At 35.7% G+C, this 72089-nt stretch overlaps 4 protein-coding genes and 1 long non-coding RNA gene across 10 annotated transcripts in view; 4 read left to right on the top strand and 1 right to left on the bottom strand.

The window, feature by feature from the left end:
- Positions 1-32520: 32520 nt before the first annotated feature.
- PHIP1 (phragmoplastin interacting protein 1) lies at positions 32521-35684 on the top strand. The gene is made up of 4 exons (XM_039035407.2): positions 32521-33266; positions 33846-34017; positions 34835-34881; positions 34969-35684. Exons 1-4 carry the CDS (start codon positions 32749-32751, stop codon positions 35519-35521), a joined length of 1290 nt encoding a protein of 429 aa, XP_038891335.1. The 5' UTR covers positions 32521-32748; the 3' UTR covers positions 35522-35684.
- Positions 35685-37976: 2292 nt separating this feature from the next.
- Positions 37977-39261, top strand: LOC120081829 (protein SOSEKI 5-like). The gene is made up of 3 exons (XM_039037003.2): positions 37977-38352; positions 38429-38498; positions 38628-39261. Exons 1-3 carry the CDS (start codon positions 38121-38123, stop codon positions 39160-39162), a joined length of 837 nt encoding a protein of 278 aa, XP_038892931.2. The 5' UTR covers positions 37977-38120; the 3' UTR covers positions 39163-39261.
- A 4451-nt stretch (positions 39262-43712) lies between these two features.
- On the top strand, positions 43713-49000 carry LOC120081205 (PIF / Ping-Pong family of plant transposase). The gene is made up of 2 exons (XM_039035906.2): positions 43713-44267; positions 47790-49000. Exons 1-2 carry the CDS (start codon positions 44132-44134, stop codon positions 48830-48832), a joined length of 1179 nt encoding a protein of 392 aa, XP_038891834.2. The 5' UTR covers positions 43713-44131; the 3' UTR covers positions 48833-49000.
- A 19654-nt stretch (positions 49001-68654) lies between these two features.
- On the bottom strand, positions 68655-69176 carry LOC150035168 (uncharacterized). The gene has a single exon (XM_090315256.1). The coding sequence runs from the start codon at positions 69174-69176 to the stop codon at positions 68655-68657; it is 522 nt and encodes a 173-aa protein (XP_090171382.1).
- A 1915-nt stretch (positions 69177-71091) lies between these two features.
- LOC120081884 (uncharacterized) overlaps positions 71092-72089 on the top strand; it is a 2891-nt gene continuing 1893 nt past the window's right edge. Inside the window, exons 1-3 of one of the 6 annotated variants that reach the window (XR_005482978.2) lie at positions 71093-71240; positions 71867-71940; positions 72008-72089. The exon at positions 72008-72089 is cut by the window's right edge and continues 8 nt beyond it. This is a non-coding gene — a long non-coding RNA (uncharacterized LOC120081884). Of the gene's footprint in view, positions 71241-71339; positions 71388-71441; positions 71762-71866 lie in introns of those variants that run through there. The other 5 variants (XR_016530414.1, XR_016530415.1, XR_005482977.2 and 2 more) reach the window with 5 other exon arrangements.

Raw genomic sequence — 72089 nt, 5'->3', positions numbered from 1 at the left:
AGTGGGTGAGGTGGCTTGAGGAGATTTCATGCAAAAGGGTTGGACGGTAGTATATAAAGGGAAGAGAATTTCAAGAGCTCTATTTGGACGATTTCGTCGAGCAAACCAGACGAACTTGGTACCGTTGGAAAGCTCTGTGAGTCTAGTTTTTGAAGTTGAGTCTTTGGAAGGGATTTCTCACTGGAAAGAGGGTCGGAGAAGGAAGGAAGAGTCGAAGGTTCATTTTCGAGCATTCGGGCATTTTCGGGCACTCGACGAAGAATCGTAGATCTAAACTGAACCACTAGGACTTTCAAGCCAAAACTTTAAGGTATTATCGTTAACACCATTTAAGTAAGTTTGTAGAAGGAACTTTGGCTAGAAAATGTCTGGGGTTCGAGCTACATATTTTGAAAGTTAAACATAGAATCTTTGCTCAAGTAGGGAGTTACGGTTAGGGCTTTCGAAAAATATTTGAAGGCCCAGGTTAAACCACAAGAAGTTTCACACTGAAACATTGAGGTAACATTGTTAACAAAATTCTAAACATGTTTGGAAAAGGAACTTTCTTAAAATGAGTTCCAATTTTCAAGTTATTGACGTTAGAAGTTGAATTTGGAAATTTTGGACAAACCTGCAACCTCTTGCTAAGTATGAGCTTGGTTAAAAGAGTAGTCTTAAAAGGGAGACCAAAGTGGCAATTAAACTCTTATTCTTGTATGCGTAGGAGCTACGTCCATTGAAGAGGCCTACAAGCTTAGGAAAAATCAAGCCTAAAGATCCGTGAGTGACTAAATATTTTCAAAATATGTATATAAAGGAACATGCATTCCAAATGAATTTCATGCTAGCGTTCATGGGTTTTCCAAGCAACTAAAGTTTATACTTATGTTTAAAGGGTTTACGGCATTTCTTAAGCATGATGTTTTAAGTTATTTAAATGAGTTTTACTAATCCTAGTACATGTTGAGATTGAACGAAAGAGTATTGCAAACTACATGTTTATAGTTGTGAAACATGCATGTTGAATTGTAATAATGCTCTTATGGCGAAAGCTAGGTAAGTGCTATGCCTAAATCTTATGATGCTAAATTTTCTATGAATGTTACGTTTCTAATAAATCGGATACCGAAGGTATAGAAGGTATTCGAGGAACTACCTAAGGTGTTGACGGTACTTAGTATACTCCACGTGCACGTAGGTAGTTCTTTCTGAGAGGCCGAAGTATGGGTCTCCTAGCTATTGTCTTTATATTGGGAACAAAGTATGGGTTTCACGGTCATGAATGATGTTGAGAGCTTGAGCTATGAATGCTTATTCTCAACTAAGGTTTGAAAATATGATTGATTCTAACGTTATGATTAATGTATGATATTATGTAAGTTGCTTGAGATTATTTCCAGCATGTTTATTTATTTACATTAATGCATATGAAAGGCTTGAGAAGAACTGTATTTCTAAGAGTCACTCAGATAACCAGCTCACTGTTTTCAAATATTTTCCTTTTTCCCAGGTAACGATTAGTTTCCCCGCGGTTGAACCCACTATAGCTTGCCACTCAAAGCTCGGTTATCGAAGGAAGAAGCTTAGGTTAAGCTTGTTTTGATGTACACATTTTTTTAAAGGAGTCTGGGACTTGTGAAACTTATTTTTGGGACCCATATTTATTCTTATGTTTTTGTTGGATATATATTTATTATTTAGAACTGTAATTAAGTTTTTATGCTGGTTAAAGTCATAGTTGATTTACTACCAAGTCGTTTTTGCATACTAAGGTCTAAAGCAGGTTTCACTTAAGTTAGGTCGTAACTATTGGCAAGTTGGTCGGTAACTGCTGCTGTCATATCCCCTTTCGATTTTAAGAGGGTAAACCGGGAGAGGGTGTGACATTACCTATGGTCATCCTAGTGAAATGAAAGTCTCTATTATGAACGGTGTTATATAATGAGACTAAGCATTTTGTGGTCCGGTCTTATACAAACTCCTTTGTATAGAATATCCCCGCTCGCATGTCTAATACATGAATGATCAGGATCAGATCATCCGTAGCACTTTACAACATTTGTAACACCTACAAAGTGAGTCATACTCTTAGTGTCACTAGGATAAGGTATCCAGCCTTATCCATATACTACAGACCATTTAGGTTACACTTAAACATGATCCACCTATATGTCTCTATATTTAAGTTACAATGATCACCTTAGATGTTAGTTTATTGGTTTGTGGTTAATGCAACTAAAATATCACATATTTCATAGACAAAGTGAATAAAATATCAAATATTATTAATCACAGAAATGTTTGTTGATACAAAGTTTACAAACTATAGGACCCTACGAGATTTAAGGCATCAACCCCAACAATCTCCTACTTGACGTTTGCAGGCACGGAAAATTTTACAATTACATCAATCTTGGCTTCATCCACTTTCAACCCTGCTTTGGAAACCTTGTGTCCAATAACAATGCCTTCTGCCACCATAAAGTGACATTTTTCCCAATTAAGTATCAAGTTCGTTTCCTTACATCTAGTAAGGATGGCTTTTAGGTGGTTGAGGCAGGTTAGGTAGGAATCTCCAAAGACTGAAAAGTAATCCATGAATACTTCAACAAAGTTTTCAAGAAAAAAAAATAGGCATCGTGCATCTTTAAAACGTCCCTGGTGCGTTGCATAGCCCAAAGGGCATGCGTCGAAACATGAATATTCCAAAGGGGCATGTGGAACTAGTTTTCTCCTGGTCTTCAAAGGAAATTAGGATTTGATTATAACCAGAATATCCATCCAAAAAGCAGTAGAATTCTTTTTTGGCTAATCGATCAAGTATCAAGTCAAGGAAGACGAGTGGGAAGTGGTATTTCTTAGTCGACGCATTTAACTTTTTGTAATCCATGTAAATTTGCCATCTAGTAACACTTCTGGATGGAATTAACTCATTGTTGATGTTGATCACCACAGTTCTGTCACCTTCCTTTGGCACACATTGCACTAGACTTACCCAGCTACTATCAGAAATGGGATAGATCACCATTGAATCGAGCTATTTAATAATTTCTTTCTTCACCACTTCTTTCATTATGGGGTTGAGCTTGCATTGAGGCTCAATTAATCTTGCCTTCTCTTCTTCCAATCTGACTTTATGCATATAGTAAGATGGGTTGATCCCTATGATATCAGCCAACATTCATCTGATCACGCATGTATGTTTCTCAAGTACCTACAATAAAAGTTGCTCGTTAGAAGGAGAAAGTGTAGCTGAAATTATTACTGGTAAAGTGTAATTGTTTCCAAGGAAAGCATATTTTAAATTATCTGGGAGAGGTTTGATCTCAAGAATTCATAGCTCCTCCAGAGATGGGAGTGTCGGTTTTGACTATCGCTCATCCAAACTTAGTGGCTCGAACTTCCTTGTGCTTTTGCTCAACGCAGGACCTCACAGATTTAGTCCATTTCTTGGTCCTCTTCCTCAGATAGTTGAATGGAGTCAATGAGCTGACAATATTTTGCATCGTCTAGAAACTTCAATGCGTTTAACACATTAAAATTTACTTCTTGGTTATCCACAAGCATCGTTAATTCCCCTTTGTGCACATCAATTAGCACTTTTTCGATGGATAGAAACGGACGTCCAAGAATGATTGGGACGTCCCAATCAGCTTCATAATCCAAAATAATAAAATCTACCAAAAATATGCATTTGTCAACTTTCACTAGAATATCTTCAATTTTTCCTTGTGGTTAAGTAATTAATCTATCAGCAAGTTAAAGTGTCACCATGCTAGGCCTGGCTTCACCAATCCCAAGTTTCTTAAAAATTAAAAGGGGCATGAAATTGATATTGCCTCCCAAATCACACAACGCATATCACACATCTATTCCTTCTATTGAACATGGGATAGGGAAACTGCCTGGATCTCTTTGTTTTTCAGGAATTTGACTGTTGATCAATGTGTTGCATTCCTATGTTAATGCCATGGGTTCAAGCTCGCTAATTTTTCTGTTCTTCAACAAAATATCCTTCAAGCACTTTTCATAACTAGGCATTTGCTCTAACACTTCAATGAGAGGGATATTGATGTGTAGTTGTTTGAGAACCTCAAGGAAGAGTTCAAACTACTTCTCGTCATTCTTTTTCTACAGGCACCGGGAAAATGGTGCATTCAGATGCACCTCAGGTTCCCCTATGTTAGATGTACTTGAAGGAAATCGGGAATGCGATTTCCGTGAGCAGCACAAACAAGATTATTCAAACTTACAATCATGAATCAACAATACATTTACAGTCGACTTCAATACAAACAGTTATGCAAATATACAGAGAAATTACAGCATGAACATCAAAATTACAGAAGGCAAAACTGTACTAACAAAGGTAGAAGCGTCTCCACGCTCCGATGCGCACTCTGATCGATCACAGCAACCACGAGTGCTCAATCTACACGACCGCAACACCACATGAACACAGCATAAACTCTTCACGCTCGTCCTTAAGGATCTCCTCCACAACAGCAAATGGCCTCCGCAGCACCACGAACGGCCTCCGAAAAACCTCGACGATGTCAAGTTGAGTATGACACCACCAACAAAGCGACCTTGGTATTCTCGGTGTGAGAATCCAGAGGGTGAGCTCTGTTCGGACTTGGTGTGAGGCAGACGAATGAAGGAAAGACAGATCGTGTACACGACTGGGCAAGTGGGAGAAGTCGGAGACCTATCGTATAGGTCGATGCCCAATCGTTTAGATACAACTATGCGATCGTTTAGCTCTATCGTCTAGCTCGACAGACTCTACACGATCGTGTACCTTGGGCCAACGATCGTCTAGCAAAGCTATGCGATCGTTTAGTAAACACTGCACGTCATTTAGCTGGCACATGCATGATCATTTACCTGGCCCAGCCATCGTTTAGTAAATCTGTATTTACTTGACGACTTCCGAGTTTCTTTTCGCTGGAGAGAAAACTCAAAACTTTTTCAATCTTTTGTAAAAAAACCTCTTTTTCAAAATAGGAAACCGATTTTCTTTTAAAACCTCATGGTTACCATGATCAATAACCACCCACTACATTTGGTTATTTAAAAGAAAAAATATTAATTATCTAATAATCAATATTATTATAAATATAAATGATAACCAACTTATCATACTATATTTATAACCTATAGTTTTAATATTTCATCTCATGAAACATATAAACCATAGTTCTTTTTCTATTCCATGGTACTTAATGTAAATCTCATTTACATCAATCCTCCACTAGATGTATCTCATACATCATATCGATTATATCACATATAATCAAAATACCTCTTGTCAATTTGAACATTTCAAATCAACACCAAGAACTTAATCCTTCAACATTAATCCAAGCTACCAAGGGGACCTCATGGACCTGTAGATCCGAAGCTCCAACGGTACGTGAATAACTGACTAAACTCTTTAGTCACAGGATCCACCATCCGTTAACTGCCAGGCACTCCACTAAAGACCGACAGCTGAACTCTTCTCACTACAGATATATTATGTGTCCAACTTAACCAATGAGCAATGCGACAACCCTTCACAGATCGCTCGTAAGTACAGCTGGGCCAATAACCGTTATGCCCCTGTAGTTACATCTGTCTCTTTAAGTTCCACTAATCTCTCTAATGAACATATATCATAGTCCTACTATGACTAAGTCTTCTCTTCCAAAGAGAAGTTGTGGCCACTATGTTCAAGGCCCAGAATCAGCCCTTAAGGGAGCAATCTCTCTACTTATCCCTGCTTCGGGAAAGGAGTGAATTCCATATTGTGGATTGATTTCCTAGCTCCCAGATCAGACAAGTCCCCAAAAAGGTAGGCATGTTGAGTTGGGAATCTGGCCACGCTCACCCATACTAATCAAAGGACCGCCCTCAAAGGCTGGAGTTCACAAAACACTCAGGATTGAGATCGTGTCACTTATGGTCGTTTAGGTGAGATGCAAGTCTCTAGTATCAACGACGTTATATACAGAGTCTAGTCATCTCGTGGTCTAGGTCTTATACAAACTCTTTGTATAGGACTCCCCCGCTCCACGTCTCCACATGAATGGTCAGGATCAACCATCTGTAGTAGTTTACAACACTTGCAAACCTCTACAAAGTGGGCCGTATCCGTAGTGTCACAAGGATCAGGTATCCCACCTTAATCCTTATACTACAGACCGATTTAGGTTATCACTTAAGACATGATCCACTTGTATATCACATATACATGCTTAAGTTCACATAAGATAACCAAGAAGCTTTGTTTATTGGATATGAGTAAATGCTAGAATTAAATAGCACTTATTTTATTCATTAAACAATATGCATCTTTACAAAACAACGAGACTTCAGGAGAATTAGGACACCAATCCCAACAATCTTCCACTTGTCCTAATGACTCGGGAGACTAATGTACAAGACAATATAAAAATGTGCAATATAAAATAAACTAGAGCATACCCCAGTATCATCTCCCACTTACCCTAGACAAGATGCCGCATGTCCCACAGACCCAGACTCTCCAGGTGACCCTCGAATGCTTTAGCCGTGAGGACCTTTGTAAAGGGATCAGCAACGTTGTGCTCTGATGCGTTTTGCTCAACTATCACATCACCGCGACGCACAATCTCCCTAATCATGTGATATTTCCGTTCTATGTGCTTACCTCGACGATGACTCCAAGGCTTCTTCAAATTTGCCACAACCCCGCTGTTATCACAATAAAGAGTGATAGGCAAATCCATATTTGGAACAACTTCCATATCTGTAAGGAACTTCCTCAGCCAAACAGCCTCTTTAGGTGCTTCACAAGCCACTACGTATTCAGCTTCCATAGTGGAGTCCGCGATGCATCCTTGCTTGATGCTTCGCCAAACTACTGCCTCACCATTCAGAGTAAACATCGACCCCGATGTCGATTTACGAGAATCTCGATCTGTCTGAAATTCAGAGTCCGTGTATCCTGTAAGGATCATATCCTTATCTCCATACACAACCATGTAGTCCCTCGTTCTTCGAAGATACTTGAGGATCTTCTTAACCGCCGTCTAGTGATCAAATCCTGGATTGGACTGATACCGACTGACAATCCCTACTACATAGCAAATGTCGGGTCTGGTACATAACATTGCATACATCAAGCTTCTTACACTAGAAGCATAGGGAACCGTCTCATTTCCTCAACCTCTTGAGGTGTCTTAGGACATTGATCCTTAGACATAATGATTCCATGCCTAAAAGGTAACAAACCCTTCTTGGAATCCTGCATCCTGCACCTGATCAACATTTGATACGATGCCTGAGACAGGGCTAACCGTTTGTTCTTGCAGTCCTGAATGATCTGGATCCCGAGAACATACTATGCCTCACCCAAATCTTTCATTTGCAAGTGGGCAGCTAGCCAACTCTTAATGTCAGTCAGATATCCTACATCATTCCCAATGAGTAAGATATCATCCACATACTGTACCAGGAAAGCTACTAAGCTGTTGATGATCTTCTTGTAAACACAAGGCTCATCAATGTTCTGGTCAACGCCAAATGACTTGACAACAGTATCAAATCTGATGTTCCAAGATCGAGATGCTTGTTTCAGCCCATAAATGGACCTATTAAGTTTGCAAACTCTTTGCTCTTGATCTGGAATTACGAACCCCTCTGGTTGAGTCATATAGATGGTCTTCTCAAGATTACCATTCAGAAAGGCAGTCTTGACGTCCATTTTTCATATTTCATAATCATAAAATGTGGTTATGGACAGGAGAATCCTGATAGACTTAAGCATGACAATAGGTGAGAAAGTTTCCTCGTAGTCAACTCCCTCAACCTGGGTATAACCTTTTGCCACGAGCCTAGCCTTAAAGGTTTGCACCTTTCCATCTACACCTCTCTTTCGCTTATAAATACACTTACACCCAATAAGTCTTACCCCATTAGGTGGATCAACAAGCTCCCATATGTTATTGAAGTACATAGACTCCATTTCCTGGTTCATGGCCTTAATCCATTCATCTTTGTCAACATCCTCCATTTCTTTCTTAAAAGACAATGGATCCTCGACCACATCATTCATAATGACGTTATGGGCTTCAATTAAACCCATGTAGCGATCCAGTGGGTTCAAAACCCTCCCACTACTTCGAGGCAGTCTCAACTCTTGAGCTGGTTGACTAGACGTCCCGATCTCAACAACTCTTGTTGATCCGTCGGCCTATTCAACAACTCTTGTTGAACCCTTAACAGTCTCAGTCTCACTTGAGATCTCACGTAAAACGAGCTTACTTCGTGGCTTATGATCCCTCATGTAAGGATCTTCTTCCAAGAAGATAGCATTAATGGAAACAAACACTTTGTTCTCACTTGGATCATAGAAGTATGCTCCTCTCGTTTCCTTGGGTAGCCTACAAAGAGGCAAACCTTTGAACGCGGTTCCAACTTGTCACACTTCCTCCCAAGCCTTAGCCTCCAAGACCTGGAAGGGAGCGTGAGGGTACACCAGTAGTATTCCAAAACAATATTTCAATTTGATGTTTCCCCCCCTTATCTATTAAAGATTTCAACATGTTTACAATACTCTGTCTAACTTTCATACACATAGTTCAATTTCCTATATTTTTTTATTACATGATTCGAGCCGTGCCCTGAGAATTTACCAAGTCCTAGTGTGTTGGTGGTTAGTAGACTCCTTCCTGAACGCTCCGCTTTGCTAGAAAACATTTGGAAGAGTGTGAGCTACTAAGCCTAGTGAATGGTTCTTTTAGAATAATAATCACTTTGAAAAACATATTTTTGGGAAAGCAATCACATAATCACAATTCCAGTATAATCTATGCATGATCATGTGTACATTCATTCAATTATCATCGTCCAGTTCCATGCTATACATGGCATCCTTATATCATGGACACATTATCAATCACAACAACTTTTTATGGAAACTTTCCTATAACCCACTTCTCCCGCCAATGTCCACATCGACAATTCTTTTCCCGCTAGTCATGTTTAGGTACTTGACTATATTTCCCGCCGATCGTCACTGACTATTATTTCCCGCCGACTGAGGCCGACTATATTTTCCCGCCAAACACCTTTTATTAAGCATGCTAACTTATGTAATCTGGGTATAATCTCAGTTTCCATAGCAATTTCACAAACAATATCATGGCAACAACATAACATCATAAGCATGCGTTTGGCACTTACATATGCATTTATCCACATATCAATGCATAAAACTAAGTAAACACTCACCGTTAGCAAGTTTTTCTACTAAAATCACCTTGAGAATACTTTCCTGAGAATTCCTCCATATCAATGGAAATTCCTCAATTAATATTTGTTATATCAATAAATAATGTCAAACTAGCCAAAATACTATTATATAATGAAAATACCAGCTTACCCTACTCAATTTTAGCCAAAATCCCAAAATTAGCCTCTTTAGAGGTTATTTGGACCGTGGTAGGCCGCTGGGTGTTGGGCAGTAGGCAAGGTGGGTGTGTTGTGCCGCACAGGGGACTGGCGTGTTTGGGCATGCGTTGCGTTGGGCGTGATGCATCGTACGGGGAAGGCAGGTGCGCAGGATGCGTCGAGCGAGGCGCGCGCAGACGGACGGACACAGCGTTGCGTGCGCGCAGAGTGTGGGCTAGTTGTGCGTCAGGCTAACTCAATGCTTCACTAACACAACATTTGTTTCTTTTGATCTCTAATCAACTTGGCAGCCTAATAACTCAAACGTAAATCTCTAAATATGCTCTCAACACACAATTTAAGTGATGGTATGAATAAATTCCTCCTGCCCAACCCCTTTATTTATAGCCATTTCAAATTCACCCCATGGTGACAACTCAACTCCCATTTGTCTCACTTTGGAGCTGCCAACACTTAGCCTACCCAACCTAGCCTTGAGTTGTTCTCATTTCAGCTTGCCAGCCAAAATCTCCTTTTTTGCATGAAATCTCCTTCACCCACCTCCTACTTGAGGTGATAAGACTTCAATTACATGAAATCTCCTTTGTCAAGCTCCTACTAGAATTTTGTGTGCTTCTTCTTTTTCCACCTAAATTACTTAAATACTTCACATATTTCTCTACTTAAATCGTTTAAGACTTATGCTCATATACCATTGGCATCCTCCCTTGAAGTTCTCCATTAATTAGCCTTACTCTTTATTTTTAACGCATAGCAACTCACCCTTCCTTCATCAAAGTCCCACTTAGCCAACGCATGAGTTGGCCATCACCAACGCATAGGATGGCCGCTCACCCTCGACGCATGGCTTGCTAGGTGTGCTTGCTCGGCCTACTAAGCATGGATGCATGGTGCTGACCATCGATACATGGTGTACTGCCTAAGCGCTTGCGCGCTTAGCCGCATAGGCATGCTCGGCAGCGTGGGCGTGTCTCACCGCATGGGCGTGCGCTTGGCATAGCGCATCGATGCATGGCTGCTCGGTAGACTCAACAGTGCTTCGACGCATAGGATGGCTTGCCCACTGGCCTGTTCAATACATAGGTAGGGCGCTCGGCATACACCATCGACACATGGGCTATGCGCTCGCCATATACCATTGATGCATGGGTTGCGCGCTCGGCATACACAATTGACGCATGGGCTACGCGCTCAGCATACACCATCGACGCATGGGCTGCGTGCTTTGACGCATGGCCTATGCACTTGTCCTAGACGCATGGCTGTGTGCTTGGTGCATGGCCTGTGCGCTTGGCTTCAACACATGGCCTGAGTGCCTAGCATGCTCACTCGACACATGCTTCCTGCCCGTGTCCGCATGGCTCATGTATGCCTTTGCGTTGGTTATATGCAACCTTTAGCCATTTTTCGAGTTTTCTTTCTTCCATCCTCCATGCCTTCTTGCGTCCAACATGTTTTAAGCCCTTCATAGGCCTTTGGACTTTTGGCTACCTTTTTGGATATTTTTTTATGTTTTTCTCCCTTTGCCCCACTATCCTTACTTAGGATTTTTTTCTATTTAACCTCCCACTTTAGATTTAGTGTTAGGGTCTTACACAACTTCTTTGGGTTAGCCACCAGCACATGTGCCAGACAGCCCCAAATCCTGAAGTGGCGTAAACTACCTTTACGGCCTTTCCATAACTCAATAGGTGTTTCAAAAACACTTTTCGAGGGAACGTTCAAGATATAACATGCAGTCTACACTGCATAACCCCAAAACGAGTTTGGAAGATGAGCATAACTCATCATAGACCGAACCATGTCCAACAAGGTCCTGTTTCTCCTTTCTGATACACTATTCTGCTGAGGTGTACCTGGGGCCGAGAGTTGGGATGCAATCCCATGTTCTATCATATAGTTCTAGAATTAGAGGTCCATATACTCTCAACCACGATCAGATTGTAGTGTTTTTATCTTCTTACCTAACAAGTTTTCAACTTCAGCCTTATACTCCTTGAACTTGTCAAAAGCTTCAGACTTACGTTGTATTAGGAAGAGATACCCAAACCTTGAATAATCATCTATGAAAGAGATGAAATATTCAAACCCACATCGAGCTCTAACATTCATCGCACCACAGAGGTCTGAATGTACAAGCTCCAAGGCTTCTTTGGCTCTGTAACCTTTTCTAGTAAAAGGTTATGTGGTCATCTTACCTTCGAGGCATGATTCACATACCGACAAGGAGTTTTCTTCTAAACTCTTTAGAAGTCCACTCTTCACCAACTTCTCAATCCTATGAGGTTGATGTGACCTAACCTTAGATGCCAAAGATAGGCGTTTTCCTTTGGAGAAACCTTTGGTCTTTTAGCTGTTGTTGCCGTACTAAACATTTCAGTGTTAAACAAGGCTTTTATGACTAACGGCCTTAGTACATATAAGTTATTTTCCATTGAACCATAACCAATCTCCATTCCATTCTTGAAAATAAACACTTTATTCTCAGAAAAAGAGAAGGTGTAGCCTTGTTCAATGAGACAAGAAACCGAGATTAAGTTCCTCTTAATATGAGGAACTACAAAAACATTATCCAGTAACAGATAACGTTTCTTGTTAACAAATAACCTCAGCCTAGCCTACAGTAATAACCGAAACAACCTCTCCATTACTGACTCGAAGAGTCATCTCTCCCTGTGGCAACGTTTTCCAGGAACTAAATCCTTGGTAAGAGGAACTGACATGATTGGTAACACCTAAATTTAGGATCCAGGTAGAATCATCATTCTCTACTAGACATGTCTCCAAGACCAATAAATCATATTTAATGTCTTGTCTTCTCTTTTGGAGAGTAGTGGGATGGAGGTTGTTTGCCACGAAATTCGTTTCACGTGATTCTTTCCACTGTAATAAATCGGTCATTTTTAAAAGCTTTAAACGGAAATACTAACGAGTTGTTGAAAAGAAAAACACATTGACCTACGTTAGGTTTTAAGCAAATACCTGTTGTAAAAAAAACATCCAATAAGGTTTTAGCAAAACTAACATAAACCCCGTGTGACATCTAATTCGCAATGACGCTTCAAAGGTTTAGGAAAAAAGCCGCCGAAGGGAGGTCAGTTATCCCTCCTCTGAATTGAGAAGATCTCAACCAATCATTAATACCAGAACAACTCTTGTTCCTATAACGATTAACCATCATTGATTTGGCCAAGAGATCATTAACTTACTTAACAATTCCCGTAAGTGTGACCCGCCATTTTAAGCTCTAGAAGTCCGTCCCAAAAGGCCAATCCGAAGGGAAAAAATCCGATTGGGGCAAAACCTAAAGCGACCCTATCCATTTATGGAGTTCACCTTGATATTGACCAACTACACAAAACCCATCCGAAAGAGGTCGCATCGAAGGCGACATGAGGGCGTACAGAATGATCTCACGTAGTGAACCAATGACAGAGACCATAGGACGTGTTGACACACACCCTTCACCCACTTACTATAAATACTCTCTCCGTCCACCTTGATATTGACTCATGCAAACACCATCCGAAGGGGGATGCATCCTGGGGCATCTCGAGGCCAAGCATGAATCTCATGGTGTGAACATACAGGGAGAAAGGTGAGTGGAATCATAGACATATCTAATACGCCTTCTCCTCCCACTGAGTATTTTAACTAAGTGGCTTTTAGATTTTTCCAAGAGTAACTTTTACTTTGGATAGTTGAACAACTTTTGATCATCATCCATTAAACTCTTTAACGGAGTCTTCGATCAAAACGTCGCATGTTTGTTGAAAATCTATCTAATTCACCTTTCCAGGTAGGTTCCCAGGTAGGGGTGTTACGTTTCCGTCAACTTAAGAACCCCAACCTAGCCAGAACCCGCCTTAGACAAAAGGTCTCTTATAGATAGGTTTACAACAAATTTAATCTTTTATTCCAACCAATTTAATTCTATTAAACCGATTTTAAAAGATTAATCTAGGTTACTAAACTCTTTATAACCACTTGAACTTAGGTCTATCTCAATCCAATTTTAAAACCCTTTTAAAAAACTTGAGTTCACACTAAGTCCGCATGCAACTCTGAATTATTGATTTTAGGTCTAATTTTCTTTATAACACTTATAAACGGAAACAACCACAACAATGTGAAGCTAACACATGCAAGGCATTCATAACGTTTATAAACGGCCTAAGTGTCATGCTCAATGCATTGTCCATTCATTGCTACTTCTTTTATATAACACTTATACAAAAACCGCAATGAAACAAGCAAAACATGCTTCCATTCACCCTTAGACTATAACACTTATAATAAAAGGATGATGCATGATAATGTTCAACGCATGCAAAATATAACTCTTATATTTCATGATGCATGTGCATGCTTTCAAGTAATTTCTTCATGCAATATTATAACATTTATAATACATGATGCATGAGTAATTGCACAACCTAAGGTGGGTTTTTAACGATATAACAAGCACTTTGACATATAAGTACCATACATCACATGTATAAGCATTAAAAGGTGATAAACCGGGTAAAATTGCCTTAAAACACAAAAGGGAAAGCTATCTATTACAAAGACAAGGAGTCTCTGATTCATACAGGCGAACCGGGTCTTGAACTGCTCGGCAAAGCATCGCTTCTTCAACCATCCATCGTGTACAAAGCACCCCGCGATCGTCTACACGATAAAACAAGCCCTTCATTCTATCGCTTACCCGTGCTCCCAGAGTTAAACGATCGTTTAACATTACTATACGATCGTCTAGAAAAATCCAAACGGTCGTTTAACCATTACAACACGATCGTGGACCTTTACTAAGCGAGGAAGTCTGAAGTACACGATTGCTTAACGCGCTCTGCACGACGCCCGCATTCCACGATCGTCTAAGCGACTACGATACCGCGAAGCACCATCGCTTAAGCGATCGCTTAGCTAGCATCTTCGTATTGCATACGTGCGATCGCATAGGTAGTACGAAGTGATGAAGCTTGCTAACTACACGATCGTCTAATGTGCGCCTTCAACTAAACGACGAGCATCACATGCTCCCACTACGATCGCCTACCTCTAGCGCTTAAGCGATCGCACAACCAACGCCACACGATATGGTAAACGATTTACCCCATCGCTTAGCATTAGCTAAACGATCGTTTAGAAAATACACACGATCGTCTAGAAAAAATATCTAAGTGATCGCTTAGTTAAATCCCAACGATCGTTTACTTGAGGCTACACGACCCGATCAACACTTGATCTTCTTCTTCGTTGAGAACCGCATCACCATGCGCTGAAGCTTCATCACGAACGACTTGATGAACTCGAACGTTTCGAATTACAGACTTGATTGCAAAGTTAATTTCGCCCAAAAACGCAGGGGCCCTTACAATTAATACTTTTTAAAACCGAAAGCTTTAACAAAAAAGCAGTTTAAACCCGAAACATTCATCAAAACATCCATAAATGTAGAAAACAGTTAACTACAAATGCAAAAAATCCACCGTGACTGTAAAAACCATTCGATTCAGATCTGTAATTTTGAATATTAGAGAACCTGGTTCTGATACCAATTGAAGGAAATTGGGAACACGATTTTCGTGAGCAGTGGAAGCAAGATTATTCCAACTTACAATCATGAATCAACAATACATTTACAGTCGACTTCAATACAAATAGTTATGCAAACATACAGAGAAATTACAGCATGAACATCAAAAGTATAGAAGGCAAAACTGTACTAACAAAGGTAGAAGCGTCTCCACGCTCCGATGTGCATTCTAATCGCTCACAATAACCACGAGCGCCCGATCTACACGATCGCAACACCGCACGAACACAACATGAACTCTTCGCGCTCGTCCTCAACGATCTCCTCGGTCAAGCTCTCCTCCACAATAGTAAATGGCCTCCGCAGCACCAGAACGGCCTCCGGAAAACCTCGATGGTGTCGAGTTGAGTCTGACACCACCAACAAGTCGACCTTGATATTTTCGGTGTGAGAATCTAGAGAGTGGGCTCTGTTCGGACTTGGCGTGAGGCAGACAAACGAAGGAAAGGCAGATCGTGTACACGACTGGGCAAGTGGGAGAAGTCAGAGACCTATTGTATAGGTCGATGCCCAATCGTTTAGATACAACTATGCGATCGTTTAGCTCTATCGTCTAGCTCGTCAGACTCTACACGATCGTGTACCTTGGGCCAACGATCGTCTAGCAAAGCTATGCGATCGTTTAGTAATCAGTGCACGATCGTTTAACTAGCACTTACACGATCATTTACCTAGCCTAGCCGTTATTTAGTAAATTTGTATTTACTTGACGACTTTCGTGAGTTTCTTTTTCCCGGAGAGAAAACTCAAAACTTTTTCAATCTTTTGTAAAAAAGCCTCTTTTTCAAAATAGGAAACCGATTTCCTTTTAAAAACTCACGGTTACCATGATCAATAACCACCCACTACATTTGGTTATTTAAAAGAAAAAATATTAATTATCTAATAATCAATATTATTATAAATATAAATGATAACCAACTTATCATACTATATTTATAACCTATAGTTTTAATATTTCATCTCATGAAACATATAAACCATAGTTCTTTTTCTATTCCATGGTACTTAATGTAAATCTCATTTACATCAATCCTCCACTAGATGTATCTCATACATCATACCGATTATATCACATATAATCAAAATACCTCTTGTCAATTTGAACATTTCAAATCAACACCAAGAACTGATCCTTCAACATTAATCCAAGCTACCAAGGGGACCTCATGGACCTGTAGATCCGAAGCTCCAACGGTACGTGAATAACTGACTAAACTCTTTAGTCATAGGATCCACCATCCGTTAACTGTCAGGCACTCCACTAAAGAGCGACAGCTGAACTCTTCTCACTACAGATATATTATGTGTCCAACTTAACCAATGAGCAATGCGACAACCCTTCACAGATCGCTCGTAAATACAGCTGGGCCAATAACCGTTATGCCCCTGTAGTTACATCTGTCTCTTTAAGTTCCACTAATCTCTCTAATGAACATAAATCATAGTCCTACTATGACTAAGTCTTCTCTTCCAAAGAGAAGTTGTGGCCACTATGTTCAAGGCCCAGAATCAGCCCTTAAGGGAGCAATCTCTCTACTTATCCCTGCTTCGGGAAAGGAGTGAATTCCATATTGTGGATTGATTTCCTAGCTCCCAGATCAGACAAGTCCCCAAAAAGGTAGGCATGTTGAGTTGGGAATCTGGCCACGCTCACCCATACTAATCAAAGGACCGCCCTCAAAGGCTGGAGTTCACAAAACACTCAGGATTGAGATCGTGTCACCTATGGTCGTTTAGGTGTGATGCAAGTCTCTAGTATCAACGACGTTATATACAGAGTCTAGTCATCTCGTGGTCTAGGTCTTATACAAACTCTTTGTATAGGACACCCCCGCTCCACGTCTCCACATGAATGGTCAGGATCAACCATCTGTAGTAGTTTACAACACTTGCAAACCTCTACAAAGTGGGTCGTATCTGTAGTGTCACCAGGATCAGGTATCCCACCTTAATCCCTATACTACAGACCGATTTAAGTTATCACTTAAGACATGATCTACTTGTATATCATATATACATGCTTAAGTTCACATAATATAACCAAGGAGCTTTTTTTATTGAATATGAGTAAATTCTAGAATTAAATAACACTTATTTTATTCATTAAACAATGTGCATCTTTACAAAACAACGAGACTCCAAGAGAATTAGGACACCAATCCCAACAGTTCTTGGTTAAGAATGACTCAGAGCCAGATGCTCTTTCTGGTTGATCTCTCTCAAATGTCATAGTTGTTTGTGGTGTATCTTCATTTGTTGAAGGGTAATAATGTTTTCTTAGGCTTCTCTTCTCTAATACCAACGGTCTACCACTGTGCAATGTCACTGCATGACATTACTCCTTCCCATTATTATTTATATTAGGGTTGACAATCAACAAGCAGAATCAATTTGGATCTTAAGCACTCTAATTCCATCAATTTTAGTCATCAAGCAAGCATGTTCATATCAAAGAGATAGGGTTCCTGAAACATACCTTTGAAGAATTCTTCAATTGCTTCAATCCTAGCTTGAATCTTCTCTACAACACTTGTAGACCACAACTTGACCTTCCCTACTATCCTCTTAGATTGGATTGTGTGATCTAAAATGAGAATCAATTGAAGGGAATTTTGGAGAATTTTCAGATTTAGTGTCATAACCTAGAGAGAACTCTTTCTCCCTCAATTTCTCAAAATTGCATGTCCATTCCAGCAGCTTTGGTTCAGTCAGTTTTTTATCTCCTTCTCCATGCTATTGGGGTTGATGCCTTAAAGTCTCGTGTCCTGTAGTTTATAAACAGTTTGTACGAATGTTTGTGTTGTATAATATATGATATTTACTTCACATCTTGTATTTTGCTCAGTTGCTTGTTTTATTTGCTTTACCACAAACCAATAAATATAAAATCCCTGGTTATCTGTATGTGACTCAAACATGTATGTGGTGACATACAAGTGGATCATGTCTTGAGTGATAATCAAAATGGTCTGTAGTATATGGATAAAGAAGGGAAACCTTATCCTGGTAATGCTACGGATGCAGCCCGCTTTATGGAATGGTTATAAATATTGTGACTTGTCACAGATTGTCTGATCTTGATCATTCGTGTTGGGGACATGCGTGCGGGGGCGTCCTATACAAAGAGTTTGTATATGTCCTAACCACGAAGTGTTAACATCTTGTTATATAACACTGTTCATGACAGAGACTTCACTTCACTAGGATGACCATAGGTAACATGACCTCAATCCTGAGTGAGTTGGGAACTCCTGCCATTGAAGGCAGTTCTTTGATTTGAATGGGTACGAGTGGCCAGGTCTCCGATTCAAACCTACCATTTTAGGGATTCATCTGATTTGAGAGCTGGGAACTCAGCTACACAAGATGGAATTCACTTCTTCCCCGAGGCAGGGTTAAGTAGATAGATGGCTCCCTTAAGGGTTGATTCTAGGGCTTGAACGATGTGGCGCCACACACATTCTCTTGGCCCGAGAGGTGTTCACACATAGTTGGACTATGTTGTATTGTTCATTAGAGGAATCAGTGGTACTTAAGGAGTTAGATGTAACTACAGGGACAAAACGGTTATTTGGCCCAGCTGTACTTACGAGCATCTGTGAAGGGTCATCGTACTCATGATTGGTTATATCTGATGGACATAGAAATATATCTGTGATAAGAAGAGTTCAGTTGTTGGTCTTTAGTAGAATGCCTGACAGTTAACGGATGGTGGATCTCGTGGCTAAAGAGTTTAGTCAGCTATTCACGCACCATTGGAGCTTCGAGCCACAAGTCCATTAGGTCCCCTGGGTAGCTTGGATAAAGTCGAGAATCAGTGTTTGGGTTAATTTGAAATGTTCAAATTGACATGAGAAAGTTCGATTATATATGATATAATTGGACTGGTTAATTATATATGATATAATTGGCTAAATGTATGAGATACATTATTTTGGAGGAAATTAGATAAATAAGATTTATATCAAGTAGAGGAGAAAATACTATAGTAGATATGTGATGTCAAACTATAGGTTAAAAATATAATATGATTGTATTTATTAATATTTTAATTAGTTAATTATATGATAATTAAGCCAAAAATCACGTTCGGGCGTTCGTTAGTAGGAATGTGTCGGTTATTGTAACCGATGAATTCAAATGAAATTGGTTTTCATTTTGAATCATCCATCCAAAAAAGAAATAGAGGTCACGCGTTGGTGAAATAATAATCGATCACTTAAAATCAAGAGCCTATATGATAGTCGCTCTGCGCCTAAACGATTTTCCACCTCGCACCTAAACGATCATACACTAAGTCCTAAACGATTGGATAGCTTTCCTAAACGATCGTATAATGTGTCAGGTTAGCTAAGCGATCGTATACCTTTTCTTAAATGATCATTCAATAAAACCTACACGATTGTGTAGTTTCTCCTAAACGATAAGCATCGTGTTATACAATAGCGTCTTTTTCCCTCCCACTTGCTTATCGCCTACACGATCTGTACGTTCTTCTTCCTCTACCAAATTCACCAGAGACCACGCTTTGGGTTCTAACTCTGAGAATACCTGGGGCTCTTTTCTGGTGGTGTCGTCCCCGCGGCATTCGTGTTTGTGTGGTTGTTCGTGTTTTTGTAGTTGATGCTTCTGTTGGGCATTGGTTGATCGGGAAAAGGTTTTCGCTGCATTGAGTTCTGAAGTTTGAAGAACGTCTTCAACTGGTATGGCAACTCTCTCCCTCGTTTATTTTTGTTCAAAGCATGCCTTTAATTGACTGTTCTTTTTCATAACTGTGCGTTTGAATGTATATTGTGTATTTCGGTCACTGTGAAATTGGAGCGATCCGAACGCACTCATGGAACTCTTCGGTAAGAGATCCTTCAATTGGTATCAGAGCCAGGTTCTGATACTCTGATTTCATCTGTTGCAACGAAATGAAATTTACGTTCATGGTGGGAGCCTTTTTATACTGTTTAATTGTTAAATTTTCCGTGGATGTGCGAGATTAATGGATGTTTTCATGGATGATTAGCCTCGGTTTGATTTAAATCTTTTTACATTTGTGGTTGTTTGTAAAGGCCTCTGCATTTTTGGGCATTAAATACGTTATCGAGATGTATTCAAAGTTTGTTTGAAGTTTTGAGTCGTTCAAAGAAGCAGATCGGAGCAAGCGTTGTGTTTCTTCGAGGAAGGAGACGATCAAGGGTTGATTGTATCGTGCAGACGATGGTGTACATGATTGCTGTTGATCACATCGTACAGACGATGGGGTACGCGATCGTTGTTGGACGCATCAGTTAAACGATGGGGTATGCGATCAAGAGTTGACCACATCGTATTAACGATCGGGTACGCGATCGTAGAGTATCGGATCATGTAGACAATGGGATGCTCGTGTATCGTTTAACACGCGCACGCGCTGGATGATCGTTTAGGTCAGCAAGCTTCATCGTTTAGTAACTAACTAAACGATCGCTTAGTAACGCAAGATAAATAGTTTACCTGTCGTTGCGTTAAGCTATCACATAGATGATTAGGCTTCACAGCCTCGTTGTTGTCTACGCGATCTTTAATTTTGATTTTATCATCTAGTGCGCGCTGGACGATCGTCTACATACGGCGTTTACTACACGATGGAGTTCTCTTGGCGGTTCAAGACCTAGTTCACCTGTGAACCGGTTTGCTCGATGAAAAATGTAATAAATAGGGTTATTTCATTCCGATTTTTTGTAAAAACTCATCCCAGTCCATTAATCCTTTATTTATTACATGCGATGTATGTTTTTTATATGTCATATAGTATGCACATATAGTAAATCCCACCTTAGGTTATGCAATGCTCATGCACCATCTCTTTATTGTAATTGTTATAATTTAGAGAAGTATGATTTAATTATGTAAGAGCATGCTCATGCATCATATAATATAAGAGTTATATTTATGCATGCATAAAAAGCATTGACATGCATCATCTTTATATTATAATTGTTATAGTATAAAGGTGAATGGTAGCATGTTTGCTTGGTTGTTACGCATTATATAAAAGTTATATATAGTAATGATCGAAAATTGCATAAAGCATAACACATAGGTTTCTTTATAAATGTTATAAACACCTCATTGTGCGCAATAGTTTTAGTTGTTTCTTTTTAAAAGTAAAGAGAAATTAGAACTAAAAGAAATAAGAAAGACATGCATGATCACTTAGGTTGAATTCATGGTTTTAAAGTATTAAAACTTGGATCACATACACCTAAGATCACGGTTCTAATACGATTAGCAACCCTAAGACTTTAATCTTTTAATCAGTTTAATAGGATTAAATTGGCTAATAAAAGGTTAAAGTATAGCAAATCTATCTATAAGGGACCTTTTGTCTAAGGCGGGTTCTGTCTAGGTTGGGGTATTTAAGTTGACGGAAACGTAACACCCCTACCTGGGAACTTACCTGGAAAGGTGAATTAGATAGATTTGATGCATGCATGCAAGTTAAGGACAGTCCATTAAAGTGTTTAAATGTGACTACTTGAACTTATTTATATTTCATAGACAAATGTTGTTTATGAGCAGAGTTTAAAAAGACGACTTAGACTAAAATCAGTAGCCGAATTGTCTAGGTTAATGAATCCCTAGGTAGAGCATTCAGTGGGAGGTACTTGGGGCATGAAATGCTTCATTTAAACCTTTCACATTTCTCCTAAATAGTCCATACCATGAGATCTACCCTCGGCCTTGCAGCACCTTTGGCATGTCCCCCTAACGGATGGTGTTTGGGTAGGTCAATATCAAGGTGGATGGAGAGAATGTTCATAGTAAGTGGGAGCAGGAAGTGCGACAACATATCCCTTGGTCTCCCTCGTTAGGTTGAATAAAGTTACTGCGCATTGCCTCGAGGCACCCTGGGAGTGTCCCCCTAAAGGATGGTAGTTTTTCGCGTTTCTTTATTTGATCTCCTATAAAGGATAAGGTAACTTAATCTCTTATCCTAATCTGCTTCTTCCCTATGGTAGGCTCATTAGGGCGGGACTCTGGCACCGAAAGCGAGGGGTCACACTTACACGAAATTGTTAAAAGTTAACAGTTCTAGACTAAAAAATGGTGGATGTTAGGTTCAATTCCAAGAGTTGGTTCTGCCTAATGGTTGAGAATGTCTCATCCCAGTGAAGGGACAACTTATCACCCCACCGGTGATGTTTATCCTGCTTCATTAGGGCATCATTACAAAATAGAAGTCTATATCTTAGGGTACTTGAAACTGTTTTGCAAAACTGATTGGTTTAAAAGTGGTTTAGTAAAATCTAATAAAATTTTGTTCGTTTTTTTAGCAACGTTTCAAAATGGCAACAGCCATGTTGGCATTACTAAGCGCCGAAAAACTTACTGTCGATAATTTCGCAACATGGAAATACATGATCACGATGATCCTAATCATTGAAGATCTCATGTTCGCTCTCACATGAGGCTTGTCCTCCTATTCCAACTCCTAATGTCGCTCGAAATGTTTGGGAGGCATACGAGCAATGGACAAGGGCAAATGAGAAGGCCCAAGCCTACATCTTGGCAAGTTTTTCTGAAGTCTTGGCCAAGAAACATGAGTCTGTGGTCTCAGCGCATGAGATCATGGAGTCCCTGAAAGAAGATGTTTGGACAATCGTCTGAATAACTTATGCACGAGGCTCTCAAATACATATTCAACTCCAAAATGGAGTAAGGCACCTCTGTTTGTGAACATGTGCTAAACATGATGGTCTACTTTAATGTGGTGGAGTTGAATGGGTCTACCATCAATAAGGGTAGCCAGATCAGCATAATCCTGCATTCTTTGCCAGAGAGCTTCCTGCACTTTGTTAGCAATGTGATTCTTAACAAAGTGAAATATAACCTTACAACTCTCCTCAATAAGTTACAGACCTACCAATCTTTACTAAAAAGTCAGAAAATGAATAGGGTGAGGCAAATATTGCTTCATCCTCCAAGACGTTCCATAGAGGTTCGACCTTAGGAACGAAGTCTGCACCTTCTACTTCTAACTCTGCAAAGGGGAAGAAGAAGAAGGGTTGTAAGGGAAAAGGGAAGGCACATGCTAACCCACCGCCTGTCGCCCCAAGAAGGCGTCCATAGGTTGCTAAAGGAAAGTGTTTCCACTGCAACCAAGATGGACACTAGAAGAGAAACTGTCCTCGATATCTGAAAGAGAAGAAAGCACCCAAGGCTAAGGCCAAGGCCGATAAAGGTAAATATGATTTACTTGTTCTTGAAACTTGTTTAGGGTAGAATAATGATTCTACTTGGATAATTGATTCGGGCGCCACTAACCATGTTTGTTCTTCTTTTCAGGGGATTAGATCTTGGCGACAGTTGGAGGCTAGTGAGATGACGATGCGAGTAGGCACCGGGCAAGTCGTCTCAACTGTGGCAGTGGGAGGACTCCAATTAGCTTTACAGAATAGGTTTCTCGTTTTAAATGATGCATATATTGTTCCCGAACTAAAGAGGAACCTCATTTATGTAAAGTGTTTATTGTAATGTAAATATACTATATCTTTTAATGTGGATAAAACGATTATTCATAAAGATGGTGTATTTATTTGCACAACAAATCTGGAAACGAATTTATATGTGCTAAAGCCGTTAGACATTAATTCCCTCCATAATACTAAATTGTTTAGAACTGCCATAACTTAATCAAAACGTCGACGTATTTCTCCAAAAGAAAATGCCCCACTTTGGCATCTTTGTTTAGGGCACATCAATCTCAATAGGATTGAGAGATTAGTGAAGAATGGATTTCTAAGTGAGTTAGAAGAAAATTCTTTACCAGTGTGCGAATCTTGCCTTGAGGGTAAAATGACTAAACGACCTTTTACTGGAAAAGGTTATAGAGCCACGGAGCCTCTTGAGTTAGTACATTCTGACCTTTGTGGTCCTATGAATGTATGAGCTCGAGGAGACTATGAGTATTTTATCAGTTTTACTGATGATTACTCCAGGTACGGGTATGTTTATCTTATGCAACGGAAGCCTGGATCCTTTGAAAAGTTCAAAGAGTTCAAGGCTGAAGTTGAAAATGCATTAGATAGATGGATTAAAACACTTCAATCAGATCGAGGTGGAGAGTTTTTGGACTCAGTATTCCAGGACTATTTGATAGAACATGGAATTGTTTCCCAACTCTCAGCGGCCGGTACACCTCAGCAGAATAGTATAGCAGAGAGGAGAAATAGGACCTTGTTAGACATGGTTCGCTCAATGATGAGTTACGCTTCCTTACCGGTCTCGTTTTGGGGTTTCGCAGTAGAAACTACGGTATACATACTCAACTGTGTTCCCTCCAATAGTGTTGCAAGAACACCTCTGGAGTTGTGGAATGGGCATAAAGCTAGTTTATGTCACTTTCGCATTTGGGGTTGCCCAACATATGTGCTTGAGGCTAATTCCAAGAAGTTGGAACTACGGTCGAGGTTATGCCTCTTTGTAGACTACCCCAAAGGTACACGAGGGGGTTATTTTTATGATCCGACGGAAACTATGGTATTTGTTCTAATAAAAGCTACTTTCCTGGAGGAGGATCATATAAGGGAGCACAGTCCACGAAGCAAAGTCGTGTTGCATGAGCTTTCCAATGAAACTACTGAAACTTCAACAAGAGTTGTTGAAGAGCCTGCTACATCAGCAAGAGTTATTGATGAGAGTTCATCCAGTAGGTCAGTTCCACCTCAAGAGTTAAGGGAACCTCGACGTAGTGGGAGGGTTATGAACCCGCCCATTCACTATCTGGGTTTCACGAAAATCCTTGCTATGGTAGTAGATGGCAACATTGAGGATCCGTCGTCTTTTAAGAAGGCAATGGAGGATGTTGACCAAGATGAACCAGTCAAGGCCATGGATCTCGAGATGGAGTCGATGTACTTCAACTCAGTATGGGATCTTGTAGATCAGCCTGATGGGGTGAGACCTATAGGTTGTAAATGGATCTACAAGCGCAAACGGGGTGCTGATGGGAAGGTACATATCTTCAAGGCTCGACTTGTGGCAAAGGGTTATACCCAGGTAGAGGGAGTCGACTATGAGGAGACTTTCTTGCCTGTTGCCATGTTAAAGTCGATCCGCATCCTCTTGACCATTGCAACTTATTATAATTATGAGATTTGGTAAATGAACGTTAAGACAACCTTTCTAAATGGAAATCTTGAGGAGACCATTTATATGGTGCAACCTGAGGGATTCATAGCCCAAGGTCAAGAGCAAAAGGTTTGCAAACTGAATCGGCCCATTTATGGACTGAAACAGGCATCTCGATCTTGGAACATACGGTTTGATATTGTGATCAAGTCGTATGGCTTTGACCAAAACGTTGATGAACCTTATGTCTACAAGAAGATCATCAACGCTTCAGTAGCCTTCTTAGTGTTGGCGGCATACCCTCTTAGTTTTGAGTAGGTGGAACCATTCAGACGATATCCTACTCATTGGGAATGATGTAGGTCTACTGACTGCAGTTAAGAACTGGCTAGCGACCCAATTCCAAATGAAAGATTTAGGAGAGGCTCAGTTTGTTCTAGGTATACAGATCTTTCGAGATCGTAAGAACAAAGTGCTAGCACTGTCTCAGGCATCGTACATTGACAAGATGTTGCTCAAGTACTCGATGCAGGACTCCAAGAAGGGCCTACTACCATTCAGGCATGGAGTCACTTTGTCTAAGAACATGTGTCCTAAGATGCCTCAAGACGTTGAGGAGATGAGATGGGTCCCATATGCGTCTACCGTTGGGAGTTTGATGTACGCGATGCTCTATACTCGTCCAGACATCTACTACGCTGTGGGAATAGTCAGTAGGTATCCGTTGTGGGAATAGTCAATAGGTATAAGTCTAACCTAGGCCATTTCAATGTTGCTGGCCCGTTTACGAAGGCTCTTACGGTTACAGTGTTTGAGGGTCACCTACGGAGCATGGGTCTACAGGATCGCCCGCGACTAGACTAGAGCAACCTTATTTCATGAGGTAATGACATTCGAACCATTTTTGAGAAGTGGATTTGTGTGGTGTAAGGTGAAGTGGAAGAAGTGGGAAATTAATTCTAATAATTAATTAACAATTTAATTAATTTAATATTAAATATTAAATTAATATAACACACCAAAAAACATGAATTCCTATTCATGTAATATTTAAATCTTATTTAAATGTTTTCCACTTTTCCAATTTCGTTTAATTCAATAATCAAATGTTTTAATTATATTGTATATAATTAATAATTCCCTTAACTTGAATTTGAACGTTTCAAATTCTCTCATCACGCTATTTTAAGGTTTAGTCCGTTTATGAGCTAGTAGGGGGATCTAATGGACCTACAGATCATGAGCTCCAACGATCCGAGATTAATTGGCTAAACTCTTTAAATCAAATTAGTCAATATTTGTTAACTACCGGGTCACTCCACTAAAATCCAGTAGTTACACTTCCCTCATAGGAGATATATTGTGAAACCCGAATTTCCATTTTTTCTACTTAAGCAGGTGAAAGTTAAATTCTATATTGAGGAGAAGGAAATTTCTAAGTGTTGAATAGATTTTCCTCGAGTAGTTTTGAGTTAAGCTTTAATTGATGAAAATTGGCTAAGTATAACCCATGCGTTGGAAGCAAGAAAATTGACTAAGTGTTGTCCATGCGTTGGCCTTGATCATTTAGAGGTTATTTGATGCGTTGAAGGAAGCCAAAGTGTGGCCAAGTGAAATGCATGTGGCAGCCGAGTGTCTTGGGAGGTTAGAACAACGCATGCGGCAACTCAAGTTGCGCATCCAAGGGCGCTGGGCGTTGGATGCGTTGGATGCGATGGATAGAGGCATGCGGCGATGGAGGCAAGCGCGATGGATGCGTTGGACGCGAGAGTATGTGGCCGATGGTTTGCGGCCGAGGGGATGCATTGATGACATGCGCGCGGTGCTATGCGTTGATGTCATGCGACCATGCTATGCGTTGACAACGTGTGTGCGGTTCTATGCGTTGATGGTCTGCGCGAGAGTATGCGGTCGAGGGCATGCAGTGGAGCGGCCTATTGTATGTGATCGATGGTATGCGGCTGGTGGTATGCGCGTATGTGACCAAAGGAATGTGTTGGTAGTATGCGATGGAGGTATGCGGCTAAAGGAATGCGTTGGTAGTATGCGATGGAGGCATGCAGCCGAAGGAACGCGTTGGAAGCATGAGGCCGAAGCAATGCATTGGAGGCATGCAGCCGAAGGAATTCATTGATAGTATGTGATGGCATGCAGCGATGGATACAATGAATACGATGGATGCGACGGCCTTGCTAACGTATAAGCTATGCAATGTAACGAGCTAAGGTGGACGCATAGTGATTTTCCCTTGCATTGTTAAGGCTTGCAGTAACAAGGTTAATAAGGTGGGTTGCGTTGATCATAGGAGATGCGTTAGTAAAAACCTAGGTGATGGTGAGCTATGCCTTGAGGTATGAGTTAAGAACCAAGTAGACCCAAAGGTTGCTATGCGTTGGTGATGTGCTATGCGTTGCACATGTGCTATGCGTTGGACATTCGAAGGCATGTGGGTGCATGTGTGGTTAGATGAACGCATATGAAGGATGAACGCATATGAAGGATGGACGCATCTAAGGACGTCATCCAGACATGTGGCTTGCTAGGAAGGAGTCTTAGGCCTTAAGAAAATAAGGTGGTTGCATAAGAAGACATGCAAAGTTGAGGGCTATGTGTTGGTAAAAGGGGAGCAAGACACCTTGGGTTGTGCTGACGCAAGATTACGTTGATAGTGTAAGGAAAAGACACTTGGACATGCGGCCAAGTATGAGGTGTCGGCCTTAGAGCAATCTTGGACACCTATAAATAGGGCCAAGGACTTCAGATGAGAACTTAATTTATCTTCAAAGGACATAAAGAAGAGTGTATTGGGAGGAGACTATGCGTTGGTAGCAAGACCATGCGTTGGTCAAGAAGTTCCAAGAGGGGAGATGTTGTCGGACAGAAAGGATAGGAAGTAGCATCAACTTGGGATGAGGAGTTCTCCCAGAATACTCGTGCGTTTGGAGTGATTCTAAAGCCACTTGAAATTTAGGAGAGTCTAGTTTTCAGGTTAGGGCTGTTGGAGAAGAAGCTCTAAGGAATCGGGCTGGAGAATGAAGAAAAGACAGAGGAGTTGAGCTGTTGGGTAAGCTGAGCCAGTCTTGATGTTTTGATGTTTTCGGCCAAACCACGAGGAGTTTTGAGCTACGATTTTGAGATAAGTTTCCTAAGACATTTTAGAGCATATTTGTAGAAGAAAGTATCTCGAGATAAAGCTTATAACTATGAGCAATCTGAGCTTTAATTTGAATCTGGATCATAGGTTTCAAAAGGGAGCCCGAGGTGACCAAGGAACTTCTAGAGAGGAAAGTTCCTAAACGATCAAGGTGAGTGACTAAAATATTTGACTAAATTTTTTAAAGAAACCATGTGCTAAAGAAAGATCTTTCAGTTAAAGACATGTTTTCTATGTTTTATTAAAGAAAGTCATTGTATGACTAGTTTTACTTGAAACTCGATACCGAAGGACGGTTGAGAAGGTATCGAGTAGCTCGATACCGAAGAACACAGTTGAAAGGGTATCTGAGTAGAAATACCCAAGTATGGGGTACTGCTATTTCATAAGAAACAGTTTTCTGGTCACTCACTGGGCTAACAAGCTCATCCCGTTTTTCAAATGTTTTTCTTCCCAGGTAGCGAAAGGTGAGGAGTTCCAGGGTGATGCTAAGGTCAAGGTCTGCCATAAGCTACAGTTACACTTCCGGAGGATTTTATAGTTATTGTGTAAACTTTGTAACCAAGTCTTGGATTTATATAAACATTACATTGTTGTAATAAAGTGGGCCTACTTAATCAGTTGGTTGTTGAATTTGTTCATTGGTGTCGGAGTTATTTCTGCAAGAGTTATTAGGCAGTAAGTGTCAACAAAAGGGTTGATAACTACTGTAGTCATGCTCTTTCTCAGACTCAGAGGGTAGTCTAGGGCAGGGTATGACATATATTTCTGTCCACTTGATATAACTATAATCAGTAAGTCAACCCCTCATAGGTTGTTTATAATAATGACAGGGTCAAACATTGTTTTACCTCCGAGATTACATCTTGTTCTTTAAGTCCTGCAGATCCTCTAATGAACAATTGGTTTGTGATCCAATCACCAAACTGAGTCCCTCTCGGGCCAATGAGAGCATGAGACCTCTTGTTTAAGATTCGGAGTCAACACTTAAGGGAACAACCTCTCTACTATCCTTAAAAGCAGGTAGGAGTAAATTCTGTCTTGTACCCTCTGTCCCCATCTATCTACCTGGTCTTACCCCTTAAATGGGGGCTTATTGAGTCAGTGTTGTTGGGCCAACCCTCACCCATGAAAATCTAAGGATAATCCCAAATAAACAGTAATTTATAGTTAGCTTATAATTAAGGTCAAGTTACCTAGGTCATTGCTTTGAAAGAATCAGTCTTAAACAATAAACAATGTTATAAAGTAAGAGTGACTTATTTTTTGGTCCGATCTTATACAAACTCTTTATACAGAATGTCTCCACTCGCATGTCTCTACATGAGTGATTCAGGATCACATCGTTTATACTAAATACAAAGTGGACCGCATCTTTTAGTGACCCCAGATTTCAATTTCAAACCTTGTCCTATCAAGCATTGGGTAGATAATCCCAGGCGAGAAATCATATAACACTAGTGATGCATATTCAGCATTGGATGTGTGTTGTAGTTTGCCATTAGGATCGGATTTGTTACAAAATTAGCTAGTTGTTGAGCCAAGTTCTGGTTAATTTGTTTGTCTGGCATTTGCTGTTATTGTTTTCGTTGCTACCTTAACCTTCGACGTCGATTTGCTTTGTAAAGGTTCTTTCAATTTTAGGGTGTATATGAGTTCAGGATTGTTCTTTCTACTCATAAAATGTTCACAAGTTCATGCTTAACTTGTAATACTCCTTCGATTGGAAGTTTCTGCAAAAAGATACAAAAGCCAAATTTTGGTTAGCTACGTTGCTAAAATCCCCGACAACGATGCTAAAAACTTGTTCGCTGTATTTTTTATTCTTAATGGTACTTATGATGATGAATGTAAATGGTGATGAATGATTATGATGAATGAAGATGAATGGCGGATTGATCTATCCCTTGGTATGAAAATAATGTGATGCGTCGATGATAGATCTGATACGTGTAAACCTTGTTATTGCATACAAGTTCTCTTAAGCTAGACCCAAGTATAAATCTAACTTGAGTTTCCTAGTAAGTTCAGGGTCAAATGTAGGGATTCTAGAGTGTACTAACGCAGGGTTTATTTTCGAATCTAGTGTGAAGGCTTCCTAATTAACTGAGAGGCGTTGGTTATTTACACTAAGTTAATGGCACGTATGCAAAAGGGAAATAGGAGTTCTAAAAAGGAAAAACAGGTTCGTGGATGAATGGCTTTAAATGTAAATTATATGCATTGATTTCCTAGTAGGAATAACAAGCTTATATGAGCACAATGATAATGGAATGAAGATGGCACAGATGTTTATTTACAATCTAAGTGTATTTGCTATGCATTGGAAATATGTTCTTTTGTTCATGATATGTTCAACATCTCTCGATATGAATGCCACACATAATTCTATCTTTATGGTGCATGCATTAATTACAAAGAACAGACAACATACATGAGCAATTCTATCTCTAAAATTACTTCATGCTCTGACATGATGTGTTCAACAATTAAACTACTCTCTCGAGTGACTTAACTGCTATTTTACTTCAATCTACTGTTAAGGAAGATTCAAGCAACAAATTTCATGCATTCCACAAGCTAGAAAGTTCACAAACACAAACAAATTTGAAAGTAAACAGATGGAAAAGCGAAGAATGGTTGAAAATAAGATTGAATTAAAGATAATAAGTGTTAATACAGACAATCTTAGTTCAGTTGAATGGAATAGTGGATGGAAATGTGAAGTAAAAAAGGAAGAAGTCAAGCAGTAGAGTTTCAATCTCTTATCCTCTTTGGCTTGTTTTTAATACTCTCTATGACCAATTTGGTGGAGGACAATACCTCTTTATCAAACGGTGGGGAAATGGTGGTCGTCCCTCCTTCTTCTTGCTTGCTAATGGCAGAGGTGAAAAGTTCAAACTACTAGTTGTCTGTGTTCTAAATTCTAATTGTCTTACTCCTCTTCTTACAAGTGACTTCTCCTTATATAGGCAATCTTTCAGCAACTTGGTGATGTGATTACATTAAATTCCATACCTTGAGATAGACGGTTACCACTCTGATTCAATCAGACGTCGTCAGTCAGATGCTCATGCCTGCAAGTTGTGATTTGACATAAAATGTACGAACCAAATGAATAAGAATATATGCATGAAATATACAAATGATAAGAATATTTTTAACTATTTTTTAAAGATTAAAAATATTAATGCAATTTTTAAAAATTTTAAAATATTTTTGAAATGTTGTACTAACAGTTTACTTATATTAAGGGTGATTTTGAACCCTTTTTTTTTTCAAAGTCTTAGGTATTAATGAAAATTTAGAAACTTCACAAGAATTTTTAAACAAAATACAAAATAGTTTTGGTATTTTGAATATTTTTTAAAGTTTAAAGTTATTAATCTTTTGAAAGTAAATGAGTATTTTTTAAACAAAGTACGAAGTTCAAGATTATTTTCTCTAATTTAACCATATAAGTTTGGTTAATGCACAAATTAACTATTGAATAACTCTATCAAATTTATAAATTTCAATAAAAAAAAAAATAGGTCTAATGTTATTTTTCCTAAAACTTAATTGATTAAAATTAGATTTATGTTTTTTTTTTTTTTAAGAAAGCAACTCCAAAACCAACAAACTATGAAATTACGTCAAGATACACAAGCAACCTAATCCATTGGTAAGATACCAAGAGAAGAGAAAAATCATGCTCTTCCAATACCTTAGACACAAGTGTACCAACACATTATTACAACGTTGCAAATGAGAAAAATGTCACATTACCCAGCTTTTATGCAAAAGATAACACCTCCACGTTGAAAACCCGACTTTAGTGATATCAACAGAGATACTATTAAGTAGGTTTAACAACCTTTAGACATTCAGATTCAATCATAATGTGAAAATTGAGAAAAAATACACGAGGTAAACCATCACAAATAGTCCTTGCTTCCAAAATCTTTTTTATTTTCTTTACTTCCAAAACCTTAACATCATAGCATCATGGAATAAATCTATAATTATGAAGACGTGTATGATGAAAATGTTTGATGAGTCATTGAACGCATAATAGGTTATTTATAAGTCATTAAAATAATAAGAGATTTGTTCAAGAATTTATTATAGGATTAAAATTGTAATATTTTAAATTTAGGATTAATATTATCATATTAATATTAGTATGAAGTGGAATTTGATGAATTAAAAAAAAATAAGGTTAAAATTGACATAACTTCACGAGTTTATAATTAAAATCGATTTTTTTTTTCTCTCCAAAACTAAATTTTAAAAAAAAATGCTAAACCATAAGGAATTAAATTGAAAGTATAGTCCCCAGGAAATTAAGAGATAAACCCCAGCCGCTGCAAATAGGTTTTAGCAGGAAAAATTGGAACCCTCGAGCTCGAATTTCAGTACACCTCTCTGCTTTATTCGTTTGGTTGATTTGATCTCTGTCTCCATTTATGATTCCGCGACTGTGAAGATGGTTTTGTCAAACAAAAAGTTGAAGAAGAAATTGAGAGAAAAGCTAGCCGAATCGCTGATTTCATCAGTCGCCGGAAAAGACTCCAACGGTGATGTTTCCGGTGAACCGGACACAGAATCTCGGCGAAAATCCCTCAAAGAATTATTAGGCACTGTTTGTCGCCATGGACCCAGATTGTCTAAGCGAGAGAAACGAAGAGAATCGCTCATTTTGACAGCTTCAGATGGGAATAAGGATGAGAAGAAGGAAGATGGGAATCGGGGATTGGGGGAGACAAAGAGAGAGAAGAAGAGGAAGAGAGATGAAGGGGCGAAAGAGAAGAATTTGGTTGATGGGTTGGAAGAGAATAATGAGAAGGCCAAAAAGTTGAAGAAGAAAAAGAAGCAGCAGAAGAAGAAGAAGAAGAAGAGTAATAAGAAGGCAAAGAATGGGGAGGAGGAGGAGGAGAAGCAGGGAGAAGTAAGTGGGAATGAAGTGAAAGTGCAGGTTGAAGAAACTCATTATAATATAGGCAGGTAGTTCATTTAACCAATAGCCTCAGCTGTTCTATATCTCAGTAGCTTAACATTTCCTTTTGAACTCTTAGATTGAATGACATTGATGAATTATGATTAATTGATTATGAAGATTTCTAGTGGGTTGGGTGGTCAACTAAACTCTATTATCTCTGCTGGAGAATGAGCATGCTTCTGATTGTTTTAGTCTGTTCATGTTTGGTTTGACATTGATCTGGAAATGGTTTATCTTTGATTATTTACTGCCTATGCTTGAGGAGGGAGAAACTGCATTACTAATATGAAATTGCTGCTTAGGGGAATGGCTTGAGTTTGATTAAGCTTTAAAACTTTTTCTCTTGTGTTAGTTCCTTTGTAGATATTGTGTACACAATAATGCCTATAGATCTGATAGAGTTTAATATGTTGATCTGAGGAATTTTTAATGGTATTGCCTTAGTCCAATCTGTATCATCTAGATTGACAGATGCATTAGTGTTGCGCCCCCCTCCCTCCCTCCCTCCCTCTTGATTGCGTAGAATGTGAAATTAGCTTTTTCTTTTTTGCTGATATTTATTAGTGGTCTGCAATATTCTACAGTGAATTTAATGAAAATTTGGCAACAAAAGTGTATGTTGGAGGCATTCCATATTATTCAACCGAGGACGACATTTGTTGCTTTTTTGAAAGCTGTGGCACTATTACTGAAATTGATTGTATGAAGTTTCCAGAGAGTGGGAAGTTCAGAGGCATTGCAATATTGACTTTCAAGGTATGGTAATCTGATTGATATGAACTTTTATTCTTCTTAATGGGGAAGATCAAACAACTTTTAAAAATGGTTCATGATTTGTGCTTTGTGCCAGATCTTAGTCTAACAGAGTGTGAGGGAGTGCAAATGTGCAACTTGCTTTATGAAGTTAATTGAGGTTAGAAATGAAGATTTAAAAGGCATTATGACGCTAAGATTTCTAAAGTTTAGCCAAATGCCAAGTCATTATTAAAGAATAGTGACATGAACATACAACTAGTTTTCTTATTCTAAAAAGCATATAATATGTCATTTTGACGCACTCCTGCGTAACTAGCATGTCAGACCGTCAAGTTCTAATTGAGAGCTTGGGACTTGTGCTTCGCTTTGTCGTAAATTGATATTGGCCAGATTTCCTCCCCCTTTTTGCCTAGTGAACATCTACTTGCTAATATGTACCATTGAATTAATTGAGCACTTATAAGGACAGAAACCATCTCTTAAGTCAGCTTTTCTTAGTTACCCATTGGCAACATCTTTTGTAATCACCTATAGGTGTTCTACGGTTTCCCATTGATTTCATTTATCAATGAAATTTTCTTTATCAAAAAATCTCTTTTAAGTTTGCTGCATTTGTCTATTTTAGCTTGGATCAGTCGAGATTTCATCACTGTTTACAAGTATCAAAATGTAACTGGTGTGTTCTTCTTTATAATAGAAAATTTTGCTAACCTCTGTTGGGGGTGGCGAGGGGATTTCAGTTTTACTGAATTTTGAATTTCTGGAGGCTAGATTCCTTTGGTTTTATTGTTACCTTACCACTGTTTCCCTTTCGCAGACAGAAGCTGCAGCAAAACGAGCACTAGCGTGGGACGGAGCCGACATGTGAGAATATGAACAATTTGATCTCATGTCACCATTATACTTTCTTACTTAGTTCCACCACCTTATTACAAATTATTTCTTATATAGGGGGGGACTCTTCCTTAAAGTACAGCCCTACAAAGGAACTCGAACAAATAGAGCAGTTGATTTCTCTCCAGCAATCGTGGAAGGCTATAACAGAATCTATCTGGGGAATCTGTCTTGGGATGTAACTGAGGATGATCTAAAGAAACTCTTCGCAAACTGTAAGATTGCATCGATACGTTTTGGCATGGACAAGGAAACAGGGGAGTTTCGTGGCTATGCCCATGTCGATTTCTCTGACAATGTCTCATTAAAAACAGCTCTGAAGTTAGACCAGAACATAATTCACGGCAGACCTGTCAAGATAAGATGTGCAGTTCCAAAGAAAGGAACAGAAAGAAGAGGAGGAGAAGCAGCAGCAGCAGCCGCGGTAGCAGAAACGCATCTGGAAATGCATCCAGACCCTATGCCTGAAACGAAGGAAGCTGCTGAAACTACTGTAGTAAGCTCTGTAAGTGGTAAGATAAGAAGAAGAACATGCTATGAATGTGGTGAAAAAGGCCATCTTTCTTCCCACTGCCCAAAGAAGCAGCTTGTAGATTCAGTCGCAAGTTGAGTACAATGAACCATTTGTTTCTTGTAGGCAGCAAAATTGGACTGTTGAGAATTTTCTTTTGCACTGTATGCTACTGTAATCTCTGATGTTTTGAATTTCACTCACTTACAGAAAGGTTAATATAAATCTAATCTGGCTTGGGAAAAAATATTTTTATATTTAATCAGCTCCCATCTCTTATTGATTATTATTTTCTTCTCATTTCAATTTACATGTGCATTTTGGGTCCAAAATATAACGTGTTTTAAGAATTTGTTTCTTCATTGGAAACTTGGGCTAGGCTGCAGAGGATAGTTTGAAGTGATCTTCTGAGTGCTTAAGAAGTGTTGGTGAAAAAATATTTTTAAACCCTTGGAAAGTAAATTGTCCTCATTTATCCAACTTATGGTTTTATTGAGCTTGGGTTTATGAATTAGTTAATATTTAAATTATGTCAATGAATGAAAATATACATCTCGGACTAGTTCATAAATTTCAATTTTTGTATCTTAAAAGTTTAGGTAGAGGGTTAAAGCTAAATATATCTAAAAGTTACATGTAGTAAGAAAAAAAAATGAGGACATTTACAAGATAAAGTCTAAATAGAGAAATTTTAAAGGCCATATGAATTATGAAATTAGTTAGCCTTTACGTTACAAGTCCGTGTAGATTGACTTTCTAAGTGTTTACAAACACTTATTTAAACACTTAAAAAGTGAACCTAAATGCGCCCTACATGTCATAAATAATTAACCGACCTTATAATTGGAATTAGTAAAGCTACTCAAGAAATATAAGTTTAGCTATAGAAACCTTAAGTTGTGAGAGAGGATGATAGTTGGATATTAATTAATTGGGTATATGTATATATAATTGAGAAGAAAGTTGGTAAGTTGGTGGGTGCGGCGTCCCTAATTTGAGTAGGTGTTTGTAATTTGGAATTTTGTCCATCAGCTTCCATAGTTTCAGCTTCCAAGTTCCAAGTTTTGGGATTTTTCAAATATCCTAAACCCTGATTTTTAGTGTCATGTTCTTCACCAAACAAACCTCTCAATCACTTTCACTTCACAATCATTTCAAATATGGTTTCAAATTCATTTATGTGTTTTGTTTCGTTCTTTCTTGAAAATTGTTTCAAAAAGTCGGTTGGGTAATCATTTCATTTTTAGTTTTTTGTTTTTGAAAGTTAAACATATTTCCTCCACATTTCATACAATAATTTACATCTTACAATGATTGAATTCTTAGCCAAATTCCAAAAACAAAAAAAGTTTTTAAAAGCTACTTTTTTTAGTTTGCAAAATTTGGCTTGGTTTTTTAAACCATTGATAAAAAGTAGATAACAAATGAAAAAATTTGGAAGTAAAAGTATTGTCTATAGACTTGATTTCAAAAAAAAAAAAAAAGTTGATACTATAAATTTGGAAGTGAAAGTAGTAGTTATAGGTTTTTTTTCCCAACAACATGTGGGGTGTAGGGATCGAACCTCTAATCTCAAAGTTGATACTACAAGTTTATGTCAATTTAGCTATACTCATATCAACTATGTAAATAGGAATTCAAACCTTAGAGGCCTTTTTGGGGCACCAATTAGAAGTTGGTGGAATGGGTTATTATAGTCCACTTCGTGTTTGGGGCACCAAATATAAAAATGGTGTGTACGATTATTTGTAAACTATAATTAAGTATAGAAAGTACTATTTCAAAACTCATTTTGCTAAAGTGTTTACTATTTGCTACAATATTTACTATTTTCTACCTATACTCTATTTACTTCTTGGCTACAGTATTTATTATTTCCTATCCAAACAAAAAGAGTTTACACCACAAACACAAACGGACTAAAATAGTCGACACCCCAAACATTAAAAATTAGGGCAAATATCAATTTAGACCCCTAAACTATGGGAGTTGTATCAGTTTAAATCTTAAACTAAAAATTATATCAATTTAAACTTAGAACTTTTGGAGTTATATCAATTTATACCCCAAACTAATAATTGTATCAATTTAAACTTTTATAAATATATCAATTTAAACCCTGATTTTTCATAAGTGTATCTAAATAAAGGTAGTTTATACAATTATGAAAGTTTAGTATTTAAATTGATACAATTATCAAAATTCAGGGTTTAAATTGATATAATTAGTGTGAGGTTTAAATTGATGTCATCCCAAAATTTAAAGTTTAAATTGATACAATTATTGGGTTAGATTTTAAATTGATATAACACTCAAAATTCAAAGTATAAATTGATATTTGTCATAATAATTATAACCCAGGATTATTATAATTTGTCGACTATAATAACTAACTCATTATCTCGAATGCCCTTTTTAGACCTTCAATCGAAGGTAAGACATCATAATGTCTTAATCATTGAGGTATGTTGAATAAAAACATTTATATATTTTATATTGGGTGGAAATAAATATAACACTATTTAAATAAATGATATCTTCGTTATCCTATTTAGGTTTGTAGTCAATAATATATCATAAGCACAAAATTAGTAATATTTATAACCCTAAAGCTTCACGAGCATTTATTACCGTACCATCAATTTGAAGACCTTCTTCTTCTCCTTCTTCTTCCTTTCTTTCAGTCTGCTTCATTTTCATGGCGGTGAACATGGAAGAAAGAAGACAAATATTGACATCAAGTGAATGGCCAAGCAGAGGAACCAGTCTTTATCGTCCTGAACAATCCCAAACCAAAAACATGACAGAATTGAAAACAGAGCCTACAGAAATCATCCCTGTAATATACTACCTCACTCGCCATGGTCAACTCCAGCATCCTCATTTGCTCCAAGTTCCTCTTTCTTCTTCCCACGGACTCTTTCTCAGAGGTAAACTTAACCTTTTCTTCGCTTCATCAAACGATTTCTTTCATTTCTCAATTTTTCAGTCTCATTTGCTTCTTAGATGTGATCAAAAGACTGGATATACTCCGAGGAGAAGGCCTTTCCAGACTGTATTCGTGGTCTTCGAAGCGGTAATTACACCTCTCAGATTCTGTGTTTGTTTCCTGAGATTTTTCTTCTTGGTCTTCGTTTTTTTCATCAATCGAACATAAATTCATTTCATATATTGCAATCGATCGAGGAGTTACTTACGATTTCAGGCGGTATAAAAACGGATACGTATGGCAAGACCTATCAGACGACGATTTGATACATCCATCACAAGGCCAAGAGTACATTCTTAAAGGATCGGAAGTGCAATTGCTGGAGGCGTCTTCGAGTTTCCGATCTTGTGAATCATCATCGTCATTTTCGGAGTCGAAATTTTCTTCAGAGACGAACAATTCGAGCACGGATTCGAGCGTTTCCGTCGCGGTAAACAGGAACAATCGGTCGTGGAATTCGCTGGAAGATATTTGCCGGAACGTAGTGTACAAAGCCAGAATCTCCGGCGAAGGCGGGACGAACGCGGCGACGCAGACCGGTGAGAGGCGACGGAGATGGATGGACGGCGATGCTGCGGAGGAATGCGGCGGAGAGGGATTTTCAAATTCTGAAGTTCGAAGAAGGGAGAGCTTGACGTCTGTTGATTGTGATGGAGCGGCGGATTTGAGGGATCGGACGGCTGGGAAGAGTAATAGGTGGAAGGCATCAACGGTTCTGATGCAGTTGATCAAGTGTAACATTCAAAATTAAATGGGTTTATTTCTTTTTTTTAAGATTTCAATATATTTTCTCAAGCAAAGTATAACCATTTTGGGTTCTTATGTTTTAATGAAATGGTATTTCTTTAAACGATATGACCAATTTATAATTGTTTATTTTAGTACAATTGGGATATAAGAATTTAAACTTTACCTTCAAAGAAAAGGAATTGATGTAGCAAGTTAAGTTCATGACTAGATAAATCGACATAAAAGGTAACGATGCGACTCTCTCAAGACTATTAAAAGTGTCATTTCTTTATATATGCATAAACTTGAAAGTAAACCCTTTGCAACTTAAGCAAAAAGAATTAAACCATTTTTATAAAGTAAAAAATTTCAACAAAAATATAAGTTTAAATAACATAAAACCTTAGTTCAGATACCTCTAAAATTATAAAGCAAAATTGAAAATTTTGCATAAAGTGTTTAATAGTGTAAATACTAGAAGTCTAGGTTCAAACATTAAGACTTCGTTTAAAACTTGAAAACATGAATGGAAGCATCTATCTGGTCCTAGTGGCACAGTTACGGATTCTTTTTGTCATTCATTGGTCTGTCTTTGCCTTTATCTGAAAAACATATCATAATCAAATATGAGTGTAAAAGTACTCGGTAAGTAACCCCACTACTAAGGTTAGACTTTATTTTCATATCCAATAAATGCAATCATACTAGTAGAACATGCATACATCAATTAATCATAGATGACTATCTAGTGAATGATTTCACTCATTCTAACATGCATCTGGTGGCTCGAAAAGCACACAAACATAGTAGGAGAACACCCAATAATATAGTAGAAAATTTGTTGACTTCTAGTAACATAGTAGTGTTAGGAGGGTAAACCATCACCTACTAACTTAACATACAACATATTACCAACTGGTCCCACAACATAAACACATAATGCATAACGCAATTCGGTTAGACATTCATTGACAAATCATAACAAATTCTCAAGGTTTTATATCACGCTTCCAAGATTCTCTTAATCAAAAGCATTACTATCAACTAAGTCGTCAAGAACGTTGGCCTTCAAGTAATAGTCACTTTCCTTAGGACTAAGCCCATATATTTTATTCAAACAATCAAGCTTCTCTTTGTCTTGAACAAAATTTTGAATCAACCTAAACATAAACCAATACAATATCAATCTTTAAATACTTTAAAAAAAAAAAAACTCTATTTATAGGTTAATGACTTCTTTATATTTAATCCGAAATATGAATTTTAGTTTAAAAAAAATTAATAATATCTAATTCCTTTTTTTTTTTTTTTTTTTTTTACCGTTTTGTCTATTTTATCTTGACAGTAAAAAATAAATAAAATTGCATTTTAAAACTAGGAATAATGCTTCTGTATTTTTCTTTAATTTATATGAGGGGAAAAAAATCAATTTATATCATTTTTTCATCCTAAACTTTCATTCTCATTCAATTACATATCCAACTTTGATGAGAGTTTTTTAACTTTTAACTTTAACCAGCATTGTAACTTTAACATTTTAATAAGTTTTCATCTGAAAGATTGTCAATAAGAAAAAGTAATTTCACATATGTTCAACAAATGTATAATACAAGATTTAAGAGACAAGTGACATTATTAAAGAAAATTAAGAAGATATTCAATAGTTAATTTATACAATGATTAGCTTAATTTTGTACCAAACTTGATTGATTAAATCTAATTTTAGAGATTTTAAAATTATATTTTGTTAAAATAAGTGAATAAATTAATAAACATGGAATAGATGATAAATTGTAATATTTATCTAAGTTTAGAACCTCAATTTGATGAAATTTAAACCTTGTAGTAAAAATTGATTCCACTTAAAGGAAATATAAAATGTTGCCTTTTCTTTTTCCCTGTTGATATTATAACATATCATTGTTCTATCCAAATGTTGGGCACATCAACCACATTAACAAAATGATGAATACTTTTCTTCAAATTTTATGACATTTTTTTCTCCAAAAGCTTTTTAAGCCCAAGCCCATGTATCACTTAAAGGTCCAAGCCCAACTAACTCACAAACAAGAAAATAATTTTAAGCCGTTGGTATTTGCTTGAAGAAGAATTCCCATTGGTAGTCAAAGAATATATAGCAAAAATTTTAATTTACTTTCCATTTGTCTTAATTATACTATTTTTACCTTCATCGGTATGAGCTAGTGTTGATACATTATTGATATACTTTTTTACAATATGTTGATAGGGGAGGAAGAAATCAAATCTTAATCTCGAAATCGATAGTACAAACGCGATGCTGGTTAATTTGTACTCATTTTTGTTATTAATGGTATACTACCAATACACCAATGTTATAACTTAAATGAGTTGTAAATGAGTGTTAGTATGTTATCGATATACTTTGAGATATTTTATATGTATTTTGAACGAGTATTAATATACTGTTAAAACACCAATAATGATCTATATTTTAAATGAATTTTGAATGATTGTTGATAAATTTAATGAACACCAATGTTTGAAATTACATTTTGAATGAGTGTTGATATATTGTTTAATACTGATGAGATGTACTTGAATTTTTTTTAATGAGTAATTATATTATTTATATTATCTTTTAAATGAATTTTGAATGAATATTGATATTTTATTGATACACTAATTTTATTATTGAAATTGAAATTGAAATAAGTGTGATGAGAATAAACTGTTTACCCCACAATGGAATGATATAAAAATTTAAAATCCGACTTGAAATAGACTCTGGGAGCATTTGGAGACACGAGTTAGATATGTTTAATTCTCTTTAAACTTACATTTTAGTCATGTCCGACCTTCGTCGATTCATTCATTAAGGCCCTTTTTTTAGACCCGTTTTTTCTATTCTTGCAACTACCTTATTTTAATGGAATTCAATGAACTTTTAGGCCAAAGCCAACATCTTATTTTGTTTGGTCTTAATTTCACATCTTAAAATTCACTTTAATAGGATAAGCCTCTTCCTAGATAAAGCAACATTATTCAAGCGACTCTACTTCAAAAACAAATGTAGCTTTATATAATTATACCATCTTAACTAGTTTTATTATTGTATATTTCGAGTCATTATTATTATTATTATTAAAGAGCAAGACTGAATTAATTTTATCTTATTATTATTTCAACCATACATTATTTCAAAATATCTATTTTTTTTTTTAAATTTTGATATGATTGTTTTTTCATACCTATTAATTCACACGTATATATCGATGCAATTAATATATCAATACATAAATTAAAGTAAAAAATTATATGAATTTAACTTTCAAATGATCAACAATAGAAAAAAAAAAGAAAATATATACTACAAAATTGAACTTTCAATTATTTCAAATTAAAGTTGAATATGTCAAACATAATGTCATGGGAAGAAAAATGTATTTTATAACAAAATCCATATAATATTTTCTCAAAAGAAATCCATATAATATATGACGTATTTTAAATGAACAAAATAATATTTATGTTCATTATTTTTTTTTATAACATTTATGTGAAATTGAAGTAGTCATTACGTCCAGTCTTAAGCAAATTGTGGGTTCAAATTTGCTACACATTAAAATAGAAAATGAAGGCTCCAAATAAAAAATGGCATCTTGTCACTTATACTAAATTTATTTTATAGAACATTATATTACAGTTTTTTTTTTTAAAAAAAAAATCAAACTTACCATTTATAAAAGAAAACAATTACAGACTTGCTCAAAACAATGATTAAAATATCAATCTATGTGTTAATTTATATATTAAAAACTAATCAATACCTTCAATCTCTTTTTATAAATACCATAAATATAAAGAAATATCATTTATTAATCTCAATATGAAGATATAGACTAATGATAAGATAAATTTAGTTTCAACTTAATTATTAATTTAAATGTCTTAAAAATTGAGATTTTCAAAAATAAAAAAATAAATAAAACTGTTTATACAAAATAGCAAAATTTAATATTCTTTAGTAGAAATTAATAGAAGTTTATCCGTATCTATCAATGATTGAAAATGATATAAGTCTATGATTTATACTATGAAATAGATGCGAATAGACTATTTATCATTTTTTTTTCTATTTCGATAAATAGTACATTTTTTCTATCTGAGAAATTTTTCTTATTCAAATCTTGATATCAACATTAGCAACAATATTTTAATCCTTAATTTAGAATAACTTCTCTAAACAAGTCCCACATTATAATATCATACTATATGAACTTTATGTTATTGGGTTATTGGGATGATTATGTCAACACAAATTTCTTGCATTAGTTCATGGGGTTTTGAGTTAGATAATCCACTACTTAGATTATTAGAACATAAAAATTTTGTCCCAACAAAAATATTAAGACAACAGATCAGAAGAACATATAGGAAAAAAAAAAAAAAAAAAATTCATCATCAACACACACAAGAAGGAAAGATATGAACTTGCCAATATCCGTCTCTCGTTTTTTTTTTCCCCAATTTTTATTTTTTTTATTTTTTTTTTCTTTTTAACCTTTTCTTCGGCTACATTGTCCTTCCCCCAACATGATGTAATTGGCCAATGCATCACTTTTCTTTTCCTTATTATTTTTTTTTTTTACAACTTCCTTTGCCTGTGCCTTTGCCTTCTTCCAAACTCTCTCTATTTCATATTCTTCCATTTATTATTGCATGCTTTGAAATCAATACCAGAAGAAACAACATATACCCATCAATACCAAACATATCTTTTTAACCCAAATAACCTGAAACACCCCATTACTACTGCATCTTCCCCTTCCCTTTTGGTTTTTCCAAAATGCTTCTCTACTTCTTTTGCTACCCTTTTGTGTCATTGCTTCATAAACTTCGAATCTGAGAGCTTTCTTCATGTGAATTCTATTGTACTCTTCGATTCTCTTGGTGGGTTCTTGTGGGTGTTTCATATTTTCGCTTATTTTTGCTTCTTTTTCGACTTTCGAATGGGACCCATTAGAGGGTTCAAGAGAAAGAAGAAGGTAGAGAAAAAGGTTGACCAAAATGTCTTCGCTGCTGCTTCACTATCGTCTCAGCTCCAGCCCTTGGATTGGTGGGATGAGTTCTCCCAGAGGATTACTGGTAAAACTAGTTTTTGCTTCCTCTTCGAACTCTGCCTCTTAATTTTACTCTCTGTTGCTCTTTTTGTTGAATTTGTGCATTGCCATTGCTCGTTGTTTCTTTCTGTTTATTGGGTCTGTCGACTGAATTCTCTTGTGTTTTAGTGAGGTTTTTGGCCGGCGGTGGAATGTAGTGTTTAATAATCATATATCTTCGGTTGTGCGTTTAAATATTGAGTTCTGCAATTATAGAACCGTGATGTTGTTTCTTGTAATCTGTAAAATTTTGAAGTTTTTCTTTGACATCTTATAACTTTGTGAGGGTCAGAAGGGGCAGCCTGTTGAAGTGATCTTATGAGCATTACTGCTTTTGGAAATCTGTGGAGATGGATAAAATCTGTTCAGCAGTAGTTATTGACTTTGATATGTTAGTTCACTTGATAATTGATGTGTACAAGTAGTGGCTACTCACTTAGCTGGTTTATAGAGTGTTAACTTGTGATGTGTTGTGATGATCTTCTTTTTTTCTCACTGAATTGTTGAAATCTGATGAAGTTGGTGTGGTAAGTTTTTGTTGCCAAGGAGTTGTTCTTTCCAAATTTTGTTTAGGACATTGTTCGATTTCACTCTGTGATATCTTTAATTGATTGGATTATTATGCCATATCTTCATTGAGATGAATCTTTATATAGAAATAATGGCAATGCTGCTTTAAGAATGGATATTATTGACACTATTACTGATTGATTATTGTATTTTTTATATATTTTTTTTCTTAGCTGCTCCTACTTTTTTGAGCTTTGTTGTTCTTAGTTATGTTTGCTAATTTCATGACTTAAACTTCCTCTTTGTTTTAATTAACTGGCTAGATTATCTGGTTTGGGACGTTAGCTTAATCTATGGGTCATATTCAACAAAGTTTTAGGAATAAGTAAAATTGATTTCTTATATATTGACTTTCTCCCCTGACATTCACATAGTATAGAAATTCTCCATTTGGCACTATTCATTTTTATGGATCGAATTCTAAAAGAATTGTTTCACAACTCCTAGTTCCATCTGAAAAGGCCTTCTTCTGTTGGGCAAGCACGGGTAGGCTTTCCATCATATATATGAATTTTATTCCCAAAATATCCTCTTGATTTTCTTTGGTAGCAGCAGCAATGACTTCTAAATTCTAATATAACATAAATATGTACTATATCATCAATTAATTGATCTTTAGCCAACATCAATTGGAAGTTCGTATATAATCTTTTGTCTCAGCATTGCTGGCAATAAACATCTTTAGAGAATTAAGTCCACTGTGATCCACAACTCTTGTTTTCTTCTTTATTGATTCATATTAAAGAAATCACTCTTGAGTATAGTATATTGAAGTTAGAATCAGTCATCTGTTGATATTTGTAAGAAGGCCATTGAGATATGGAAGGATGTCTCTGAAAGTAATAGTGTAGAATTGTACATAATACAGGGGGGGATGAACAGTATTCGACCTCAAGTATGGGTTTTTTAGGGTCTGTTGTTGTATGTGTATGGAAAACAAGAGAAATAAATTAATATTTGTTCATGTCGATATAGTATGTTAGAATTTAGAGGGCATGCTAAACAATGAGGTTTAGAGAGCTAATTTTTCTTGGTTAGTATTATTGTTCTATTGTTAAATAATCATAGTTGATGGCCGTCAAATTCAATTCATTACACATAGTTGTATACTACAATGCAACCTGATTTAGGTAGAATTTTAGAATATTGTTCTAGAGATAAGACTTTTGTATCTTAGACAAACCCTTTATAATGTTCACTTATTAATTTAAGCTATAAACTTCTTTATCTGGTTGTTTTAGAGGCATCTTGAAAATGGATAAGTTTAAGTTCCGATTTGATATAATAGTGATGCTGCAATGCATAAAAGATCATAGAAAACCATACTCTTGGATCTCTTCCACGTGGTCAAGATTTGTTTCCAGTTTCAACCTACTGATATGGATAAGTGCTCAAGATTTGTTTTTGGTATTCCAGACATGCATATTTTCTTTATAATCTGTATTTTTCGCTAACACTTTTCAGGAGTTTAGAATTTTACAAGAAATCTATAATTTTAGGACAGCCCATATTTTTAGTATGTATTCTTGATTGAATTTCACAAATGAGACAGAATTTTTTTAGCACGTGTAAAAAAAATTAAGACCGACCCCATCATTGGAAAACACATTTGAGAATTTTATCAATTTCTAAATGTCCCTGACAGATAATATTGTTTCTTGACGTGTAAAAGCCTTATTAGGACAACAGTTCTTGACGATTTTTTGAGTGAAAGAATCAAGAATGGATGTAAAACCAGATTTCTCAAATTTGTTCTCTTATGATCCCTTGAAACTAGAGTTTATACAAGATATTAGAACTCAAGGACATAGTTCTATAACCTAATAGAATTGATTCTGTTCAAGTAAGGTCATTATTTATACAAAATTTAGTAATCAATATATTTTTTTTCATTAGCAGTAAGTTCATCAGTTTTATCACTATCTATCCTCCATTTTTCTTGCCCATTGTCTTTTATAGTATATCAGCATTCTTTTCAAATTGGACCTATACTTCTTCCATGTCACAATTGCTCTCTATTATACTAAAAAGATGTTTCAGGCACCTATTAGCAAATATTCTTATTTGGCCTATTCGAACACAATCATTTTCGAATATGCATCAACTAGATGAGCTGACAACCAAACAACAATAGATCAAACTTCAATCCAAATTCCCAGAAATACTTAGAAGTTTGGCAACGGAAGCAGCAGGTTTAATATTTCTTGATTTGAAGTTATTGGAGAACCTAACAACATGATCAAAGTGGGCGGATTTGGTTAGATATTAGTAAAACCAGAAGGCTAAATGAGCTTCATGTACCAAAAATTAACACATGCTGATGTTCAGTTTTATTAGATACCAGCAATTCTTTTTACATATTCAATGTTTTGAAATGTTGGTTACGGTTTAAGATGATTTGGACTTCATAAACTGAATGTACACTACATATTAGTTCATGTGAAGGGTTTAACTTTTTATTGTTAGAGATTTTTCTGTAGCATTAATCTATGTGCTAAAATAGAAGTTCTCACTCATGTCAATGTTGAGTAAGTCATTGGCCTGTTGTCACAGTTAGCAGTTACTTTGTTCTGGCCACGATTTACGATGCAATAAGTAAATCTTTACTTTTAGTTTAATATCAAAGGATTTGACTAAATGTGTGGTCAAATGACTTCGTCAGATTATTATCTGAATTAACTACAGCATCTCTTCTGGCTTATTGCTCACAAAATTTTACGTCAATCTTTGTTTAGTGATCATTGAGTTGGATATCTTGATCTGATATTAATTAGCATCACTAATAATGTCAATTGTTATACCTTTACTATGAATTATCTTCTCTCTATCTATCATACCTGGAAAAGTACCATGGCAGCAGTAAAGAGTTTTTCTTAGTATCAGAACATTTGCTGCAGGGACTGATATATCTTTTGTCCTTATGTTTGCCTCCAATCAGGGCCATTATCTCAGTCAAAGAATACCAAATTTGAATCGGTTTTCAAAATTTCAAGAAAGACATTCAGCTATATCTGTTCTCTTGTTAAGGAAGTTATGATGGCTAAAACTTCAAATTTTACAGACTTAAATGGCAAGCCTTTGTCTCTAAATGATCAAGTCGCTGTTGCTCTTAGGCGACTTTGCTCTGGTGAATCGTTATCTAATATTGGTGAGTCGTTTGGAATGAATCAATCATCAGTTTCTCAAATAACTTGGCGTTTCGTGGAGGCAATGGAAGAGAAAGGCCTCCACCATCTCTCGTGGCCTTCAACAGAAGAAGATATGGATCAGATAAAGTCCAAGTTTAAGAAAATCAGAGGTCTTCCTAATTGTTGCGGTGTAATCGAAACGACGCACATTATGATGACTTTGCCAACGACAGAATCTGCAAATGGCATCTGGCTTGACCGTGAGAAAAACTGCAGCATGATCTTGCAAGTGATTGTAGACCCAGAAATGAGATTCTGTGACATCATCACAGGTTGGCCAGGAAGTTTGAGCGACGCTCTTGTGCTCCAAAGCTCGGGATTTTTTAAACTTTCACAAGACAGCGAGCGGTTGAATGGCAAGAAGATGAAGCTCTCGGAGAGTTCAGAACTAGGAGAGTATATAATAGGAGACTCTGGTTTTCCCCTCTTGCCATGGCTACTAACTCCTTATCAAGGGAAAGGCCTTTCAGATTATCAGACCGAGTTCAATAAGCGGCATTTCGCCACCAGGTTGGTGGCTCAAAGGGCATTGACAAGGTTGAAAGAGATGTGGAAGATCATTAAAGGGGTAATGTGGAAGCCTGACAAACATAGACTACCAAGGATCATTCTTGTTTGCTGCTTGCTTCACAATATAGTGATCGATATGGAGGACGAGGTGCAAGACGAAATGCCCTTGTCTCATCATCACGATCCAAGTTACCGACAACAAAGTTGTGAATTCGTCGACAATACTGCTTCCATCGCAAGGGAGAAGCTTTCGATGTACTTATCTGGAAAGTTACCACCCTAAGGGAATCTCGTCCCGCGTGAGAACATTCTTTTTCCTCTCTTTGCTTCCTTTTGATAGATTGATCTGTGTTGTTGTGTATTCAAATTCTGATGCTCTACATGTCCGAATTGTTATTCACTAATTTAAGTGTTATGGTTGACATAAATATAATTCATAGTTCAATGTCTAGATATCTGGTGAATATGGTTTGCTAAACAGATACCCAGCTTCATTTTCCACAAACATTATGCTGTTTGGCAGCCCTTTTTTTTTCTTTTTAAAAAAATTATTATTATATATGATATCTCAGATTTCATGTGTAGAATTAAGGTTCTATTTGGTAAACATTTGATTTTTTGTTTTTATTTTTGAAAATTAAGTCTATTTCATCTACATTTCTTACAATAATCTACATCTTTCTTAAGTACAATGGTTGAATTCTTAGCCAAATTTCTAAAACAAAAACTACTTTTTGAAAGCTACTTTTTTTAGTTCTCAAAATTTGACTTGGTTTTTTAAACCATTGGTAAAAAGTAGATAACAAAGGAAGAAATTTAGAGGTAGAAGTAGTGTTTATAGGTTTAATTTTCAAAAACAAAAACAAAAAACAAATTAGTTACGAAACAATAAATCTAAGCAAACTGTTTGAAACTTTGAGCTGAAGAAATTTCACCATGGCAACTGTTTTTTGCTCCTCTGATGATATGTTTACCGTTTCCACTTTTAACTTGCTTGTTTTACAATGTTCTGATGTGTTGGGTTTTTTGTGTCTGCATCTTTTATCTGTGAACATTTTACTGGAAATGTTGGTTTGCATTTATAGAACCGAACCATCAAACAAAGCTCGGATTGACTATTTTATTTCTCCGACGAGTGTTCTCCTTCAAGAGTTCAAGTTTTATGAATATGTGTCTTTTTAAATTTTGAATATTCTATCGGTGATAACATATCTATGAATATTTATAGGTTAAAAATTACTTTTAGTCCCTAAACTTTCATAAGAATAGTAATTTAGTTCATAAACTTTGGTTTATAATGATTTAATCTCTAGACTTTCAATTTGTAATAGTTTTAATCCTTGAACAACTATGTAACAATTTTGTCATTGTACTTTAAAATTCGTAATAATTTAGTCTTTATTGTAGAAATTGGTATTAAGATTTAATGAATTTTTTTATTTTTTTACATTAGAGACTAAATTGTTATAAATTTAAAAGTACAAGGATTAAATTATTATATACTTAAATTCAAAGACTAAATCGTTATAATCCAAAGTTTAGAGACTAAATTGTCTACCAAAAGTCTTTTTTAACTTTTATATATATATAATTTAACAATATGAGATATATAGTAGAATTGCTGATATTAGTTTTTGTTCTTTACAAATGGACTGGTAAAACATTTATTGCTGTCAATTATAAAGTATTAGTTATAGATTTTTGCATTATCATATTAATAATTTATTGACGTTACAAAGTTTAAAATATTTAATATTTTGATGATGTTAACATCTGAACGCGGAAATAAATGTGAAAAATTGCATGATTAATCTTGAGATGAATAAATAAATTTATATTCTAGAATAATGCAGAAAAATTAATTTACAAATTTGATCGTTTGAAGTTTAAAAGGTGTTTGATGAGTCTTTAAACTTTTAATTTTGTGTCTAGTAATCTTTGAATTTTAAAACTTTCTGTTACAGGAAGACTCGAAATCAAGAAATAGAATAGTGCAACTGACAGTTGAATCGTTGTCGATCTCTTTTTGGTTAAGTGTTGTAACCACCAGAGCTTCATCGTTGACCGAATCGCCTGCACATATATAAACGAATTCGAATGTGAAATTAATGTAAGAGTGAATAAGAAATCGAAAGAGCAAGACATTCGTTCTGTAATACTTTGAAGAGTAATAAAAGAGAACCTCCCAATTTGTACAGTAGACGTAGGTCTTTGGCCGAACCACTTAAACTCCTGTGTCTTTTCTTCTTACCTCTACGATTGTTTAGATTTTGCTAAAGTATCGTTTACACGATCGAGTAGTTCCTATCGTATCGTGTACACGATCGTTTAGCTTCGCGCTCAATCGTCTATACGATCGTTATATAACATGGAGCTTCTATTTCCTCACAAAATCAACAGTTACAAAGACTAGTAGCACTAGATTTGAGGTGGAGCTTCAAAATGATCATGAAGCTTCTACTTCCTCTCAAAATCAAAAGTTAGAAGGTGATGAGGTTGCTGAAACCAATAAGCATGTGTTAAGTGATCAAGTTGAGACACATGGGGACTTACACAACTACTCATTGGCAAGAGACAGACTTAAAAGAACAATAGGACCACCAGCAAGGTACCAAGAGTCTGATTTTGCTAGTGTAGCATTGAGTGCTGTCATTTCTTTGAGTAATAATGAATCTTCCAGCTTTGAAGAAGCAACAAACAGCCCAGATGCTAGGCAATGGATTGAAGCTATGAATGATGAAATGAAATCCCTCAATCAAAATGACACTTGGAGACTAGTACCTTTGCCTAAAAGGTACAAACCTATCTCATGCAAATGGATTTACAAATTTAAAGAAGAGATTCCAGGTGTGCAAAAGTTTAGGTTCAAGTCTAGGCTTGTTGCTAAAGGGTTCTACAATGAGGTGTTTTCTCCAGTTGTGAAGCATACTTCCATCTGGCTACTTCTTTCCTTAGTTATGCAGAAAGATTTGGAGTTAGACCAGTTGGATGTAAAGACAATCTTCCTACGTGGGCTGTTGAATGAGACAATTTACATGAAACAACTTCAAGGCTATGTTAAAAGTGGAGAAGAAGACCTTGTGTGTTTGTTGAACAAGTCCATATATGGCCTAAAACAGTCACCGAGATGCTGGTATGAGAGGTTTGATGAGATGATCACCAAGATAGGGTTCAAAAAGAGCTCATTTGATTGGTGTGTCACATAAATACTAGTAGTTTCAAGGAACCGAACTATCTACTTCTCTATGTAGGTGACAAGCTGCTGGTCGGGAGATCCAAAGAAGAATTAAAGCAAGTGAAAATGCTTCTTAAGAGAGAATTTGATATGAAAGACCTAGGAGAGTCAAGGAGGATCCTAGGCATTGAGATAGAAAGAGATAGAAAACAGGTCAAATTGCTTGTTAGCCAATCTGAATATTGTTCAAAGATATTACAGAGGTTCGAGATGGAGAATGCTAAGCCAATAGGTACTCCTCTTGCTCCTCACTTCAAGCTTTCAGCTGCTAATAGTCCAAAGAGCACAAATGAAGAGCATTTGAACCATATGAAGGTTATCCCTTATTCCCAAGCAATGGGATCTCTTATGTATCTTATTACTTCTACAAGACCAGACCTGTCCTATACAACAAGTATGGGTAGTAGGTACATGGCAAACCCTGGTAGAAGACATTGGGAGGCAGTCAAGTGGATACTAAGGTATCCTATAAAGCACAGACACAGATATGACTACACGATACAGATACTATTGGATACGGTGTTTCGTCAATTTCTAAAAAAACTAAGATATGGATACGTCTAAGGATGCATCATTTTTTAATATATATATTTCTAAAAAAACAAGGATACTAATACGATACATTTTTTTTTTCTTTAAAAAAATCTAGGATATAGATAAATTTGACATACAAGTTAATAACAATAGCACAAAATAGAATACAAACACTGAAATATAATACAAAAAAAAAAGCAACATCTAAGATGTTGAAGTACAATAGTTATGCAATAGAAAAGTAACTCATATTACAAAGAAGAAGAAGAAGAAGAAGATTAGAGGGAGAAGTATGAAGATAAACGAAGAACTTCTTCATTGAATTGTTGAAGATATCCAAATGATTTATATTTTGGTGGACTTTGTGGGGACTCAAATGTGAAGATGGAGATTAGATGATTCTAGTCTAGGGTTTGGTCTGTTATTTTTTTTCTTTTAGTTTTGGACTCGAATAATGAGCTTTTAAAATAAGTTGGCTAGTTTTAGATTGAGAAAGATTAGATGAGTTGCTTGTCTTTTTTTTAAAAAAAAAATGTACGCGTAGAAATAGATACATCAAATCACGTGTTAGATACGTATCTGAGAAGTATCTGGAAGTATCGGTATCCGATATGTGTCTGATACTGATTCTTTATCTCACATGAAGTATATGTGCTTCATATTAGGTATCTATGTTCATCCAAGGAGGCAAAAGTCCTATATAGACAGAATGAGCCATCCAACGATAAAGTTTATGGTTATGTAGATGCAGACTATGCAAGTGACTTGGACAAAAGACGTTCCCTATCAGGCGATGTTTTCCTGTGGGGGAACAATTTGATCAATTGAAAAGTTACTTTGTGGCCTGTTGTGGCACTTTCCACAACAGAGGCTGAGTTCATCGCATTGTCTAAAGCTGTGAAGGAAAGTTTTGTGGCTGAAACATTTTTAAACGATTTTGGCATAACACAAACAAAAGTCAGAATATATTGTGATAACTAGAGCACAATATATCTATCTAAGAATCAACAGTTTCACAACAAAACCAAGCATATCAATATCAAATATCATCTCATTAGACAAGAGATTGAGAAAGGGGAAGTCGAGGTAGTGAAGATTCATACCTCTGATAATGCAGCTGATATGCTAACCAAAACTGCTCCATTAAACAAGCTTCGCAAATGCTTGGACCTTCTCGGATTTAAGTTACCTGAAAAAGGTTAGCTCAAGTCAGCTCAGTGAAGCAAAGAGGGAAGGAACTCTGGATGCTTACAAAGGTGGAGATTGTTACAGAAAGACATAAAATCAAGAAATAGAACAGTACAGCTGGCAATTGAACCATTGTCGACCTCTTTCTGTTAAAAGTTGTAACCATCAGAGTTTCATCATTGACCAAATCACCTGTACATATATAAACGAATTCAAATGTGAGATTAATGTAAGAGTGAATAAGAAATCGAGAGAGCAAGGCATTCGTTCTGTAATACTTTTTAAGAGAAATAAAAGAGAACCTCCCAATTTGCACAGTAGACATGCCTTTTGCCAAACCACTTAAACTCTTGTATCTTTTCTACTTACCTCTACGATCGTTTAAATTTTTTTAAAGTATCGTTTACACGATCGTGTAGTTCCTATCGCATCGTATACACAATCATTTAGCTCTATACTCAATCGTCTATACATTCCTTTAGCTCCTCAACTTTTGTCTATATGAACGTCTAGCTTCAATCAACTATCGTCTACACGATCGTCTAACGCTTCCTCCTATTGTTTACTTAACTGAATTATCATTTAGTTCTTGGTGCATCGTCTACATGATCGTGTAGTCTTTTGGTAAACAACAGAAGGATTTTCAAACATCAACATTCTACTCCCTTGACTCTTGAATTGTTATCAACCGTTATATCTGGGTATTTTGTGATTATTAACGTGAAGATCTAGTCATATGGGAAAACACTATCTAACTAGTCTTTGAACGTTGAATTTTGTGTCAAATAAGTTCTTAATCAACTTGACATATATGAAAAAGAAAAATTCTTGGATTTCTTAAATATAAAATTAAATTTTGTGTTAACAAAACTTTTACCTTTCAATTTTAAAATCATATGAGTAGTTAGAAAAATGAGAGTGAGATGTGACTATAATCACACAATAGAATTGATTCTATAATTTAACTATGCGAGGACGCAAACAAAAGATTAGAAAAAAGATAATCTTATGTTTTTAGAGAGTATGATGGATTTCATTGAGATAATTGTAGAGAAGCTCGACAAAAATCCAAAATGAATTTTTCCCTATTTTTTTTAACTTAAAAAATTTTCCCTTTTGATTATATCATCATTAGCTAAAAATAATAAAATATCCCTTTTTTTTTTTGCCCTCTTTCTCTTCCAAAAGTTTTTCCCCATTCTCCGAGTTTTTTGTATGAGTGTCCCATTCACAAGCACATTTATGATTGATGACTCGTCTCTTACAAATGTATGAATTCTAACTTTCTGCTTATGTTATAGCACACTACCACATTTTATAACGTATGATGTTAAGGATGACCAAGTCTATCGCAACCCTAACGCGATGTCATCCCTATAGCGATAAAATATCTATTGTGTTTTCCCATTTTTTCTCACCGTTGCATTTTTTTTAATGAAAAAAAGGCATGTTGCGATAGAGACGATTATTAGGGGTATACATAGGTTGTTGAGTTAGATTAATGTGTTTTTTGGACAAACTCGAAAAATGACTCAAATAAAGTCTCCAACTTAACCCAAGGTTGGATTGTTAGGTTATAACTTATTTTTCTTTTTAATTAAAAAAAATATAAATGATTATAAATGTAATATTTAGATATCCATAATTTATTTATGTTACAACAAACTCATAACCTTTATAAGTTATCAAATCTCATAACCACGTTAACTTTTACCTTGTAACATACATTTCACCGTGCCCTATAAATAGGGTTGTAAAGTGCCTTTGTAGAGGATACCACAATTAAGTTCAATATTGGCTCTCTACTTCTTCTCTTCTACTTTTCTCTCTTGTCTTGCTTTCATTGTTATTTTGTTGTTCATATTCTTCTTATTTCATTACACGTTATTAGCACGAACCTACAACTTTCATTTGCAAAAGTTTTACCATGATAAGTCTTACCAAATTAGAGTTTCTAGCTCTTGAGATCAATAGTAATAATTATTTATCATGGGTGCTTGATGCTGAAATTCATTCAGATGCCATGTATCTTAGAGAAATGATTAAAAAAATGAAATAATACTTCTAGTCAAGAAAAAGCAAAAGTCATGATTTTACTTCGACATCATCTTCATGAGGGACTAAAGATTGAATATCTTACGGTAAAAGATCTCTATGTCTTATGGCAAAGTTTAAAAGAAAGGTACGATCATTAAAAAAAACAGTAATTCTTCCTAAAGCTCGTTATGATTGGATGTACCTAAGGTTGCAAGATTTTAAATCAGTAAGTGATTATGATTCTACATTATTTAAAATTAGTTCAAAATTGTTGATATGCGGAAAAAAAAAATACTAATGAAGATATGTTGGAGAAGACATTTTCAACATTTCATGTCTCGAATATGTTCCTGCAGCAATAATATCGAGAAAGAGATTTTAAAAAGTATTATAAACTTATATCATATCATCTCATGGCTGAACAAAACAATGAGCTATTAATGAAAAATCATGAATCTCGACCAACTAGAGCAACACTATTCCTTGAAGCGAATGTTGTAATCTCAAATAATCATGGTCGAGGTCAAGATTGTGGTCGTGGTCGAGGTCGTGACTGCAATAAAGGAAGAAATAGTTATTCTTTTCGTGGTAATAATCATTCAGATTTCAAGAAACAAAAAATGATGATCATAGAAGGAAAGCTCCATAAAATAAGAGCTCTAAAAGTGTTGAAAATCGATGCTTTCGATGTGGTATGAAGGGGCATTAATCTGGTACTTGTCATATGTCCAAACACTTAGTTGTTCTCTATCAAGCCTTGTTGAAGGAGAAAGAGAAAAATGTGGAAGCAAACTTGCATATCAAGATGATGTATTTGACCCTTCAAATAGGGGTGTTCAAAAAACCTGATGGCTCGAAAAAATCGATTAACCCGAACTTATTGTTAACTTATATATATATATATATATATATATATATATATATATATAAAACTTATGATACAATTATATATACATATATTTATTTAATTTTTATTTTTTTTGACAATTATCCAAAATCTCTTAAAAATAGTTTTTAGTACTTTAGAAAAAAATTTCATTATATAAATTGAAATTATGTTTAACTTTTAATTCAATATATGAAAATTATTAAATCAATTTTTTTCATATTAACATCTTACTTTTTTTTAGAACATAAGTTTAAATAAATAACCCGATTAACCCGAACCAACCCAATCCGAACATTTTTTAGTTGGGTTGGGTTGGGTTCATTTTTTTAATAAGGGTTATTTGGGTTGAAGAAATTAACAAACTAAACAATTGGGTTGGGTCTAAAAAGTCTTTCAATTCAACTCAACCCAACCCATGAACACCCCTACCTTCAAACATGACACATTTGGATGTTGCTCACTTCTTTGAGTCTCTTGAAGAAAAAATTGATGACATTCAAAGAATAGCAAATACTTCCTTTTAATTTTGATAATATCCAAAACTAATATTAATTTATGTTTTAGTTTTTTCTTTCTTTCTTTCTTTCTTTTTTTCTTTTTTTCCTTTTCCTTTTTTTTTTTTTTTTTTTTTTTTTTTTTTGCATTTACAAGTTAATTTTGATTTGATACTTATTGTAATCATTTTTCTATAATGAAGAATCATGGACATTTCTTATATTTTGGTTGGCTCAAAGATGAAAACTGAAAACTTATGTTTGGCAAATAGTGCAAATATGCACACAATACTTAAAAGTGAAATATAATTTTCTAAATTGACAATGTTTGAAGTAAATGTCAATACAATACTAGGTTTTGCATATTTGATTGAAGGTTTTGGAAGAGCAAATCTTATTTTGCCTAGAGGAACAAAATTCACAATTAATAATATTTTGTTCTCTAGTAAGTTAAAAATAAATCTATTGAGTTTCAAAGATATAATTTAAAATGGTTACCATGTTGAAACCAAAAATAAGAATAATATAGAATATTTCTATATTACATCTTTTGTTTCCCATGGAAAACATATATTGGAAACACTACCTACTTTTTCTTCTGGATTATCTTATACTCATATGCGAGTAATTGAAACATATGCAACCATGAACCCGAAGTTCATGAATCTATATATGTTCAATATTTGGCATGATCGATTGGGTCATCCTGAATCAATAATAATGTGAAGAATTATTGAAAATTCTTATGGACATCCATTAAAGAACTAGAAGAATCTTCAATCTACTGAATTATCATATGTTGTTTGCTCTCAAGGAAAATTGATTATTAGACCATCATTAGCTAAAGTGGGAATTGAGTCACCAATATTTTCTGAACGAATTCATAGTGATATATGTGGACCTATTAATCCACCAAGCGGACCATTTAGATACTTCATGGTTTTAATTGACGCATCTAATATATGGTCACATGTATGTTTATTATCAACCCGAAACCTTGTATTTGCAAGATTACTTGCTTAAATAATCAAATTAAGAGTACAGTTTCCTGGTTATATAATAAAAAACATTCGACTTGATAACGCTGATGAATTTACATCCCAAGCATTTAATAATTACTACATGTTAATTAGGATAAGTGTTGAACATCCTGTAGCTCATGTTCATATACTAAATAGTTTAGCAAAATCATTTATCAAATATTTACAATTAATTGCTAGACCATTACTTATGATAGCAAAACTTCCAATATCTGTATGAGGTCATGCTATTTTGCATGCAGTGTCACTTATACGCATAAGACCGACATCTTATCATCCCAATACAATTAGTTTATGGCCAGGAGCCAAATATTTTCCATTTGCGAATTTTTTGTTGTGCAGTATATGTTCCAATTGTCCCCACCACAATGTACTAAAATGACTTAAAAGAGGTTAGGAATATATGTCAGATTTGATTCCCTATCAATTATTAGGTATCTTGAACCCCTTGACAGGTGATGTATTTATTGCACGATTTCATAATGGTCATTTTAATGATACAACTTTTCCAACATTAGGGGAATGAATTATGAAGTTAGAAAATGAAATTGTCTGGAATGCATCGTTATTGTCTCATTTAGATCCTCGTACAGATCAATGTGAACTGGAAGTTCGAAAGATAATTCATTGATAAAACATAGCAAACCAAATACCATATATTCCAAATAGCATTTACAAATACTAAGAAAGTGACTAAGTCATATATTCCAGCTGCAAATGCTTCATCTAGAATTGAAATCCCAATTTAACAAGTTGTTACAACTAATGAGTCAGCGGTACGCCAGAAGCATGGTAGACCAATAGGTTCAAAGGATAAAAATTCTCGAAAAAGAAAAGTAATTGATAGTCAAAATAACTCAATTGGAAATGGGAACATTCAAGAAGAAATCCTGGACATGACTAATGATAAAAAAAAAATGTTGAAAAGACTAAAATATGTGAAGGTAACAATGAAATCTCAACAAATTTTGTCATGACATGAAAAAGATTATTCTGTGGTGGATGTTTTTATATTAAGATATTTAATTAGCCTGACTGTATATGAAAAGCTTGACATGCATCTTATGGATGTTGTCACAATATATCTATATGGATCTTTGGAAAATGAAATTTACATGAAAATCCCTGAAGGAATTAAGATACCTGAATCATGTAATTCAGATTCTAGAGAATTATATGCGATCAAATTACAGAGGTCATTATATGGATTGAGATAATCAGGACGAATGTGGCACAGTCGTCTAAATGAATATTTATTGAAATAAGGTTATCAAAATAATCCAATTTATCCATGTATTTTTATTAAGAAATCACAATTAATGTTTACTATTATAGTTATATATGTTGATGATTCAAACATAATTGGTACTTCTGAAGAGCTTTCAGGAGATTAAAGGCAATAGAATATCTCAAAAAAAAAATTGAGATTAAAGATCTTGGCAAAACAAAATTTTTCCTTGGTTTGTAAATTGAGTATTTAGCCGATGGAATTTTTGCTCATCAATTGACATATACATAAAAGATTTTAAAAATATTTTACATAGACAAAGCACATCCATTGAACATTCCAATGGTAGTTCGATTACTAGATGTGAAAAAGGATATTTTTCGACCTTTAGAAGACAATGAAAAACTACTTGGTCTTGAAGTATCATATCTTAGTGCCATAGGTGCACTAATGTACCTTGCTAACAACACAAGATCAGATATAGCATTCTTAGTAAATTTTAACAAAATACAGTTCTTCTCCAACAAAAAGACATTGGAATGGAGTTAAGCATGTACTCCATTATCTTCAAGGAATGATTGGTATGTGTTTGTTTCATTCAAACAAATCAAACTTTGATCTAGTTGGTTATGCATTTGTTGGATATTTATCTAATTCACACAAATCAAGATCTCAAAAAAGTTATCTATTTACATGTGGAGGAATCGCTTTATCTTGGCGAACTCTAAAGTAAACCATCACAGCTAGTTCCTCAAATCATGCAGAAATTCTTGCAATTCATGAAGCTGGTAGGGAATGTTTGTGGTTGAAGTCAATGACTCATCATATTCGTGGAACATGTGGCTTGTCTTCCGATAAAAATTTACCAACGATATTATTTGAAGACAATACTGCATGTATAACTCGAATGAAAGGTGGGTATATAAAAGAAGATAAAACAAAGCATATCTCACCAAAACTTTTCTACACACATGACCTTGAAGAAAATAGGGACATCAGTGTTCAACAAATATCTTCAAAAGACAACTTGGTGGACTTACTTACAAAGGCACTACTCACACTAACATTCGAAAAGTTAGTGCACAACATTGGAATTCGACGATCAGAGAACTCAAGTGATGTATTCATGAGGAGAGTAGAAATATTGCACTCTTTTTTCCTTGACTATGGTTTTTCCTACTGGATTTTCCTAGCAAGGTTTTTTAAGAGACGATCATTGAAGTATATAAAATAATGTACTCTTTTCCTTCACTAGGATTCTTTTCCCATTGGGTTTTTTCTTAGTAAGGTTTTAACGAGACATTTATTTTACATACTATAGATATTATTATAAATGTAATATTTAGATATCTATAATTTATTTATGTTACAACAAATTTATAACCTTCATAGGTTATCAAATCCCATAATCTCTCCACCATACCTTACAAATAAGGTTGTAAGGTGCCTTTATAGAGGACACCACAATTGAGTTCAATATTAGCTCTTTACTTCATCTCTTCTACTTTTCTCTCTTGTCTTGTTTTCATTATTATTTCGTTGTTTATATTCTTCTTATTTTATTACATAGATTTATATATAACACAGTAATAGCTAAACTCTCATAAAATTCAAATGCTAAATACCAAATATCAATTATATTTATTACAAACTTTAAACAAAGATATATATATATATATATATATATATATATATATACAATTCACGTTGAGTTGGGTCAACCCAACTTTTTTTTTTTTTTTGCCAACCCACGACCCAATCCAACCCAATAAAAATAGAAAAAATTTAACCCAACCCAACTCAAGAACAAAATGAACCAATCCAACTCTTACATTTTGGTTGGGTAGTCTGGTTGTTCGAGTTATCGAGTTATTTGAACGCCTAGATTATCGCATTAGGGCTACACATGGTCATCTCTAAAGCGATACATTATAAAATACTTAAGTTTGTTGTGTTTTCCCATTTTTCTCACAGCTGGTTGTGAAATTTTTTTTATCGCGATAGAGAGTACTTTTGCGGCTACAATAAACTTGATCATCCCTAATGACATACGTGATAAAGTGCGGTCATACACTATGACATAAGTAAAAGGTTAGAATTCATACGTCTGTGAAGGGCGGATCATTAATCATAAAAGATTCTAGGGATGGATCATTTGTTAAAAAAAATAAAAACCCTCGAGAGAGAAGACCAAGAGAGTGAGAAGAGAAGGAGAGACCCAATATACATATGCAACATCTTTTTTTTTTTAAAAGATATTGTAATTAAAGTGTGGGTAGAGGAATCGAACCTCACCTCGAGGTTGATGGTATAAGTATTATGCCAATTGACTTACACTCTAGTTGGCAAAATGTTTTTTTTTTTATTTTTATCATCCTACTGGACAAATCTTAAATTTTTTAAAGTGGGTCAAATCTCAATTAGACCCAAAATTTTGGTTATCCGTACAATTTTACCGATTTCATTTGACATCTGTAAACTAGGGGTGTTAAAAAAACCCGATGACCCGAAAATACCGATCAACCCAACCCAACCCATGCACACTACAAGAAAAACGGGAACTCCCGACGCCGTTTTCATGCGTTGGGAGAAACCGAAGTAAAGGACCATCGGGAGTTCCCCGAGAACACCCGACGCCGTAAAGGTTTGTCGGGAGTTCCCAGGAAACTCCCGACGGATCTCCCGATGCCCATTGGGCGGCATCGGGAGAAGGGTCTGGTTTAAACCAAACCCCTTCTTCTTCCCTACTCCCCCAAAAAAATTTATTTCTCTTTCTCTCAAAAAAACCCTAACCCCCCACCGTTGCCGCCCCGTTTTTCTTCCTCTCCCTTTCAAACTTTTCCCTCTTTCTCCCATTTTCCTCCTTTTTCTTCACCATTCTTCCTCCCTCTCCCCATTTTCTCATCATTTTACACTTTAACTCCCATTTTCTCCATTTTTCCCATCTAACTTTTCTTCCATTTTTTCAATCAAAATTTTCTTCTATTTCTCCCTTTTCTTCCATCCTTTTACACTTTCCATTTTTTCCATAAAATTTTTCTTCCATTTCTCCCTTTTCTTCCATCAATTTTTGCCGCCGCTGTCGTCGTCTCCTCACCGGTAATTTTCTCATTTTATTTTATCTTGTATATTTATTTAAATCATATGTGAAATGCCCATTAAAATATGTTAAATATTGTATTCGCTTTTGTTAATTTTCTGAAATTGTTGTACAAATCATGCCCATCAATATTATGCCCATTAAAATCTTATCTGAAATTTTAAATATTTCAAAGATGTTGAATAAATGAAAGGCCTATATTAATCTAAAAAACATAAAATAAATCTTTAAACCTCCAATTTGGTACTTAACGCATTTAATATTTTAAAAACGTTTAAAGAATCTACTAGACTTAAAATTGAATTTTGTGTCTAATAGAAAATTTAACTTTAAATTTTATGTCCAATAGGCTTGTAAATTTTAGAAGATGTTGAATAGATGAAAGGTCTATATTAGATACAAAATTGAAAGCTTGGAGACAACCTAAATAAAACATTTGAAAGTTGTTAAGACAATTTAAGCGGTCTAGGGACCTATGTATTTATTTTGCCTTAAGAAATGAAAATTATGGAACTCAATGCTTAATAATACTTTGTACTTTGTCCTCTAATACAGGTTATTGTTTTGGATTACAAGTTCGTCAGAAAATATTTATTTTTAAGGATGAATAAAGAATGGATTAAATTAAGGAATAAGTTATCAGTGGAGTATAGAGAAGGAGTATCACAGTTCTTAGATATGGCAAGGTTTCATGTTAATGATTCCGGACGAATAAGATGTCCATGCAAGAATTATATGAATTCAATTTGGGAAAAGATAGATATTGTGGAACGACATCTATTATCATATGGAATCTCATATTGTGAATGAGTATATCATAGAGAGCAAATTTATCTAGAAGTCATACAAGTCATTCAATACAGGATGTTGAAGTAGATAATATAATAATGTTGTCGAAGAAAATGAGATGTTGAATCTTATAAACGATTTACAAGTTCCAATTGAAAACGAAAATGCAAATGAAGGAAGGATTGAGAATAATGAAATGTCCTTTAATGGTCAAGAAAGAGATACCACAAACTTATTCGAGGATTTAATGACCGAAGCACGTAATGAATTATATCCTGGGTGTTCGCAATTTTCGTCTTTAAACTTTTTAGTGAAGTTGATGCATATCAAAGTTCTAAACAGCTGGAGTAACAAATCGTTTGACATGTTGTGGGAATAGTTAAAAACAGCGTTTCCAGCTGGCACCTCTATACCTACTTCATTTTATGAAGCCAAATGAAAATTGCATGATTTAGGCCTAGGTTATGAGTCTATTCATGCGTGCAAATATGATTGTGTATTGTATTGAAAAGAGTTTGCAGATTTGCAACAATGCCCTGTTTGTGATGAATCTCAGTACAAAGTTAATGATGACAAGGGTAAAAAAATACTACATAAGGTATTGCGTCATTTTCCATTGATACCGAGATTAAAACGATTGTTTGCATCAAAAGAAGGTGCTTCTGACATGAGATGACATAAAGATAAGGGAGTTGAAACGGAGGACGTATTGCGACATGCAGCTGATGCAGATGGATGGAAATATTTTGATCATGAATTCCCTCATTTCTCTTTAGATCCTCGAAATGTTCGTTTGGGATTAGCTTCAAATGGCTTCAATCCATTTGGAAATATGAATACTTCTTATAGTATGTGGCCTGTGGTGATAATTTCTTATAACTTGCCACCTTGGAAATGCATGAAGGAAACAAACTTCTTCATGTCTTTGCTCATACCTAGTCCAAAATCTCCTAGAAAGGAAATTGATGTTTACTTGCAACTGTTGATTGAAGAGTTGAAAGAGTTGTGGACAATTGGTGTGCAAACTTATGATTCTATTGCTGGTGAGTTTTCCAACTATATGCTACCTTATTATGGACGATTAATGACTTCCCTGCGTACGGTGACTTATCTGGGTGGAGTACAAAAGATTATCAAGCATGTCCAATATGCAAAGAAGATAACTCGTCCTTCAAGATAATAGGGAAAATATCATTTATGAGACATCGACGTTATCTTTCGAAGAATCATAATTGGCGTCGAAGTAGACAACATGATGGAAAAGTTGAACGTATACCTCCACCAATCATGATGAATGGAGAAGAGATATTACAACAAATAAATACGCTAAACTTTTCTATGCTTAGCAAACATCCATCGAAGCAAGATGAAAAAGAAAGTGAATTCTACACTGGATTAAAAAAAGTATTTTTTTTCCAACTTCCATATTGGTCTAGACTATTGTTACAATATAAATTGGAGTATGCATATTGAAAAAAATATATGCGACAATTTGGTGGGCACATTGTTAAATATTGAAGGAAAGACAAAGGATACAACGAACGCTCGATTAGACTTATAAGATTTGAAGATAAGAAAAGACCTACACTTGACACAGGTCGAGAACAGATTTGTAAAACCACACGCAGCATACACATTAACAAATGGTGAACAAATTTCGTTTTGTACGTATTTGAAATCAGTTAAATTCCCTGATGGATTCGTATCTAACATATCACGATGTGTCAATGACAAAGATGGAAAAATATCGGGGCTGAAAACACACGACTGTCATGTATTGCTTCACAGACTAATCCCTATTAGTATTCGAGCATACCTACCGAAGAACGTATCCACTGCTATTGTTGAGTTGTGTACATTCTTTTGCGACTTATGTGCAAAGACAATATGTGTAAGTGATTTGAACAGACTACAAGCAGACATCATAGTCATACTTTGTAAATTGGAAAGAATATTCCCATCTGCTTTTTCGATATAATGGTACACCTTGCAGTTCATCTACCATATGAAACCAAAGTGGTGGGTCTAGTTAGTTACAGTTGGATGTATCCTATTGAAAGAAGTTTACGAACATTAAAACAATTTGTACGGAACAAAGCACGTCTCAAGGGGTCTATAACGGAAGCATATGCAATGAATGAATCATGGAACTTCTGCTCACGATATCTAAGTAGGATTGAAACGAGATTCAATAGAGATGAACGAAATGATGATAACATTCCCGATCATGAGATATTTGGTGAATTTGAATTATTTAGGTAGAGGGTACGACCATTAGGGGCGTCAACTTTACGAACGCTATCAGTAGAGGAAAAGCGTATTGCACATTGGTACATTCTCAACAATTGTAAAGAAATAACAGACTATTGCAAGTATGTTTCAAACTTTTTCCTATTCTAAATTCTAGGGTATCTCCTTTGATATAACATTTAAATGATCAATTTTGTAGGCAACATTTGAGGTTAATTCGTCGTGAAGCTCAAAGCGCCTCTGACTTATATATAAAACATTAACACAAATTTTTCGATTGGTTCAAATCTCAAGTATACATAGTCATTTTGTAGGCAACAATTGAGGGATGATTCATTTTTAATGTATAAGTAATTATCAGGTTCTACAACGGTGCGAGAAAGAAGATATCTACGATGATGAGTAATGATATATCTACTCAATTCTCTTTTTCTCTAGTTTACACGTATTTATTGTTAATTTAATATTGTTTTCTCTTTTTTGTGTTTGTATAGATACAATGTCAACCCCTAATAGGTAACGGGAGGCTGATGAAGAATTTCAGGAGTTATATCTAGGAAACACGATATCTTCTGTGGGTGATACTTCAGGTTAGTATATTTTGAAATATATTCTGTTAACTGAAATACATCATAAACTGTTTTAAATTTTTATTCTTCAGATAGTAGCTCATCATTCAATTGGAAGAAACGAGAGCATTCGCGGAACATCGAGTTGGAAAGATACGTCCAAAAACATGGGAGAATTACAATCGTGATAAATAAGAGGGAGACGAAACCGATATCTCAACATTCGATATGATTTAGTAATGCGATCGGCGTCGTCGTGAGATCTGTATTTTCAGTACGTTGTCATACTTTTGCTGAGGTACAAACGAGTTCATAGAATTGGCTAAAAGTCAATTATTGGTAAGTAATTATAAGTTTATTCTTTTAAAGTCATGAATATCATCTATGTTAATTCTTCCCTCCCTCTTTTGTAGGCTCATTTCAAACTTAATCTGTCCAATCAACGACTTAACCGTTTTATAGAACATCAAATACAAAACTCCTTCAAAGAATTTAGAGCAGATTTGCACAGACATTACAAAAAATGTAGAGATCCTCAGCAAGCACGTGCCAGTTTGCCTAGTTGGTTTAAAAATAGGCCAAAAGATTGGTACTTTTTGTGCAACCGCTTCGAGAGTAAAGAGTTTCAGGTACAATATTTATAGCGTTTATCATTTGCTGCATTTACTAATACATCACACTATTGACATATTTTTTTTCCTTCAAATGTAGGAAATGTCTGTGACGAATAGGAAGAATAGAGAGAAATTACCGTTCGACAACGTAGGTGGATCAAAGTCATTCCTGCAAATTTAGGCAGAGTTGCAGGAAAAGGAGAGTCGAGAAATAGGACGTGTTGACCTATTTAGGGAAACACACTCTAAAGGTGGCAAGTTTGTGAACGAGACAACTGAAAGTGCATATGTAACATTTTTTTCTTTACTGTCGTGTTTTTTTTTTCACTTTTAACTTTAGTCGCTCGTTCTTACCCATTTAATTATTATGTCTAGCATCAAATGTTGGAATTACAATCAAGCCCCACTGTAGAAGGTTTTCAACCACTAACAGAGGATGAAATCTATGAGACAGTTTTGGGTAGACAACCCGGATATTCAAAAGGTCTAGGTTGGGGCCCTAAACCTAAGTCAAGAAGGAGTACCATCTCATCAAGCTCGTCATCTACTCAAGGAACGGAGGCGGAAATGGTTGAATTGAGAGTCAATTTCCAACAGTCTCAGTCGAGGATTAAGGAACTTGAAGACATTCAGAAAAGAATGCAAGAGGATCATGCAAGATAAATGAAAAAAATGAAAAAAATGATTGAAGACATGGTACAATCACATAAAGGAAACCCATCAAATTAGGTATAATTACTACATTATTTAGTTTTCTAATATGTTTCTATCCTACAGTTATGGTAGCAAAGTTTAGTTATGTCTTAAGTAGCTTTATGATAATTAAAGAATTGTTGGCTATCATGTAGTTATGGTAGTCAAACAACTAGATTTTGATGTGTTTTTTGTTGGCTCTCTCATTTCCTCTTTTTTTGACTTTTTATTCAACTGTATCTCGCTCTCTCCCTATATTTAGGATTACTAGAAACTTTATAGTCACATCTATAAGAGCACATGTATAACTTCATTTGATCAGCTGAAGATTCAATATTAGGCAAAAACAAGGTAGAGCCAGACAGTGAAACTTTAGGCTTCAAAATGATGTCTTTGCTCTGATTTGATTGCAAATATGTGTCATTTAAAGCTTCAACACTCTCATACAAATTATATAAGCATCCCACCATGCCTTGATTTTTCAAAAGCCTAATCACAGTCCCTGAATCTCGCTCTCTCCATGAATCTCACTCTCTTCTTGAATCTCGCTCTCTCCCTGCCTCTCGCTCTCTCCTATACTATTCTTTAAAGTTTAGACATCTGTAAGAACAGTCTTGGATTGCAAAGATGCCCTCAGCAGCTTCACACCCTGATTGACATCCAAAGTAATGACTTTCTTCACCAAAGCACCAACTTCTTCGATATTAAACATGGATACTTTGTAATCCAGTAATTACTCTTCGTTCTTTTAATTGTAATTGATTTTCACAATTAAACTAAACTCGGCCCAATCTTTTACTAAAAGGATTGAGTCAAATACAATATAAAGATATTATTGTGTATCTTTTTGCTAAATGTACAAAATTGAAATAAAAATGTGTTCAGGAGAGTAATACTAGAAATGGTGGACATTGGTTTCACAGTCAAATCATCCATCACCATGTAAGTAACCACATCCTTAACAAACCCTTCTCCCGTATTTCTTTTTGCCTGTGTAGTTGCACTATTTTATGGATTCACAAATTCACAGACTTGGTTCATAACATACGAACAACTCGGACAAAGATATTTAGGATTACTAGAAACTTTATAGTCACATCTATAAGAGCACATGTATAACTTCATTTGATCAGCTGAAGATTCAATATTAGACAAAAGCAAGGTATAGCCAGACAGTGAAAAGGCTTCAAAAGGGTGTCTTTGCTCTGATTTGGTGGTAAAAATGTGTCATTTAAAGCTTCAACACTCTCATACAAATTAGATAAGCATCCCACCATGCCTTGATTATTCAAAAGCCTAATCACAGTCCATGGAGAGAGTGAGCCTAATCACAGTCCATAAATCTCGCTCTCTCCATGAATCTCGCTCTCTCCCTGCCTCTCGCTCTCTCTCTGAATCTCGCTCTCTCCCTGCCTCTCGCTCTCTCCTATACTATTCTTTAAAGTTTAGACATCTGTAAGAATAGTCTTGGATTGCAAAGATGCCCTCAGCAACTTCACACCTTGATTGACATCCAAAGTAATGACTTTCTCCACCAAAGCACCAACTTCTTTGATATTAAACTTGTTCAGGAGAGTAATACTAGAAATGGTAGACATTGGTTTCACGGTCAAATCATCCATCACCATGTAAGTAACCACATCCTTCACAAACCCTCCTCCCACATTTCTTTTTGCCTGTGTAGTTGCACTATTTTGTGGATTCACAAGTTCATAGGCTTGGTTCATAACATACAAACAACTCAGACAAAGATATTTAGGATTACTAGAAACTTTATAGTCACATCTATAAGAGCACATGTATAACTTCATTTGATTAGCTGAAGATTCAATATTAGGCAAATGCAAGGTAGAGCCAGACAGTGAAACTTTAGGCTTCAAAAGGGTGTCTTTGCTCTGATTTGGTTGTAAATATGTGTCATTTAAAGCTTCAACACTCTCATACACATTAGATAAGCATCCTACCATGCCTTGATTTTTCAAAAGCCTAATCACAGTCCATGAATCTCGCTCTCTCCTTGCCTCTTGCTCTCTCCTCTACTATTCTTTAAAGTTTAGACTTTCATCTGCCCCTTATTTCAGCCACATTCATTTTCTCTCTCTCTCAAATATTTGAAATTTTTTTAACAAATTGACAAAATGGTTTGATCAATGATGATGATAATGATGCCACATACCACACACATATACAATTAAAGTTAAAATTACATATTGTTTTATGAGATTTTTGTAAGGATGATCAAAAGTTGATTTATAAAATTTTTGTATGGATGACCATTTTTTTTCCAATGCAATTTGATTAGCTTTTTAAATTTTTGTTGGCGTCACATATTGTTTTAATTGTTTTTTTCTCCCGTTTTTTAATTGTTTTTTTTCTCACATATTTTTTTTTGCTCACTTTCTTACTCTTATTCTCTCCATTTGGTTTATTTGGTATCTAAAAAACTCTGTTTGTTGTCCAAGAAAGAAGAAACAACTTTATCATTTATTGTCTTCGTTGTTGTGATTAGAAGCAAAATATGAAGAAAGTAGTATTGTTTTATTGGGGTGATTCTCTCTATTTTCCTTTTAAACATAAATTATTAATGCAAAGAGCAATAGTTAGCTACAGTCTAAGTTACACCCAGTTTCATATATTCATTCCTCAAACCATTTTGGGGACAAATTTGAGTTTTATGTGTGTTGGTCATCATTGTTTTCTCGTTTTGATGTTCATTACCACCCGTATTGGAGTTTGAACGTGTTGTGGATGTTTATCGATATAATATTTCAATGTTTTTGTTTTATTGTAGAATGTTGTTCGGAGATGAGCTGGGACAATTGTTGAAGATATGTTCTAGATGTTGTTTTGATTTTACTTCTTTTATGTATTTGTGATATGAATGTTTATCGACTTCGTTTGGATATAGTAATTTTTTACTTGTTATAAAATGGACTTCATTTTCGTTTATGTGAATCTTTATTTGGTATAATATGTTTTACAAGTTTTCAGATCAAATTTTAAAAAATTACAAACGATACATATAGGATCCCCCGACGCACTCTAAAACAGTGTCGGGAGTTATGGTGGAACTCCGGACGCCTATGTGGCGTCGGGAGTTAGGGGGAACTCCTGACGCTTACGTGGTGTCAGGAGTTAGGGGGAACTTCTGACGCACTACAATGCGTCGGGAGTTCCCCCATAACTCCCGACGCCGTTTAAAAGTGCGTCAGGAGATCCTCTCCCAATGGGTTTCTCTCGACCAAACTCCCAACGACCATTTATGCATCGGGAGAGGATCTCCCGACGAATTTTTCATACTTTTTGACGAAATGTGACGTCGAGAGAAGTCAGATTTCCTGTAATGGCGATTTGAGTTGAGTTATCAACTCATTTGGGTTGGGTTAAGTTCAAATAAATGATTTTTTTTTTATTGGGTTGGTTCATGGGTTCATCAAAAATGACCAAAATCAACACGAACTTATTATTAACTTTACAATATATATTTTTTACTTATGATACAGTCATATATACATATATTTATTTAAGTTTTATCATTTTTTTTTATAATTTATTCTCCAACAACTCCTAAAAATAGTTTTTTAACACTTTGGAAAGAAAATATACATTATATAAATTGAAATTGAGTTGTTAATCTTAATTCAATATATGAAAAATAATTAAATCAAATTCTTACATATTAACAACTAACCCAATCAACCCGAACCAACCCAATCTAAATGTTTTATGGTTGGGTTTGGTTAGATTTATTTTTTAAGAATGGTTATTTGGGTTGAAGAAATTAACCACCCGAACAATTGGATTGAGTCAAAAAAGATCTTCAACTTAATCCAACCCACGAACACTCCTACCATAAACGAACTCAAAAACGATATCAAAGGGAAGAAATGTGGATTAGGGAAGGAAAATACACAGGCTGCGAAAATATTTTGTAGTGATTTAACATTGAACTTTTTCCGAATAATGGAAATGAAAGTTTTAGCATTTGACGGAAGACGAGAAATTCTAGTCCGTCTGAGTCGTCATTACCAGTAAACCACTTTTCTTTTTTCCCGCATTTTGCTCTGTTAATTATAATTATAGCTCTTTAGTTGTTAACCCTAATCGAGTAGTTGAATTATGCTTGAAATTTCGACTTCTGTTTCGTAATGGTTGGAATTTTGGGGGCGGTTTTATAGGTATTAAACCTAATCATATGTCACCATTTGATTATCCTCCTAAAATACCATCAAATTTCCAATTACGATTGGAAGTTTGCCCAAATCAGGAACTGGTTTTCTTTGTTTGAATGTTAGAAGTGAAATTTTTCCTGAACTATATCATCCATCCACCCCTTCCTCGTTTATCTCATGTTTTCCTTTGTTAAATCCCTAATTATGATTAATATATCGCTTCCTTCTAAGTGGGGTATCAAGAAAACAGCCGAAAAGTATACAAAAACAATGTTTGTAGTTAGTTCCATTCATATAAACTACAATTCATGAAGTGGAACAAGTTGATGTGTGAAGGGACAAGTTTGTTGTTATCAATCTGAACAAAAACAAAATTAAAAGTATGGAATGTTGGAGAAAATATATTGTACGCGTTGTATGATGATCAAATATTGCTGGTAAGAACATTTGACCAATCTTCTTTATGTTGAACTTTATTTAAACAGGGGAGAAGAAAAACTGCATGGTTTTGCTTTTGTATCATGGCCGTGTCCTGAGAGTGTGGCTCGCGTGTGTAAAGGTAAAAAAAGTAAAGCTAGTTGTTGGGTTGATGATATATATGGAGCTTTTCTTGTTTGACTTTGCAGTTCAATGAGGATGGCCTTCTTCATTTCCAAATGAACCTTTGTATTATATGCTGACTAATGAGGTGCATCGGTATTGTTCGTT

The sequence above is a fragment of the Benincasa hispida genome, chromosome 7 (genome assembly GCF_027475165.1).
Source record: "Benincasa hispida cultivar pf3 chromosome 7, pf3_genome.v1.1, whole genome shotgun sequence".
Taxonomy (NCBI): Eukaryota; Viridiplantae; Streptophyta; class Magnoliopsida; order Cucurbitales; family Cucurbitaceae; genus Benincasa; species Benincasa hispida.
Note: the sequence above shows the minus strand (reverse complement) of the source record. Positions and strands in the feature narration are given on the sequence as shown.

Coding starts and splice junctions, on each gene's coding strand:
- PHIP1 (XM_039035407.2), top strand. CDS start 32,749: ATGGTTTTGTCAAACAAAAAGTTGAAGAAGAAATTGAGAGAAAAGCTA. Junction 33,267..33,845: donor ACTCATTATAATATAGGCAG/GTAGTTCATTTA, acceptor AATATTCTACAG/TGAATTTAATGAAAATTTGG. Junction 34,882..34,968: donor GCGTGGGACGGAGCCGACAT/GTGAGAATATGA, acceptor TTTCTTATATAG/GGGGGGACTCTTCCTTAAAG.
- LOC150035168 (XM_090315256.1), bottom strand. CDS start 69,176: ATGGTAGGATGCTTATCTAATGTGTATGAGAGTGTTGAAGCTTTAAAT.
- LOC120081829 (XM_039037003.2), top strand. CDS start 38,121: ATGGCGGTGAACATGGAAGAAAGAAGACAAATATTGACATCAAGTGAA. Junction 38,353..38,428: donor CCACGGACTCTTTCTCAGAG/GTAAACTTAACC, acceptor TTTGCTTCTTAG/ATGTGATCAAAAGACTGGAT. Junction 38,499..38,627: donor TATTCGTGGTCTTCGAAGCG/GTAATTACACCT, acceptor TTACGATTTCAG/GCGGTATAAAAACGGATACG.
- LOC120081205 (XM_039035906.2), top strand. CDS start 44,132: ATGGGACCCATTAGAGGGTTCAAGAGAAAGAAGAAGGTAGAGAAAAAG. Junction 44,268..47,789: donor GTTCTCCCAGAGGATTACTG/GTAAAACTAGTT, acceptor GCCTCCAATCAG/GGCCATTATCTCAGTCAAAG.